General features: G+C 44.2%; 1 protein-coding gene, 1 long non-coding RNA gene and 2 pseudogenes across 3 annotated transcripts; 2 read left to right on the forward strand and 2 right to left on the reverse strand.

The window, feature by feature from the left end:
- Positions 1–6,107: 6,107 nt before the first annotated feature.
- On the reverse strand, positions 6,108–18,012 carry LOC136316935 (uncharacterized). Of its 2 annotated transcripts, XR_010727820.1 has the most exons (4): positions 17,861–18,012; positions 15,751–15,822; positions 8,139–8,312; positions 6,108–7,365 (listed from the first exon to the last, which is right to left on the reverse strand). It is a non-coding gene; the product is annotated as an uncharacterized lncRNA (long non-coding RNA). The 2 variants fall into 2 exon arrangements; XR_010727819.1 differs by lacking the exon at positions 6,108–7,365 and having other exon boundaries at positions 7,683–8,312.
- Positions 13,242–14,123, forward strand: LOC136316776 (large ribosomal subunit protein eL8 pseudogene; annotated as a pseudogene).
- Positions 18,013–18,103: 91 nt separating the features above from the next.
- PBDC1 (polysaccharide biosynthesis domain containing 1) lies at positions 18,104–25,269 on the forward strand. The gene is made up of 6 exons (XM_066249135.1): positions 18,104–18,247; positions 18,341–18,406; positions 20,966–21,025; positions 23,186–23,326; positions 23,981–24,092; positions 24,814–25,269. Exons 1-6 carry the CDS (start codon positions 18,218–18,220, stop codon positions 24,978–24,980), a joined length of 576 nt encoding a protein of 191 aa, XP_066105232.1. The 5' UTR covers positions 18,104–18,217; the 3' UTR covers positions 24,981–25,269.
- Positions 25,270–29,609: 4,340 nt separating this feature from the next.
- Positions 29,610–36,651, reverse strand: LOC136317715 (PI-PLC X domain-containing protein 1-like; annotated as a pseudogene).
- Between the last annotated feature and the right edge of the window lie 35,438 nt (positions 36,652–72,089).

Genomic DNA, 72,089 nt, shown 5'->3' on the forward strand with positions numbered 1-72,089 from the left:
TATGTCCCATCTATGTGTAGAATCATATAGTTCTTAGCTTTTTCTGATTTACTTATTTCACTCCATATAATGCTATCAAGGTCCATCCATGTTATTGTAAATGATCCGATGTCATCATTTCTTATGGCTGAGTAGTATTTCATAGTATATATGTACCAAAGCTTTTTAATTCACTCGTCCACTGATGGACACTTGGGCTGTTTCCAGATCTTCACTATTGTGAACAATGCTGCCATAAACATGGGGGTGCATTTCTCCTTTTGGAACAGTTCTATGGTGTTCTTGTGGTATATTCCTAAAAGTGGGATAGCTAGGTCAAAAGGCAGTTAGATCTTTACTTTTTGAGGAATCTCCATACTGTTTTCCACAGTGGCTGCACCAGTCTGCATTCCCACCAGCAGCGCAATAAGGTTCCCTTTTCTCCACATCCTCACCAGCACTTATTCTATTCTGTGTTGTTTTGCTGATGAGCACCATTCTGACTGGTGTGAGGTGATATCTCATTGTGGTTTTAATTTGCATTTCTCTAATGATTAGTGATGTTGAGAATTTTTTCAAATGCCTATTGGCCATCTGTATGTCCTCTTTGGAGAAGTGTCTATTCATTTCTTTTGCCCATTTTTTGATTGGATTGTTTGTGTTCCTGGTGTTGAGTTTTACAAGTTCTTTATAAATTTTGGTTATTAATCCCTTATTAGACATATTGTTGAATATGTTCTCCCAATGTGTAGTTTCTTTTTATTCTGTACTTATTGTCTTTAGCTGTGCATATTTTGTCTATTTTAAAAAGAACTGTCTTAGTAAAGAAAATAAATCTGACCACCAGTAATCCATCCTGACCAGAAACACAAATCTCATATATATATTTCTTGTGTATATTAGCATGGGTGCATATAAAAAAATACTGTAGACAGCTAAATCTGTCCACAAGAGCAGCATTAGCAGAGCCTAGTGAGTCACCACATCTACCATAATTTTCCCATAGAAGTGATGTCAGTATAAAGTAGGTGGATAAAACCCATTTCTTGATCATAAACAGTGAACCAATCTACCAGTGGCAGTGAGAACAGTAGAACTCAGGCTTTTTTCCAACTATGGGCACTGGAAGTCATGGGCTAATCTACCCAACACAGTGGCAACAGAACAACCAGACAGGCCCACTAATTTATGTGTCAAATCCACTAAAAGTGGTAGGCCCCTCTGTTTAGTATCAACAGTGACAATAGGCCTGTAATCTCCGACCCCTCCATCCAGTGTGACAGGGAAATATTCAGAACCAGTAGTTCCTGGCCTTCTATGAAGTGGTAGAAGAAGATTCAAGTCAAATATCTTGTGGATTTCTACCTAGTGGCAGAAGAGAACCAGGTCACTAACTCCTAGCCCTTCCCCTAGAGGCAGAAGGTCAATCAATGTCAAGTGGAAAACTAGATTTTACAGCATTGGGACAAATCTCTGCTGTTCTTACCAGTCCGTATATGGCTTCTTCTGTAAATCCTTGGTTACAATATTTCAGTTCAGCTAGCCTTCCATTGGTTACTCAGGTTGATTGCTCTGTACTTTAGCTGTAAATCTGGTCTACGGCCATACCACCCTGAACGCGCCCGATCTCGTCTGATCTTAGAAGCTGTAAATCTGGTTTGGGGCTGGAGGAAGGTCAGTGTGTTCCCATGACAGAATCTACTTTAAAATTGCACTGAAGTAAAAAGTGTTTTAAGTTATTTAACTTTATCTAAAATTTCCCATTCTGTAAGCTGTAGCTATAGTGATTTAAAGTATAAATGTTTATTGTTCTCATCATTGAGGTTTTAGAGGTGTTTATATGATATGTAATCAATGAGTAAAGAATGTGTCTTTCTTTTCCTTACATAAAATGCAGAGTTCAATTGTGCAAGGTCAGTTTTAGTAGGAGTTACAAAAAAAACTACATCTTAGTTCCTCAAATACCCACATCACTCCTGCATAATAAGTAACACTTAAGATTTTATACATTCTAAAACACAATCAGATTCATTTGTGTGTAAATCAGACATTATGTATTTAATTCTATTGAGTTAAGCTTTATATACTTTATATTCTCTAGTAAAATATCAACTTAAAAGTCTCTGATTTAGAGTGAACACTAAGCATTTAAAACAATTACTTTGGTATAGTTCACTGTCTCCCAGTATTTGAGCAGTTTCTCAGTATTGTTTCTTCATTTTAGTTCAAATAAAATAACAAAATGGCGGACATATGTGCCACTGAAAATCCCTGATTAAGGAGTAACCTGGCACCCTCATCCTTCCAGAACATAAGTGCTAAATAAAAAATAAGGTTTTTAATCTGTAAGTGGAGATGAAATTATCCCTAAAACCATCTCTTACTCCATAATGGATGGAAGGGTTAAGCTGGACTTTAGTCACCAATATTCCCTAGAGGTGTCACTTAGATGAACTCAAATTTTAGTTTTTATAGGAAGTCACTTAACTATTTATACAGTGTCCAAAAATTAAAGTATGCCAGATATTCTAGAAAGGGTGTCATTTAAAAAAATTACTTTTCCAAAGACATTATTGAAAGAGTTATATTACATTAATCGATAGGACATTTACAACACCAGAAAAAATTAAGCACTACCAAATATGTTTCAACCAACATGTCAGAATGTCTAATTCATAAGAATTTTTCTAACAGTCACCCTGCACTCCTGAATGTGTTACAATAGGGGGAGACTGAGGGACAAAAATAGTAAACAAATATAGGTTATGAGGTTATAGAAATCACTGTGGAGAAACATTAATCAGAACAAAGAAGCTATATGGTACTGAATTTTGCATTGGGGCTTGCTACTTCATGTAGTGTCCAGAGAAGGCCTCAGGACTCCATATTCTTACAACATGTTACATCTAGAAGAAGGGTGATAATTTTTGGAATATTTCAGAAAAGGGTTAGAATCAAATATTAAGTGTAAAAATTTTACAGAAATGGGGAAACTATATGCTTGTAATCTCTGATGCTTGGATATAGAGGAAAAAATAGGAAGGAAGTCTACAAAATAAAATTTATTTTTTGAGTACAAAAATTACTGAATTGATCAGAAGTTTTTAGCCACAAGTCCAATAAAACTGTAGTATGCACTCTATTTGTGTAAGCTGAAACTGTTGTGAAAAAGGAATAAAATAAGCAGGACTTACAAGGTAGCCACTTGACTACTAAAAATCATACTTCTTCCATAAGTTTCTTCATCGAGAAATAAGTAGTCCCCCTTATGTCCCAGGAACAACATGGGGCTTGGAGACTAGAAACATGAATTCTACCATGTCCTGTCCTGGGCTGCTCAGACAGTTAGGAGCAGACATATGCTTGTAGATTAAAAAAAAAATTACAATTTACTCTGATCAGAGACATGGCAAACCCACACAATAAAGAAGAAAACCAATTTCCCTACAGAAGCGTGGCATATTGAAAATTCTCTTTCATCTTTAGTACATGTCCAGTGATAACTCAACATAGCTGCAATTTTCATTTGTAAAATTTCCAGCAAAGGTGAATATTTTTTCCTTCTTTTTTTTTTTAAAAAAATATTTTATTCATTTTAGAAAGGAGAGGGAGAGAGAGAGAGAGAGATAGGGGAGGAGCAGGAAGCATCAACTCCCATATATGCCTTAACCGGGCAGGCCCAGGGTTTCGAACCAGCGACCTCAGTGTTCCAGGTTGATGCTTTATCCACTGCACCACCACAGGTCAGGCCATTCTTCCCTTCTTCACTCACTATATGTCCCCTTGTGCGGATTCTTGGTCATGCATTTATTAAAGTCTTGATGTTTTCCTGCTTCATTTCTTCTTCTCTAGTGTGGCTTTCTCAATGTGAACTCAGAAGCAAAGAAACTAGAATTAAAATTGGGCTTATAAAAAAATAATAAAATAATAAATAAATAAATAAAAATAAATAAATAAATAGAAAATTGGGCTTCAAGCTATGTTTATTATTTCAGTTTTTTTCCACCTTTTGTACAGAGAGGCCTAAAATAAAGCAGTTATGTCTTCATTCATAAACCTCACCTTTCTCTAAAATACTTGGTGTATATCAAAGGAAGTACAGGATGTACGCAAAGTGATCACCTGATCACTGTATCTCCTTTCATTCACCTGGCAGGGCAGGTTTCACATCAGCGAGATCACACACAAGGGTTATTTTCCCTTGATAGGCAGCGACTCCATTGTGGTAGAAAGGAGGGGGAATCAACGCTTTATCTTCCTAGCAGAATGGAATCAAGGAAAAAAGCTGTTTGTTCCAAGGAATAGAGTCAATATAATGGAGAAGGGAGGCAGAGGGGATATTTGGTTTTTCTTAAATGGTTATAATTAAAGCCTTCTCCCTAACTGCTCAGTGGACCACGCAAAGTTAATTTGTGAAATTGTGTGTGTTTCAGCATCACAAATAAGCCTATAGCCTTCCCCATAGGAAAAAGTTGCTCTCCAGTGGCATCTTGTGGCAAGGAAGTCATCCTAAACTTGGATGCTTGATTTTACATTCAGCTAAATTGCTTCCTTCCCTCTTGCCAATTGCACCTCCTAAAGATCAAGGGATTTTGTGAAGAATTAGGTCAGCTACTGCATTTCTGTATAAAAGTTACTGAATAGTAAACTGTATCTCCATGTAGATATTCTAGAATTGTATATCAAGGAGCTACAGTGATTTTTTTTTAGAGAGAGAGAGAGAGAGAGGACAGACAAGGATAGACACACAACAAGGGAGAGAGATGAGAAGCTTCAACTCATAGTTGCAGCTCCTTAGTTGTTCATTGATTGCTTCTCATATGTGCCTTGACCTGGGGGCTCCAGCCAAGCTAGTGACCCCTTGCTCAATCCAGCAACCTTGAGCTTCAAGCCAGTGACCTTTAGGCACAAGCCAGTGACCATTGGGTCATGTCTACGATCCCATGCTCAAGCCGGTGACATCAGGGTTAGTTGTGAACCTAGATCCTCAGCATCCCAGGCTTACGCTCTATCCACTGCACCAACACCTAGTCAGGCAAAAGTGATCATTAATGTCGCATCATTAAGGTAGTCTGTGGAATATTTTAAAGTCATTCATTCAATTAAACAATAATTTGATGCTTTAAAATTTTGTTTTCTAGGCAGAAACAAGTTAGGCAAGCAGAATTTTTACTTGAATTGGGGATGGATATCCTTTGAGAAGGAATATTACCTAATCAAAGAGGACTCTAAACTTCTAGATGTAGTTTTTAAATGCAGAGGTTACTTGGGAGAGACTTCATTTATAAGTAAATTTAATTTCCACTTCTGCCAGAAAATCCCAGTTTTCTAGCAAAAGTTCACAATTTTATAATGATTAAAATATGTTTAGTTTATTTCTCTAGTATTAAAATTTAGGGAGATGTTGACATTTAAATGTCTTTTAATTACTAAAGAAATGAGCCAAAAGTTATGTGTCAAGGCTAAATTATTAAGACAAACGCCTATAAAAGTAGAAAATTTGAACCAAAATATATACCTCTTTAAAGCTACGTATGATCATTCTCTGATATGAAATAACTTTACAAAACTGACAGTAATCATTCGTAGATTAAAATTTATTAAATGACACTAGATCTTAAATACTTCTAGGCAAATATGTAATTTATCCATAAGACAACTGTCTGCAGAAATATTGGTGTAAAACATGGGTGAAGGTTACCTTAATAATAAAAAACTAAGCCCTGGCCGGTTGGCTCAGCGGTAGAGCGTCGGCCTAGCGTGCGGAGGACCCGGGTTCGATTCCCGGCCAGGGCACACAGGAGAAGCGCCCATTTGCTTCTCCATCCCTCCACCGCGCTTTCCTCTCTGTCTCTCTCTTCCCCTCCCGCAGCCGAGGCTCCATTGGAGCAGAGATGGCCCGGGTGCTGGGGATGGCTCTGTGGCCTCTGCCTCAGGCGCTAGAGTGGCTCTGGTCGCAACATGGCGACGCCCAGGATGGGCAGAGCATCGCCCCCTGGTGGGCAGAGCGTCGCCCCTGGTGGGCGTGCCGGGTGGATCCCGGTTGGGCGCATGCGGGAGTCTGTCTGACTGTCTCTCCCTGTTTCCAGCTTCAGAAAAATGAAAAAAAAAATAATAAAAAACTACTCAGTAACCTATTAGGCATTGAAGTTTAATTCACTATTTGCTGCACTGGAATGCTCTGGTATATCACTAAAGCTTCTAAAACCACAATACTGCATAAAAGCACAACATAGACTATATATGTTGTGACTTTTCTTTAGAACCAACAGTAAGGTTTTAACTAGTAATTGTTTTTTGCTACTTTACCCTTTTAAATAAAACTGAGAGTCAAAAAAGCAAATGAATAAAACCTTTTTAAAATTTCAATTCAGCCCAACCAGGTGGTGGTGCAGTGAATAGAGCATTGGCCTGGGAAACTGAGACCCAGGTTCAAAACTCAAAGGTTACCTTCTTGACTGTGGACTCATCTGGCTTGAGCACGAGCTCACCAGCTTGAGCACAGGGTGCTGGCTTGAGCGTGGGATTATAGACATGACCCCATGGTCACTAATTTGAGCCCAAAGGTCACTGGCTTGAACCAAAGGTCACTGGCTTGAGCAAGTGGTCACTTGCTCTGCTGGAGCCTCTTGGTCAAGGCACACATGAGATGCAATCAATGAACAACTAAGCTGCTGAAACTATGAGTTAATGCTTCTCATCTCTATCCCTTCCTGTCTGTCTCTATGTCTGTCCCTCTAAATACATACATACTTCATACATATATACATACATACATAAAACTCCAGTTTAAGCTCACATTCAATTCATGTAAATGTAAAATAGATATTTTTACCAATAGATGGATTGGTTATTTTAAGTAGTAATTAGTTGTCACAAAATATTTTGTCTATTGATAAAAATTGATAGCACCCCAAGCAATTATATTATTTTTGGTACTATATGTTTTATAGTTATCTAGACTGATAGAATTTTCATGGAACAAAAGATATTTATTGAGTAAAAGTATTGATTAGGTAGGAATCTAGAAAAATGTTAGCCAACAACAACAAAAAGTTTAACTGTGTCTATGTCTCCAAAGTGATGTTTTGCAATATGTTAAACAGTAGATTCCCATCAACACACACACAGATACACATGAGCACACACATACACCTGTCTTTGCCACAGCCACAACTGTCACCTGCCCCCATAACTTCTCCCAATGTTTGTATGTTAGATAATAATTACCCCTGAATGTTAAAATGTCAGACAAGATTTCTGTTTTCTTGTGAAGTTATTTTTCCAATGAATTTATTTTCTATGTGTAGAGATCAAGATCAGCACCAGCAATTCTAGAAAGGTTTTGTTGCTTCGTTTGATTAACTTCACATGTTATTCAATAACCTGGAAAGAAAAACACACTTCTGTCTTGTGTGGCCTACCCCCATCAGTCATGAAAGACAGTAATATAATTCATGCTAGGGGTGGGAATAGAAGTCAGATTAAAGTGAAGAGTAGCCTCGTAGTAGTTCTACAATAAATAGGTTTCATGTTACTGTCCTATGACCTCCACTTTCATTTATGAACCTTTAGAATTAGATAGTTTACATTATAGCTAAAAGCAGAATATTTACCTTCAGGAGCACAGTTAGTGAATCACAAATTACATTAAATGTGTCCATGTACTTTCTCAGAAGCGATTATACATTTTTAACCTATTAATAGATTAAATATATAATTACATTTCACAAAAGCATTTGAATTTCAAGGATCTAATTACTACCTGTGATTGAATATTTACTAAATGCAAGATACAGCTAGTGCTCGACTTACGACCACGATTGGTTCCCACAGACCGGTCGTAACACGATTTGGTCGTAAGTTGAGTAGGCTATATGTACAGTACTCTGAAATGATGTTATAAAAATCTTTAAGTCATATTTTATCATAATTTTCTTTCATTATTGTTATATATCATAATTTTATTTGTTCATTTTATGCCATTTTATCATCTCTATACCATTTTGTTTCTTATTTTTACATTTGTCAGGTTTAAGTAAAACACTGCATTACCAGTACAACTGGTTTAATATTTGCAAAGACAATTTCCTCTTGGTAGACATCTTGGAAGCGGTTTGATGAAAAATATCGAAGACACAAAACACAAATTGCTGTACCGAGTCTGGGGTAACAGTTGAAATGGTGCACGCGGAGATGGTAGTGCTGCTGGAAGCTGATCCACACTGTCCTACACCCAGCTGGGCAATGCTTGTGCTGCCAGACGCAGAGCAATCGTGGCTATCGATTGTGGTCGTAAAGTTGAATGATCGTAAGTTGCACAGGTCGTAAGTCTATCAAAATTTGTACTTCATTAAGCACATTAAATATGTTTTCTTTAATTCCTTATAACAACCCTTTATTCACAAACTCAATTAAGGTTTTCTTGAGTGCTTATTAAATGCAAGACACCTTGTTAAGTTATGGACTACAAAGTGACCGTAATGATAGCTAACATATATTGGGTTCTTATTATGTGCCCGGGCCTAGTTCTTGATAACTTGCATAGGTAACATCAGAAGAATGTCATTGCACCCTTCATCATACAGCGAAGGAAATAGAAAGGTTGTTGTGTGCTCAAAGTTATACAGCTACTAAGTGGCAGAGTTGAGATTTGGTTCCAGGGCTGACTCTCTCAACTACCACACCACTGTGCACCTTAAATTGTCTACAACTGAGGAAGTTAATAATTTGCTTCAAATCCCAAAGCCACCATATTGCCAAGGTATGATACAAAATTTGTTCTTTCATTCCAAAAGTAACTTGATAACCTCCATGCTATCTTTTTCATGCCAGAGGAAAAGACTGAGCTGTAGTGTCATTTAATATATCAGAGTAATATGTTTTGTTTAATAATAAATTGTCTTTGAAAAAAAGGAAGCACACATTTAAGCCCAATTTGTAAGCTTTTTGACTTCCAGAGTTCTTTTTGCCACATCTAATAATATTATTTATAATATATATGGTTTACCAAAAAATATTTATGTCTCCAAGTAAGAACATTTTTTTAACATTGACTACCACATTACATTAAAGTGAGGACTAATGTTTCCTCCACAATCTGTATACCATTTCTTCATCCTTTATTAAAAGTGGGCACCTATTTTACATAGAACCTTGTGTAGATATAAAGTATTTGGTATGTGTCTACCCACTCTCATATTTTAATGCATATAAGATTTATCTGGGGATCTTGCTAAAATGTTGATTCTGATTCAGTAGGTCTGGGTAAAGCTGAAACTGCATTTTTAACAAGCTCCAAGATGTTGCTCCTGGTCCATAGATCACACTTTAAATAGCAACGTAGACTAACACTGCACTTGCAGTAGATGCTATGTGTTAATTATAAAAAGGGAATGTTTAGTTTTCACCCAACACCAATTTAGTATTCCATCTTAGAGGGTCTAAGAAAAACTTAGCTTAAAGAATATATAGAACACAAAAAATATTAATAATCCAACTGAAAAGGAAACTTAGAAGACGATTTTGTGATTCTGTGAAGGTATTGACACAAGAGATAGGACTGCAGAAAAAGACAAAGACTTCAAGGGCAAAACAAAACATTTTACAAAAACGTCTTAAAATCAATGTTTGGGCTCTCTATAGAGAGAAAATTCCAGATTCATGTTTTAATATTCTCAGATATTCTGATGGAAGAAGGGACCCAAAAATTAACGAAGGGAAGCTATGTATTTCCAAGTAAATGAACTATAAATAAGCACAGGATTATCAACATGTTCTTTCTCTAACTATAATTTTTTTCTTTAGAATCAACACTGTTCATCTCATTTTTCTTGAATTAATTCATTACTCTTTAAAGTCTTTTCAATGTGTTTTTTCTTTTATTTATTTATTTTATAGAAGAGAGAGAGAGAGAGAGAGAGAGAGAGAGAGAGAGAGAGAGAAAGGCGGGAGGAGCAGGAAGCATCAACTCCCATATGTGCCTTGACCAGACAAGTGCAGGGTTTGGAACCAGCGACCTCAGCGTTCCAGAAGGACGCTTTATCCACTGCTCCACCACAGATCAGGCCTCCAATGCATTTTTAAGTGTCCTTTATACAATAGGTTAAGAATTAGACCATTCTTGGATGGATTTGTTCCCCATGTTACACTTAATTATTCAAGTTTTCTTCATATATTCATCAACCAAAACTTTTCATTTGGCTATATGTTTCCACATTGTTACATAATATCCACTCAACCCACTCCCACACCTTGGTGTTTGGAATCACTGCTCTTAATTTCTAATAGACTACATTTTCTTGTCAGTGGACACCCTTGGCTAATGCTGATAAAAGTAAACCTCACTGCGTTTATGTTTGATTTGACCTTTTCCTTTTCCAGTCATACTTCTACAGTGTTGGGTTATCTCAATGCAGTCAGAGAAAAAAAAAGTTAGAATGAATTTTTAAAGGCTGGCATTTATAAAAGCTTGGAAAAAACTTTTCGAAAGCTGAATTCCCGTCAGAAACCAGATGTGACTTTCTTTTTTTTTTTTTTTTTTTTAAAGATTTTTTTTATTTATTCATTATAGAGAGGGAAGAGAGAGAGAGAGAGAGAGAGAGGGGAGCAGGAAGCATCAACTCCCATATGTGCCTTGACCAGGCAAGCCCAGGGTTTTGAACCGGCAACCTCAGCGTTTCCAGGTTGACGCTTTATCCACTGCGCCACCACAGGTCAGGCCTGACTTTCTTTTAAACTGCCAGCTTCCTTTATTTTATCAGTCAGAAAACTCTTCAATGTCTATGTAGAAACAGTCTACTGAGTACATGAAATGGAGATGTATGTGGAAATCTCAGTAAAAGACTAAAAACAATTAAAGAGAGAGGATAAGAAAACTGAAACTCTGGCTTTTTTTTTTTTTAACATCTCAACCTTTAGTTAAGTATGGAGTTCAGGTATGTTAAGCCTAGCCTGTGGTGGCACAGTGGATAGAGCATCAATATGGAATTGCTGAGGCCACCAGTTCAAAACCCTGGGCTACCTGGTCAAGGCACAATCAATGAACAACTAAAATGAAGCAATCATGAGTTGATACTTCTCACCTTCTATCCCTCTCTCTGTAAAATCAATAAATAAAATCTTTTTTAAAAATTATGTTTAGAATTTCACCTGCTTTAACTAAAAATATATAATTAAATTTTCTTCTAGTCCCCAGTTTTGGGTAAGTGCTAGCATATAGAGCTTCTATCTTTTGAACAAGCCCATGATAGATATACTACTTATAAACTGGCTCATTTCTTGGAGTTTATTTTAATTCATTTCTTGAGATTTTATTTTCCAATTGGTATAATTGCCATACTTCCCCATAAGTAATAGACACTTAAGTTCATCTGTGCCTTTCTATTTATAAGCCCAGAGTGACACTATACCCATTTTATATCTGAGAAGTGGGAGTTTATAAACAAATTACACAAATTACACACACACACACACACACACACACACACACACACATTCCTTATGTAATCTAGTTTTGCAAGCCACCAAATAAACCTTTTCCATATTTTCATTTCATGTTACAATCATTTAAGTCATCTTACAGTTTTCTACATAAAGTTAAGCCCTCTTCATTCTAGGGCATGGTCATCCCTATAATAACTAACGACTGTTCCATAATGCTGCTATGTTCCATGTTTTGTTGAAGACCATTGGTCTTGAAATTATAAGACCTGGGTTTGATTACCAAATATGCTATTTCTAGTTTTAAGACCTTAACCAAACCAAATAGCTGAGGGAATTTATGACCAGAAAAAGCCTACTGCAAGATATACTCATAGGGGTTATTCTGCCAGATACAAAGAATAAAACAACACAAAACTACAAATAAAAGCTCCAACAAGCCTGACCTGTGGTGGCGCAGTGGATAAAGCATCGACCTGGAAATGCTGAGGTCGCTGGTTTGAAACCCTGGGCTTGCCTGGTCAAGGCACATATGGGAGTTGATGCTTCCTGCTCCTCCCCCCTTCTCTCTGTCTCTCCTCTCTCTCCCTCTCCTCTCTAAAATGAATAAATAAAAAAATAATTAAAAAAAAAAACACTATAAAAAAAAAAAAAAAGCTCCAACAAGGTTACAATATAAATGAGGATAATCTGTGAAAAAAAATGCAAAAGGAGAGAGGATAAAGGTCTGAAGTAGCAAAGGAGGATGGAGTGCAGAAGCTCTCATAACACAAAGGACTCTTGTATATGAAGCCTTTTTTCTAAGTAACCTAACAGTAACCACCCATGAAAGCACAAAAACTGAAATACATAGCTTTAAAAAAAGAAGAAATAGAGGAAAGAAACATTGAATACCACCAAACGAAAACAAGTGACAGAAACACAAAAGAAAGGAACCAAAGGAGAATCGAGCTACCAGAAAACAAAACATAAAATAGCTATAGGATATCTCCATGTGTCAATAATTACCCTAAATGTAAATGGGTAATTATTGTAAATGACTGAACTAACCAATAAAGAGGCATGGAGTAGAATAGTGGATCAAAATGCAAAACTCAACTATATTCTGCCTTCAAGAGATAAATCTAAGCTTCTGGGACAAAAGGAGATTCAAAGTGAAAAGTTGGAAAACAACTCTTCAAGCAAATAATACCCAAAGAAAAGCAGGTATAGCCATACTTATATCTGACAATACTGACTTCAAGACAACAAAGGTAACAAAAGACAAAGATGGACATTTCATAATGGTAAAGGGGACACTATATCAAGAAGACATCCCACTTTTTAATATGTATGCACTGAATCAGGGAGCACCAAAATATATAAGACATCTACTAACAGAATAATAAAGGGAGATATACAAAACCCAATCATATTTAGAGATCTCAACCCACCACTGACAGCTTTATATAGATAATTAAAACAGAAGATCAATAAAGAAATATCGGACTTAAACTACACATTAGATCAAATGGACATAGTAGACATTTACAGAACATTTCATCTCAGAACATTAGATTATACATTCTTTTTTAGTGTGCATGGAACATTCTCGAAGATAGACCATATGTTGGGCCACAAAACTAACCCCAACAATTCAAGAAGATTGAAATTATACCAAGCATATTCTCTGACCATAAGCCTTTGAAATTAGAATTCAACTGCAAAAAGGAAATAAAGAAACCCACAAAAATGAGTATATTAAATAGTATACTTTTTTAAAAAAAATGACTGAGTCAAAGAATAAATAAAAGCAGAGATCAAAAGATATATACAGCTCTCTCCTCCCGCCGCCAAGATGCCGAAAGGAAAGAAGGCTAAGGGGAAGAAGGTGGCCCCGGCCCCTGCTGTCGTGAAAAAGCAGGAGGCCAAGAAGGTGGTAAATCCCCTGTTCGAGAAAAGGCCCAAGAATTTTGGCATTGGACAGGACATCCAGCCCAAAAGGGACCTCACCCGCTTTGTCAAGTGGCCCCGCTATATCCGGCTGCAGCGGCAGAGGGCTATTCTCTACAAGCACCTGAAGGTTCCTCCTGCCATCAACCAGTTCACCCAGGCCTTGGACCGCCAAACCGCTACTCAGCTGCTTAAGCTGGCCTACAAGTACAGACCAGAGACCAAGCAGGAGAAGAAGCAGAGGCTGTTGGCCCGGGCTGAGAAGAAAGCTGCCGGCAAAGGGGATGTCCCCACCAAGAGGCCACCTGTCCTCCGAGCAGGGGTGAACACTGTCACCACCCTGGTGGAGAACAAGAAGGCCCAGCTGGTTGTGATTGCGCACGATGTGGATCCCATCGAGCTGGTGGTCTTCCTGCCTGCCCTGTGCTGGAAGATGGGCGTCCCCTACTGCATCAACAAGGGTAAGGCCAGGCTGGGGCGCCTCGTGCACAGGAATACCTGCACTACTGTCACCTTCACACAGGTCAACTCAGAAGACAAAGGTGCCCTGGCCAAGCTGGTGGAAGCTATCCGGACCAATTACAACGACAGATACGACGAGATTCGCCGTCACTGGGGAGGCAATGTCCTGGGTCCAAAGTCGGTGGCTCGCATCGCCAAGCTGGAAAAGGCCACGGCTAAAGAACTGGCCACTAAGCTGGGCTAAGTGCACTGTTGAGTTTTCTGTACATAAAAGTAATAAAAATCCTTTGGCCAGTGGAAAAAAAAAAGATATATACAGGCAAACGAGAATGACAACATGACATATCAAAATGTCTGGGATGCAGCGAAAAAATAATAAGAGAGAAGTTTATATCATTACAGGCTTATATCACAGAACAAGAGAGATCCCAAGTAAACAACCTAACATCACATATTAAGGAACTAGAAAAAGAAAAACAGAAGCAACCCATAGGCAGCAGAAGAAAACAAATAGTAAAAATTACAGCAGAACTAAATGAAATAGAGAACCAATAACACTTTTGAAAAAAATTAATACAACAAAGATCTCATTCTTTGAAAAAAATCAATAAAATTGACACACTCCTGGCTAGACTCACCCAGGTAAAAAGAGAAAGGACTCATATAAACAAAATCTGAAATAAAAGAGGACAAATTACCACAGACATCATAGATATACAAAAGATCATAGTAAAATATTATGAAATATTATGTGCCACCAAATTCAACAACCTATAGAAGATGGATAAATTCCTAGAACTATACAATCTTCCTAGACTGAGTCACAAAGAAGTGGAAAACCTAAATAGATCTGTAAGCAGGGAGGAAATAGAAACAACCATCAAAAATCTCCCCCCCCCCCAAAAAAAACCCTCCCCCCAAAAGAAGTCCAGGATCAGATGGCTACATTAGTGAATTCTACCAAACATTCAAAGAAGATTTAATACCTATCCTTCTTAAAGTCTTTCAAAAAAGTGGAAGAAGGAGCAATAATACTTCCCAACCCATATTATGAGGACAATATAACCTTGATACCAAAAGTTGGCAAGAATAACACACACAAAAAAGAAAACCACAGCCTGGGCAGGTGGTGCAGTGGAAGGAGTAACAACCCAGGATGCTGAGAATCCAGGTTCAAAACCTCGAGGTCACCAGTTTGAATATGGGCTCATCTGGCTTGAGTGTGGGGTCACCAGCTTGAGTGGGGGAATTATAGTCATGACCCCACTGTTACTGGTTTGAGTCCAAAAGACGTTGGCTTGAAGCCCAAGGTTGCTGGCTTGAGCCTGAGGTCATTTGGTTAGTTGGTGCCCCCTGGTCAAGGTAATAACAAGTATTAGAGGGCCTGTGGAGAAAAAGGAAAAGGATCCCTCATTCACTGCTGCTGGGAATGCAAATTAGTACCACCATTATGGAAGACCATATGTTGGTTTCTCAAAAAATTAAGAATAGAACTACCATATGTCCCAGCAATCCCTCTACTGGGTATCTACCCCCAAAACTTGAAACAGTGGTATGCAAATACATAAGTCAGCTCTGAAGAGTACTTCAATCTCTATGTAACCTTCTCAATAACTGACACTCTCCCTTACAATCAACTGCATTCAACACTTATGCTCATTTTCACCGACTTAACTCAGAAGCTATCAGTGACTGTCGGAACCATTGAATATATGTTAACAAACTTTCCAAAATTAGGACCGGAGAAAAAGGGGGGGGGGGAGCAGAGTTGGAGCATTTGTGGAGTCCTACTGCCATCAAGCAGCCACAGTTTCACTGCGGCGGGGCAAAGGTCCAGAAGGATCTTTTCTGGGCGGCCCAGAGCAGTCCACAGGGAAACTTGAGCAACTCAGGAGAAAGAGGGAAAACACAAGGAAACATCAGATATATACATACCATTTTACAGTCACTGGAAATGTCTTGAATTATCACTTCTCATTACTACTCCAAAAGCACACGTGATTATACCTGTAGCGAGATTTTTAATTTAATTCCTTAATAAATAAGTGTACTTATTACGATTTCACATTTCTTTAAAATTATTTATTTTTATTTATTCATTTTAGAGAAGAGAGACAGAGGGAAGGGTGGGGAGGAACAGGAAGCATCAATTCCCATATGTGCCTTGACTGGGCAAGCCCAGGGTTTTGAACCGGCGACCTCGGCGTTCCAGGTCAATGCTTGATCCATTGCACCACCACAGGTCAGGCTATTTAAAATTATTTAAACAGATGCAAAATTAGATTAGGTTTCTCTCTTAGCTATAAAGGACAATTGGTCTGCTACTGATACTGTGGAAAAGATTTCTGCCTTGAAAGAAAAGATTCTGTGTTTTAAGAAAAAATGTTTCTGTGTTTTATGTTGTCTTAATCAGATCCTTGGTTATTGAAGAAACCTGAATCTCCACAATAGTAAGAACTGAGTTTGGCTAACAATTTGTAAATTTTGGTGTTTGTCTCTAAAATCTTTTACTTCTGCCCTGGTTAACTGGATAATTACTGTTGCTTCACAATGACCCCCTGTGAAGTCAAATATCTAAACATAGTAATACATGTTGACAGACTTTCCAAAATTTAAATTATAAATAGAATCTTGACCTGGGAATAAGTTGAGGTATTCCAGAGGGATTCCATGAACACCTCAAAAGATTTGTTTTCTCTCCTTACATAAGGGAGATTTTAAACTATTAGGCTTATTTCCGTATGTTGAAACTACGTAGAAAGCACTGACAAATAAGAAATAACATTGAGGCCTTGGTCGTTTGGCTCAGTGGTAGAGTATCAGCCCGGTTTATGGATATCTTGGTTTAGATTCTGTCAGGGCACACAGTAAAAGTGATCATTTGCTTCTCCACCCTTCCCCCTCCCCCTTCTCTCTCTCTCTCTCTCTCTCTCTCTCTCTCTCTCTCTCTCTCTCTCGCTATGGCTCTATCGGTTCCATCTAACTCATGGGCCCCAGGGGCTCAGGATGGCTCCAAGGAGAGTCAGCCTTAGGTGCTAAAAATAGCTGGGTTGCCAGCATGGCCCAAAATGGGCAGAGCATCGCCCTCTGGTGGGCATGCCAGGTGGATCCCAGTCCGGCACATGCAGGAGTCTGTCTCTGCCTCCCTGCTTCTCACTTTAGAAAAATACAAAAAATAAAAATAAATAAAAGTTGTGCCAGAAAGTTTACAAGGGAACTACTAATGAAAGACCTTTAAAGAAAGAAATGTGAGATACAAGAACTGCAAAAACACCTCTGCTTCAGAATAGAGGCAATTTGAGTTTTGCTTCTGATAAGTGCTTTTTTTCTAAACATTGAGGGCGGGAGAGGAGCGGAGTTGAGAAAATTTGTAGATTCCTACTGCCATCTAGTGGCCAGAGTTTCACAAGGACACTTCGGATATATACAAAGCATTTTACAGTCACTGAAAATATCTTGAATTATCATTTCTGCTCATCATTACTCCAAAGCAGAAGGGATTACACCTGCAGCAAGAGTTTTTAATTAATTCCTTAATAAACAAGTGTACTTATGATTTCACTTTTTAAAATTTTTAAATATTTTTTTAATTTTAAATTTTAATTTATGGTGTTGACGTGGCTTCTAGTTCCACACTCAATATAACACCCTCTACCTATTTCATCATGTTCCACTATGTCTTATGTAAATTCTCCTTCCACCCATTTCACCCCTTTTTCTCCCGCCGCGGACCTCTATTCCCATTTTCCTGTAGGATTGCTACCATTTTGTCTGTATCTATGTGTCACCTCCTTGCTTTTATTTATTCCTTGGCACTTTATTTTTATTCTATTCGAGATGAATCTACTTTAAAGGTCTGCAATAGATTACTATTGCTTTTACGGTGAAGTTTTCACTCCTTAATATTCAGCATACAAAGTCTCTCTGATTCTCCCCCCCCCCCCATCACAAATGACTACACTCTTTATCCAGATGTGCACTATTGTGTATATGTGCCCTCATTTGCACATGGAGAGTGTGAATTCGATTCTCTGCTGCTACTCACGGCAGTGGGACGCGAAGGCTGCATAATTCTACTTCACACTTTTCAGATGATCACCACTGTTAGGACTGAGCACTGAAGCATTTCAGATTTTTCTAGCAACCCATCCCAGCACCAATGCGACACTTTTGAGTCTGCGCAGGGAAGGACAGGCGGGGCCAGGGACTATCGTCAGAAGGCGCAGGCGCAGGCGGAAAGCCGCTTTCGCCATGCTGGGGAAACGTCATTTCCGCTCGGAGGCGCAGGCGCAGGCGGATGAAAGCCGCTCTTGCCAGGCCCTCCGTTTCCAAGCAACTGAGCAAAGAGCTCGAATAACGTCATTTCCGGGAAGTGGAGCCGCCGCACTTTGTAAGCTGTAGCATGGAGACGGCTAGTGGAGCCGAAGCACCGGTGAGACGCTGCTCTGGGGTCGGGTACATGGGGAAGTCGAGCTGAATCTAGTGATGAATTCTCCCTCCCCCACCCTCCCTTTTTCCTTCCCAGGTGTCCGGAGAACTGATGTCAGTGGCGCATGCGCTTTCTTTACCAGCTGACGCTTATGGCAACGATGTGAGTATGACTCCTCCACAACTCCCATTCGCCTAACTAGTCTGGGACGTCTGCAGCGCAGATTTTTTTTTTTTTTGGTCCACAAATGCAGCACTAATTCCAACGGAAGGGCGTAGCCAAAAGCTTTGGGGCACTTTAGAATCCCCGTGAAGCATTTACCGTATGTCCCAATATATATGACGCAGGTTCATTTGGGGGCCCGAAATTTGGGTGGGGGTTAAATAAAGTTAGGGAACTCAAATTGTACTCATCATAAAATTCATACAACTGCTCAACAAGTGCAGGAAATGCAAGTAAAAAAAAACAAAACACTAAAACCACTGTATAAGACCACCCAGTTTTTTTACCCCAAAGTTGTAACCTGGGGAAATGCGGTAAATATCCCCCTATCCAGGGAGAAATCCATATTAACTAAATCAATATCTAGGGCAGAGAGACCTGGGAATCCGTCGTTTTTAAAGGTTCTCGAGTGATTTCATTGTGCAGTAAAATCACACTGGCTTAAGGGTGTGCCTTATTGAGATTCTTAAGGAGAAAGCACATAATGGATTTCAGGTACAAGATAGGGATATGGGAACAGCGGTAACACTCAATGGGACTTAATTCTAGATGAGCCGATCAGGGCATAAGATGCAAAGCAGATTACCTGAAGAATAAAACCCCTAAAACTCTGACAGTAGAGGAAAACTTCATTGAGATAGTAGATATCAAATTAGAATCTCAAAGTGTAGGTGGACAAAGGACATGAATTGGCAGTCAGGCAATGCAAATGGTTCCCTCTGGTGTCAGTGAAATAGATCCCTCCAGTTTGAGGAAATTCTAATTTAAAAAGGTGGTGGGTGCTTGGTAAGGTTATTTATAAGCTTTATGGTACTATTTCATTTTTAAGTATTATTATGTGGGAAATTGATTATCAGATAAACACCAATGATGATTATGACATGCTACACTCTTAAAAGTGAAGAGTAATTTCACATCCATTATCTTATTTTCTTGTTTCAACAATTTAATTGTGTATGTGAGTTTATTATTTCAGTTTGCCAATGATTTAACTCGGTCTTTTAAAATATTTTATTGATTAATTGATTTTAGAGAGAGAGGAAGGGAGAGAAAAAGAAACATCAATTTTTCTAGTGATTTATACATTCGTTGATTTATTTTTTTTTTATTTTTATTTTTTTACAGAGACAGAGAGAAGAATAGATAGGGATAGACAAACAGGAACAGAGAGAGATGAGAAGCATCAATCATTAGCTTTTTGTTGTGACACCTTAGTTGTTCATTGATTGCTTTCTCATATGTGCCTTTACAGTGGGGCTACAGCAGACCGAGTAACCCCTTGTTCGAGCCAGCGACCTTGAGTCCAAGCTGGTGAGCTTTTGCTCAAACCGGATGAGCCCACGCTGAAGGTGGCGACCTCAGGGTCTTAAACCCGGGTCCTCTGCATCCCAGTCCGGTGCTCTATCCACTGCGCCACCGCCTGGTCAGGCTGATTATTATTTTTTTAATTTTTAAAATTTTTAAAAAGATTTTATTTATTGATTTTAGAGAGGGAAGAGAGAGAGAGAGAGAAAGAAAGAAAGAAAGAGAGAAGGGGGAAGAGTAGGAAGCATCAAGTCATAGTTGCTTCCTGTACATGCCTTGACCAGGCAAGCCTAGGGTTTGGAACGAGTGACCTCAGTGTTCCAGGTCAATGCTTTATTCACTTGCACCACCACAGGTCAGGCTGATTTTTTTTTTTTTAATGTTTTTTTTTTTACTTGTCTAAATTTTTTCTTGATGTATTCAAGTAGTCTATCTGTTTCACCTTCTTTTTTTTTTTAATTTTTATTTATTTATTTATTTTTAACAGAGACAGAGAGTGAATCAGAGAGGGATAGACAGGGACAGACAGGAACGTAGAGAGATGAGAAGCATCAATCATCAGTTTTTCGTTGTGACACCTTAGTTGTTCATTGATTGCTTTCTCATATGTGCCTTGACCGCGGGCCTTCAGCAGACCGAGTAACCCCTTGCTGGAGCCAGTGACTTTGGGTCCAAGCTGGTGGGCTTTTGCTCAAACCAGATGAGCCCGCGCTCAAGCTGGCGACCTCGGGGTCTCGAACGTGGGTCTTCCGCATCCCAGTCCAACGCTCTATCCACTGCGCCACTGCCTGGTCAGGCAGGCTGATTTTTTTTTATATGTACCTGGACCAGGGATTGAACCCTCAACCTTAGTATATCAAAATAACACTAACCAACTGAGCTACCTGGCAAGGGTGAATTCAGTCTTCAAAATGTTATTTATCTACTATTTTAGTCACTCACACTTTCACTAGCTTCCAGGAAAAGATAGTTGGTCGCTTATTCTATTTGTTAGACTGTGTAGGTAGCTTTTTGTTTGTCATAAGGATAGACAACTTATTTTATGGTTCCAAACCCTTTAGTGCAGTTTTTATCCTTTGACAGTTAAACCAAGTTTCGTAGCTCTCTTGAGCATTCACTAGACATCCAAAGAATTTTTTAATTCTGTAGCAGGATTGGGAGATATCTTACCTGGTATTCTTTATTCCTGTACAGCCTGATGTTGAGATGGCATGGGCCATGAGAGCAATGCAACATGCTGAAGTCTACTACAAGGTAAGTTGTCTGTCTTTATTATTAATCAGAATTAGTCTTAGCATGGTTTGGCGTAGTAGATGGAGCATAGTCCGGGATGCAGAGGACCCAGGTTCAAAACCCTAAGGTTGCTGGCTTGAGCACAGGTTCACCAGCTTGAGCATGGGGTCACCGGCTTGAGTGTGGGATTGTAGACATGACATCATTGTCACTGGCTTGAGCAAAGGGTCACTGGCTCAGCTGCAGACCTCCCCAACCTCCCACCCCTCCACCCCCATCAAGGCACATACGAGAAAACAATCAATGAACAACTAAGGTGCCACAATGAAGAATTGATGCTTATTATCTCTTTCCCTTCCTGTGTACATGTCCCTGTCACTCTCTCTGTCTCTCTTGCAAAAAATAAAGAAAAAAGAATTAAACATGTACTATATGATTCTCTGCTAATCACTAGTCTTAGAAATTTATTTACTTATGTATTTGTCTTTATCGGTTAATTTTTATTGAATTTATTGGGGTGTCATTTTTATTTTTGTAATCTTTTTTTATTGAGAGGAGGGGAGGCAGAGACAGTCTCATGCATGCGCCCTGACCGGGATCCACCTGACAAGCCCACTAGGGAGTGATGCTCTGCCCATCTGGAGCTGCTGCTCTGTTGCAGCGGGAGCCATTCTAGCGCCTGAGGCAGAAGCCATGGAGCCATTCTGAGTGCCTGGGCCCAACTCGCTCTGATCGAGCCATGGCTGAAAAAGGGGAGGAGAAGAGATAAAGTAAGAAGCGAGAGGGGGAGAGGTGGAGTGGAGAGAGGAAGAGGAGGAGGGAGGGAGAGAGAGGAGAGAGAGAAAACAACATTGATTTGTTGTTCCACTTGATTGTGCATTCATTGGTTGATTTTTGTCAATGGTAGGATTCAAATAATTTAACTAGTTCTCTGCTCTGATGACCATTGAAGTAATAAAAGACAATATACCTAAAGATAATTTATTTTTTAATGCATTTAATACTGAAATAAGAACAATAAAACAGGTACACAAAACTAGGTTATGTTTTAAAAGTTTTAAAATAGGTATATATATATTTTTTGTGACAGAGACAGAGAGAGGGGCAGATAGGGACAAACAGGAAGGGAGAGAGGTGAGAAGTATCAATTCTTCGTTGTAGCTCCTTAGTTGTTCATTTATTGCTTTTTCATGCGCCTTGATCTGGGGGCTACAGCAGAGCGATTGATCCCTTGCCCAAGCCAGTGACCTTGGGCTCAAGCCAGCGACCATGGGATCATGTCTATGCTCAAGCCAGCGACCTCGGAGTTTCAAACCTGGGTCCTCTGCATCCCAGTCCGACGCTCTATCCACTGTGCCAATGCCTGGTCAGACGAGTTTTAAAATACTAAGTAAAAAATATTAAATAATACCTGACAAAAAATAATAAAACAGTTACTTAAGATATTTCCATATTGCTTCTTGTTTGCAATTTTTTTTCACCTATGAACAGAATGAACAGGTGCTTAGTATACGCTGTGGCTCAGATGAACATTAAACAAGAGTAAGGAATGTAAATTTGTGATGTCCACATTGGGGGGCTGCCCTGGCGCCCACCTTAGAGAGAACCCTGATGACAAGTCCCGTTTTAACAACCGATTCACCAAACTCAACAGAACATTAGGTATCAGTTCTGCCAAATCAGTGCAAACCGCTGAGTCCCACCACTGATTCTTGTATGTGCCCTCACCAGGAATTGAACCTGCAACCTTGGCACATCAGGATATTGATCCAATCAACTTATTTAAAAATTGTTTTTTGAAGATCATTTTTATTACTGTAAGATCTTACCTACAGAGAACAGGAGGTTGAAAGCAAATTTTGTTTTGACAGTGAGGACTTGAGCTCCTTTGCCTAGAATTCTATTGCTAATTGGCAAAAGGGCACCTAATAAATGTTTGTTGACTGAATAATCCATGAAGGGCAAGAGCAAGGCAGTACCAAGGCCACAGTGTTTGAATTGATGAAATAGTCTGTGGTATATTATGGCCCTTTAAATAGGCTGTGATTTCATGCAGAACCTAAGCTGTCTATGCTAATGAACTCTTCTTGCTCTTAGAACCATAAGGGTTTCTGAGGAAGAAGGAATAGGGCAGTAGTAAATTAGAGACTAGCATATGTATGTTGTCTTATTATCTGGCAGCTGATTTCATCAGTTGACCCACAGTTCCTGAAACTCACCAAAATGGATGACCAAATCTATCTTGAATTTCGGAAAAATTTTGAGCAACTCAGGATAGATGTATTGGACCCCGAAGAGCTCAAATCAGTATCAGCTAAAGAGGTAAGAACTCCCTCTCTCTCAAATATGGCAAAGCATCTGACCAACCATGATTAATGGTGAATACATTTCTATACATTTAAAATTGGGGTGGTTTTTTTTAAGGAGAATACATAAAGAACTAGGGCTCTTAGCTAGTTGTCATCTACTAATAAAGTTATGAAATGGTTCTCTGGTTTATAGATTCTTTTCATGTTCATTGAATCTAATTTTTTCACCTTCGGGACTTGAACATTTCATTCCTAAACTCCCAGCCCTTTCATGAGTGTAGGAATTTAATAAATTCTGTGACCTTGGGCCAAATTCCCGCCTTCTTTGTTTTATTGGTGCTTCAATGGGGGTGAATAGTTATTTGGAACTGAGCTAGTCAACAACTAAAAACAAAAGAAAGACTCTGTTGAAGAAATAAAATTTTGTTTGTGTAGTGTAGGATTTAAGTCTTTTGTCAGGTAAAAATATTGTTCATGTTGGGAAATACCAGTCTAAAGATTATAATAGGTAGCACAGAAACTTGTTGCTAATGAAACAACCAATCAGCTCAAACTTAGTTTTTTTCACTATGATTATTTTTCTTACTGGGGAAGTGGAAGCCCCTCTCCACGCCTGACTTCACCAGCCCCTGCCTTAGTTAGGTATGACATCATTTTGCCTTTTTAGAAGTGGAGACCATTCTGTTTGAAGTTTGATGGGGTTGTAGAAGACTTCAACTATGGGACTTTGCTGCGACTGGACTGTTCTCAAGGCTACACTGAGGAGAACACAATCTTTGGTGAGTTTCTTGCCCTTCGCATTGTTTCTGTATACGTTGTGTGAGGGACCTGCTTTTACTGATGAATAGTTTACATGGATCCTTTGAGGAACTATTTGTTAGTTTGAGATATTTGTTATATTTTGAACAATTGTGTGACTAATTATTTTTTATTGATTGTGTTTGGGGGGAGCAAGACTCCTAATAGTTACTTCTTGTATGTGCCTTGACCAGGCAAGCCTGGTGTTTTGACCTCAGCATTCCAGGTCGCAGCCTTATTCACTGCACCACCAGAGGTCAGGCATGTTACTAATTCTTGAGTAACTGAGATAGGATAGTTACTGTATTTCCCCATGTATAAGACACGCTTTTTTGGGAAAATTTGGGGTCTGAAAACTGGGTGCATCAACTATAGTGGTTGTAGATATTTTTTTTACCGCTTTTATGCACTTTTATGAATTTTATGACGAATAAAACCTGAGTTCAATAACTTGATGTAATACTTTCTGTTCAAATTTTGGGCCCCAAAATTAAGGCACGTCTTATACCTGGGAACATCTTATACATGGGTGAATACAGTAAGTATTTTCAGCCTCCTTTATTATAGGATTAGCATTTCATATCTCTGAAACTTATGACTACACTTGAATTCTTTGCATAGTAGTTCAGTTTTGTCAAAATATTTCCAATATGTTGAGAGAAATTGGGACTAGGGCAATAATGAATTCTATTCACCTTCCAGCCCCCAGGATACAATTTTTGGCCATTGAAATTGCTCGGAACCGGGAAGGGTATAACAAAGCAGTTTACATCAGTGTTCAGGACAAAGAGGACAAAGGAGCCAACAGAGGAGAAAAAGAGATAGAAGCCAACAAAGAAATCAACAAAAGGGGTGAAACATCTATGTAAGGTAGACAGGGAAGAGCATTCTAGAAACCGTGACTCAACGGAGTCTATAAGTACCATGATGCTACTTGCACAGATCCCTATGATTAAATGTATGTCCTTGTACAATTGAAAGGCATGCAGAAGGTCAGTTTTTGTATCTTAATCATTAGCTGCTCTGGTTGTTCGCTTATATGAACTGGCTTAAAGACTTTTGAGTGGGGTGCTAGTTGACTGTTTCTTGGTAAATTTGTTTTTCGTTATCTGCCAGTTGAAGTGAGAAATTTTGTGAATAAATTTCTTTTGGTTCTTATGACTGTCTGTATCTCTGATTAACTTTTAAAAGGTATTGAAAATGATATGACCCTTCAGGTTTTCTTCAGGTGTATAATCTCTGCCATGTCTTATATAAAATGATTATGCTTCTTTTAAAATTTTGTTTTATTTTTTATTAGAGCCAACATAGAATACCATATTAGTTTCAGATGCACAACACAGTGACTAAACATCCATATAACTTACAAAGCAATCATTCGGACAAGTAAAGCTCCCATCTGACACCATGCGTAACCATTATAACGTTGTTGAGTATATTCCCTGTGCTATAGCCCAAATCCCCAAGATTGTTTTTACTATCAAGTTGTACTTCTTAATCCCTTCCACGCTTTTACCCATACCCCCCAACCCCACTGCCGTCTGTCAACCATCAAAATGTTCTCTGTATCTATGAGTTTGTTTCTCTTTTACTTTGTTCTTTAACTCCTACATATTAGTGAAATCATATGGTATTTGTCTTTCTCTGACTTATTTTATTCAGCACAATACCTTCTGGGTCCATCAATGTTGTTGCAAATGGCAAGATTTCATTTTTTGGGGGTGCTGAGTCATAAGCCCACTTCTTTTTTTTTTAAATGTTTTATTTATTGATTTTTTAGAGAGAGAGAGGAGTGCAAGAGAGAGAGAGAGAGAGAGAAGGGGGAGGAGCAGGAAGCATCAACTCCCATATGTGCCTTGACCAGGCAAGCCCAAGGTTTCGAACCGGCAACCTCAGTGTTCCAGGTCGATGCTTTATCCCACTGCGCCACCACAGGTCAGGCAAGCCCACTTCTTTATCCATTCATGTATTCATGGACACTTGGGTTGCTACCATATCTTGGCTATTGCCAATAATGCTGCGATAAACATATGGATGTATATGTCTTTGATTTAGTGTTTTGGGTGTCTTCAGATAAATACTCAGAAATGGAATTGGTATGTTCCTCTTTGTCTTCTTATTACCTTTTGTTTTACAGTATTTTGTCACATATAAGTATCGCTACCTCTGCTTTTTTTGTTATTATTTGCATAAAAGTATCTGTTTTTATCATTCTACTTTCAATCTGTATCTTTCTATCTGAATTGGGTCTCCTATGGGCAGCAAAAGTATGGGTCTTGTTGTTTATCCATTCACCATTCTATGTTCTTTGCTGGAAGCATTTAATCTACATTTGAAGTAGTTGGTGGTAGTTGTGTATTTATTCCTGTTTTATTATTCCTGTTTTTTAATTTATTTTTATTATTGATTTTTTAGAGAGAGGGAGAAAGAGAGACATCAATTTGTTGGTTTGTTGTTTCATCTATTTATGCATGCATTAGTTGATACCCGTATGTGCCCTGACCAAGGATTAAAAATGAATAAGATGGAGATTCCCATATTTACAGAGACCAAAATAAGTTCATAGGAATTGTTGCTACAGCTTGAGGATCTCAAATTAGATGCCAGGAAGGAGTTGAGGGAAAACAGCCCAGTGGCCTATGGGTCTGGCCCCTCTGTGCCATAGCTGCTCTGCTTCTGGAGAAGGCCAAGAGCAAGTCATAATAATGGTGGAGGTTATAGGCACTGAGTCCTTCTGCCTTTTCTTCTGGATGCCTCCCCTTTCCAGGTGGCCCCTCAGTGTCCTTTCTTGGACTGTGGTCTCCAAAGAATGAAGAGGTTGTGAGAGTGCAAGGACTGAGAGGGTGTCCCTGGCTAAGCCTGGGCTTCTGGGTGTTTGGCCATATCAGTTTATTATTGGCCTGGATGTCCGCTGGAAAAAGCAAGGACAGATTGCAGGGGGGCCGGTCCTGAGCTCCAAGGTCTCACATGCCATGTGGTGGTGGCTGCAGAGAGGAGGGGACCGATAGGAATGTCGTATGAGGTATGGACCAAAATAGGACATAGGGAGAGAGTGCTGGTCACATAGACAGCAGGAGCTAAAATGCACCACTTTCCTGAATCCTCACAGCCATTCTAGAGGGAGCAGTTCTCCCCATTTGACAGATGAGACTATTTTTATTTATTTGCTTGTAGGTGGTGGAGCCACATGTCAGCTCTAGAGTTTATTCTGAGCCTGTAGGAAGCTCCTGTCAAGTGAGGTCTCAGAGGAAGGACACATGGGTAGAAGCAGACCAGTGCTCTGGACTGAAGAATAGATTTTAAAATGCCATCAGACAAGGAGGGGGTAAAAGTGGGGAGGGCACTCTTTCAGGGATCTCTTGTTGGCCAAGTACCTGGGAAGGGCCAGGCCACCTCCTTGCACCCCACCTATCCTATCCCGTTTCCTGCCCAAGTTTCACCCCAACACCACCTTGATTGAATGCATGACAAGCTGGACTATTAGCTTATGTGCAGATATTCTTAAAAAAAAAAAAAAAGACCAGTATGCAACCAAAGGCTGCAAGGACTACTTTGATGGCTGTATTTGTCCAGGATACCATGTGTGCACACTCTTCTGGCCCATCTTGGACCATCGGTTCTAGGTTTTGAATTAGGTTAGAATTGATCTTTAGTTCAAATACCTGTGAAATGCAGATAACAATTGTCCCTGTCTCATTTGGCAAATGGGAACATTAAGTGAGGTGAGGCATGTGAGGGTCTTAAAATAGGAATGATTAGCACGTCTGCATTCTCGTTGAATGCTATGAGCAGGAAAAACATTCTCTGTTGCCTTTTTTTTATGTCTTTATTTTTTTATTCTTTTATTTTTATTGAATCCAAAGAGAGGAAGGGGGATAAGGGGGAGACAGAAGCATCAATCTGTTTCTGTTTGTGCCACGGCCAAGGACTGAACCAGCCACCTCTGCATTACAGGACAATGCTCCAGCCAAGTGAGCCATCCAGCCAGGGCTATGGCTGCTACTTTTTGCACATATTTGTATTAACATGGCCGTGGGTGTTTCTAGAAAAAAAAAAAAAAGAACATTTCTGCTGCCATCTCATGGACATCTTGAAAATAACAGCTAGGTAAATGTCACCAGAAAAATGTCTTCTTCTGCTGCTATCTAATGTACATTTTGAAATTAAAAGCTAGCACATATAACCAGAAACTGTCAAACTGCTTTTGCATCACCGATGTGTCTTTTCCCATTTTTCACTTTGAATCTCGTTGCACGCTTATGTTTTAGGGAACTCTTATGTTTTATATTAGTTATGAATAGTTATTCAAATCCAGAAGGAATGGAGTTTGCTTGAGGGGATGATAATAGGATTCCAATAATTTTTTGTATTTGCTTTTCTCACAGTATTTATTCTATAATGCATCTTCTTTTCATGCCACTAAAAAGCCATCTTTATCAGAGAAACTTAAATGCATGTGCATGTGTTACTGGACATTTTTTTCTGTCATCGTTTTGTCAAATCACGTGTCATCATCCCACTGTTTTATTTGTTGTACCTTCATAAAGGATTGCATGCCTGTATCTAGTTATGCAAGCTTTTGTGTTATTTTGTTCTTTCAGAATTGTTCTGTGCACTGTTGGTGCTTATCAGCCTCCAGTCTCTGCGTTCACTGCCTGCCGTAAGACCTTCCTCTCAGCTCAGGCTCTGGACAACCCAAAGTGTCTGCACACATTGTGGATGTCCCTGGGGTTATCATCACCGCAGGTGAGAATCGCTGACCTTGGGAGCTCAGATTATTTCTGGAACCTGAATGATAGGGCTTGTCCATCTGCCATTCGTGTCCAGGGATAGAGCAGAGAACAGATGCCCAGGGAGCAGAGTGCTGGGGTGAGCTGCCCAATGGGGCCTGGCTTGGAGGCCATTAGCTGTGCCCCATGCCAGAACCACAGCCTGCTGGACTCCCCCACTCACAGCCTGGGCCGCCCATGGTGACTCAGGTGGGGGGGCCTTCCTCTCCATGCCCCACAGGAACTCCTCCTCCCCTAAAACCTCCAATTCAAACAGGCAGGAAGGGCTGTGGGTGACAGGGTCGTGGCCCGAATGGGGTTACACAGGACAGACTTCACCGTCTCTGCAGAAAACATGGGACAGGACGCCCCTTGCTCCCCTGTCAGAGCTCTCCCCTGACAAAACGTGTAAGGCTGGGATCGTTCCTTTTTCCTGTGTCTGTGTGTGCGCTTGTGCATGCCTGCATGCGTGTGTTTGTGGGTGCTTAGGTGAGTTTGTATGTCATTGCATGTGTGTTTGCATGCAGTTCTGAGTATGTGCATGCTGGCGTTTGTGCGTGCTTGCATGCGTGCTTTCATCCTTGCGTGCTGGCATGCGTTTGTGCACGTGCTTGTGTGAGTTTGTGCGTGCATGCATGCTTGCATGCTTCTTTTCATACTTGCATGCATTTCTGCGTGCGTGATTTTGTATGTGTGTGTGTGTGTGTGCGCATATGTGCCTGCAGGATCCTACAGAACTGTCACGATGATGCTGCCAAGTTCGTCCATCTGCACCCCACCTGGCCCAACCGCCACCGCCCTCCCTGCCCCCACCCCGTGTTCATCCCCACGGTTCCAGCCCCTCACACCAGCACAGACAGCTTGGGCCCTGAGGTGCTGTTGGATCGCCATGCTCCTGCTACAGAGGGTGCTGGATGAAATGTGACCCAACATGTCCAGGTCCTGACCCTGTGCAGTACACAGAATAATAGCCATGTGAATCCCAGGTAGCAAACCAAGTGTAACACACAGCTGCCCTCTCACAGTGTTGATTGTGACAGGAGAGTGGGATCCTGGAGACCCAAAGTGGCCACAGACACTGCCACGCACCCTTACCACAGATATGGAATAATTGAAGCCACAAACTGTTTGCAAGAAAATCTTCCCTTCAAGGCACAGACACAACAGGGCAGAACAGCCCCGCCTCCAGATCAGCTGGGGTTGTGTGTGGCTCCTGTGCCCAAAAGTGCCCATGTCCTTGCAGAGAGTTATGAGCACCAGATGAGGAAGCCCAGGCGAGAAACACATAGGATGCTGTGTGACACTGGAGGAAGGGACAGAAAACCCCAGAACTGCATGCTCTTCTTGCTCAAAGCTGGCGGCTGCCACGGCAGCACCCAGACCTCATGCAGCTGCAGCTGAGCACTAAAACTACACATGCATGTGTGCAGATATACACACCCATGATGGATGTGTGCCCTGTGTACATGTGTGTGAGTGTACCCCCATAGGACGTGCACCCACCTGGGTGGATGCAGCTCTTCATGAGCTCCAGGTAGCAAATCAGCTTCTTGGGCTTCACCTGGTTGCCCCACCAGTAGGGGATGGCCGGCCACAGCTTCTTGTGCTGGTGCATGGTGCCCTCTCATCGTAGGACAGGAGGGCCTGCTGGCCCCACACCCAGATCTACCGCAGTGTTGGAACTTCCTGTGGTGGTGGGGGGTGACGTGTCAGGGTTGAGAGGGGATATCAGGTCCGTGAGGACAGTAGGGGCAATGGGGTATCTGTGTCAGCGTTGTGGCATCTAGATTGTCACAAGGACACAAACACTCATTTTCCTGGAACAGAGCCTCATGCCCCTTGGTGAGTGACTGGGACAGGAGGCTCACCGGGAGTCAGACTCCACATGAACAGAGGAGATTCAGGTAAAATAAGGTCACTAGGGAGGGTCCTGATCCCATAGGACTGGGGTCCTTATAAGAAGAGGAGGTGAGAACACAGAGACAGAGGGACAACTGTGTGAGGACACAAGGAGGACACAGCCATCTGCACGCCCAGGAGAGAGGCCTCAGGAGGACCCAGCCCTGCCCACACCTGGGTCTCAGACTCCAGCCCCCAGGATGAGGTGAGAAGAAGCCCTGTGGGGTTGGGGCTGGGACTTCCAGGCTGTGCACCCCATTAAGACAGCCTGGGACAAGGAGACAGTCACTGTGCTCACATTGGTCATACACTGTGGCAACTTCCAACAGGTACTAAGTTTGACCCAGTCTCCAGAGAAGCTTCTGGAAGACCATATCAGCAGCTTCATCGTCATCAGGATTACCTCAGCATACGGGGAAGCCTTGCCCTCTCCCAGGACCTGGGTGGGGAGGACGTGCTCGCTTCACCCCTTGGGGACACCACATTCCCCTCTCACCCCTCGGGGATACTGCATGCCCTCTCACCTCTCGGGGACATAGTATGTCCCCAAAGATGTTCTTGACACAGGTCACCAGGTACTCATGCCCTGATGAGTGTCCATCCAGGTCATCCGTCATGCCCTTGAAGTTCCTGCAGGCCAGGATGACCACCTCCCGGGAGTGGTTCTCCAGCTGCTCAGATCTCTGAGTATGTCCTGGGCAGGGGATGGGGAGTATGCAGGGTGTCATGGTCCGTCTAAGGGGCTCCCAACCAAGATCACTGGAAAAATGGCTCAGGTCGGTCCTGAGCTAGCAAATATGTAACACCCGGCTACCCCAACGGAGCTCAGCTGCCCAGTGACAGCTGGGCCACTGCTGTGGGGGGAAGTGTGCACATGTGTGTGTATGTGTGTGTGCACTGTGTGCATGCCCTCCAGAGGACAGTGCATAGCAGATGTTACCTTCAGGGAGCGTGGCCCATGGAGTGAGCTCCTGATAGCCCCCCAGACCCTGAGGTCTCAGGAGACCGTGGGCACCTGTGATGCAGACAAGGACCGTCATTGTCTAACTTTAGAAACTGGTCTAGCAGCTGAGAGGAGACGGGACTGGAAATATCTAAACTAGCCCTGGCTGGATAGCTTGGTTGGTTAGAGTATCATCCCGAAGCATGGAGGTTGCTGGTTTGATGTCCAGTCAGGGCACATGCAGGAGCAGATTGATGTTCCTGTCTCTCTCTCAATAAAATTTTCTTTTCACAAAAGAAAAGATCTAAACTGGAAGAAGGACGATAATGAGGGACCCAGTTTTGCAAAACATCAGGCAGCCTGGAGGAGCTAGGGGTGTGGTGGCACCAGGAAGGGGGGCTCAGAAACATAGGAGGGTCAGCAATTCCCAGTAGCCTGTTGCTGGACATCAGCCACATTCCAGAAAGGATGTGTGCACACCCTTAGTGGTTGGCTGTGTCTCTATTAGAGGCTGGCCGCATCCCATGTGGAAGGACGGTGGTGTCCATCACTGTGTGAGGTCTCATTCCCCCCGCCCCGCCCACCTACCTCGACCAGCATGGCTGTGTACATTATGTGCACAAAGTGCAGGTTCTTCTCAGAGCCCTCCAGCATGTGTGCGATCCGCAGGTCCAGGTAACGCATCCTGGTGTCCAGCTGCTCGTGAAGTTCAGCACCTGTGGACAAAGGTGGGTCACCTCTCCCTGGACGGCAGGCAGTTCCCAGTAGCTCAAGCTACCTCGCACATCCGTGCCTGGTGTGGCTGTGCCAGCCCATGTCAGCTCTTAGCAGTTGGTGGCCGCCAGGGCTCAGGTTGCACATTCAGGACCCACTGTGCAGGGGACAGTGGCTGCTGGGACCACAGGTTGTACCTGGGGTGGGCCTGTCCTGGGAAGTGCAAGGCTAGCCCCTGCTGAAAGTGCCCCCCCCAGCTCTGACCCCAGATGGGCCATCCATTCAGGGTCCCCACCCCACCCTCCTCCCAGGCAGCCTCTGAGCCTCTGGAAGGCCCCTCCCCCTGAGCAGCAGCAGCCCTCCGGGACCCTCATAGAACAGCAGTAACGCTACAGAGGTGAGAGGTAACATGCTCTGTTTGCAAAGTAGGGACAGAAAAGCAAGAAGTGACGTGGAAACGGCCCCACACCTGCGTGGACAGGAGGGAGCTGGGTTTCCCTCACGTGACCCCGCCAGTTGAGGGAAGGGGCCAATGTGTGTGGGGCAGGGCAGACCTGTGCGTGCGTGCAGAGGGGCCTCGGAGGTGTCACCATGGTCCTTGGCCCTATGCCCTGGAGCAGACACCCTGACAGGGCTGGCAAGTCACCCACTGCACCAAGGCCAACCTCCCCCTGACTGAGCAGGGAGTGGATGGTACAAGTGACCCTGGGCCAGTGCACACCGACTTTGCTCTGGTGCTGGATCCATGGCCCAGCCAGAGCCCTTAACGGCAGGGTGAGGCCCACCAGGTGTCTGTGGCCTGTTCCTGTAACTTGCATGGGAGCCCCCCTGGTGGCAGCAAGTGTGTCACCGAAGTCACAGGCGCCTGCCCTGCAGGACGACAAGCCTGCCCCAGTGCCCGTCCCTCAGGCTGTGGTGACTGTCCCAGCTGCATGCGTTCCTAGGCACCTAACCGCACTTAGGGATGTGGCTTCCCCATGTCCTACACTGGGCTCCCCACACACACACACACAAGCCGGCTGGCCACCCGGGCAACTGAAACTGGGAGCAAAGCAATTACAGAGGAGGCAGACCGCCAGACCGCAGCCTGGGGTGGAGGGTGGAGGGTGGAGGGTGTGCTGCTTGTCAAGCTGCCTATTGTGTCCAGGGATGGAGCAGAGAACAGAGACCTGGAGAGTGGAGTCCTGGGGTGAGCTGCCCCCTGGGGCCCGGCATGGGGACCCTCAGCTGCGCCCCATGCCAAGACCACAGTGTGCTCAACGCCCTACTCACAGCCTGGGCCACCCTGGGCGACTCAGGAGGCCCCTTCCTCTCCATGCCCCACAGGGACCCCTCCTCCCCTAAAACCTCCAATTCAAACAGGGAGGAAGGGCTGTGGGCGACACGGTCGTGGCCCGAATGAGATTACACAGGACAGACTTCACCGTCTCTGCAGAAAACACAGGACAAGATGTCCCTTACTCCCCTGTTGGACCTCTCACCTGACAAAACATGTAGGGCGGGGATCTTCCCTTTTCCCTGTGTGTGCGTGTGTGTGTGCATGTAAATGCCCTGAACGAGGCTCTGGCCAGCCCCCAGCCCTGAGTGGGTGCGACCTTTGAGTGGCTGTCAGCAGGGCACCCCATTCTGGTTCCAGCTGACTGTAATAACCCTGCTCTTTGTCTCCTTCCTAAGGGCAGCGTTCCGGGTTGGCAGGACCTTTGTTTTCAATCTTTTCCCCTGAAAGGTGAGGGAGCAGCCCCAGGGGGGCACGGAGCGGCTGCACAGAGGAGCCGGTGGTGTGGATGCTCACCTGGGTGACGGACTACTTGAGCACCGTGGGCCGGGTGACACAGGGCAGGGCCTCAACCAAAAGCTGCAGGAGCGGGGACTCTGAGTTGGAGATGGAGGACTTCTTGTTCAGACCGTAGGTAATGATGTCGTGGCTGCCTGTAATCACAGTGGATGGGGCCACCATCCGTCCCTCCTCGTGGGGAATACTTAGAGAACGTGCGGCACACCCATGAACATGAAGTAACACAGTCCCGGCCTGGGACAGATGGTGGCTCCAAATGTGCGCCGTCCCGGCCCCGCTGCCCCAGCCTGTCTGGAAATGGGTCTGCAGACGTGATGAAGTGAGTCACCCTGGGTCAGGGAGGCCCTACACCAAGTAACAGGGACCTTAGAAGAGACAGAGGAGGAGACAGACACAATGGAGAAGCCACGTGGGGTCAGTGGCAGAGACAGGAGGGAGGCAGCCACCAGCCCAGGAACACTTGGAACCCCAGGAGCTGGGAGAGGCAGGAGTGACCCTCCCTGGGCCCCTTGGAGGGAGTGCGACCCTGGGACCTCTGGGTCTCAGACATCTGCTCTCCAGGGGTGTGGGAGGGATTTATTTATAAGAAATCAATTCTGTGGTATTTGTCATAGGGGCGATAGGAAATTCACGGAACTAAGCATGTTAGTTGCAGACAAGTGAAAACGTGAGTAAAACAAAATTCTCTATTATTTTGATTTTTATATATTGTATGGCATATGTTTCCTGTGTAACGTATGTGGGTCCATTTGTACAGAGTGGGCAGAAGTAGGGTTACAGTTGTGAGTACAGAAAGGTTTATCCTTGTGTCATTATTTATTAATTTTGTTATTTTCCATACAAACGGCTGTAAACCTATTTTTCCCCGTTTGTGGGTTACCCTTTATGTTCGTATGTCTTTTCAAACAAGTGGCGTGATCAAACTGGGGTTTTAATCAGCTGCTACAACAATGCTGGTGTTTTCTGTACCAGCCGTGACCCTGCCTCAGACTCCCCCTGCGCTGACATTTGTGAGTGGCGGCTGTCAGTGCCCCTTCCTGGAACGTGCTACATGTTGTGTCAGAGTGTGTGGCCCTGTCTCTGTGCGTGTCCAGGCTCTGACCATGTGCTGGGGGCCTGGCTGAGGTTCTGACACCCAGCGGGGCCAGGAGAGAGCACCTGGCCCTCACCGCACCTGCACTGACTTGCCACAGTCCTGGGCAGTCTGAAGGGCACAAAGCCTATCTCCCCAGCAATGCCAGAGGCCAGCTCCCACCTCCCAGTGCAGCGGCTTCCTTCTGAGGCTCCGGCTTCCTTCTGAGGCTCCGGAACCCTGGTCTTGTGCTTAGGTCTCCTGGGCGCCTCGCCTCGCCTCGCCTCGCCTCGCCTCGCCTCGCCTCGCCACCAGGCTCGCAGCCCCTCCCTCTACCTGCAAAGCCAGCAGCCAGTGTCCCCAAAGCTCCATCTCTGGGCCTCTGGGCCCTGGCTTGGTAGCTCAGCTGGTTAGAGCATCGTCCCAACATGCCAGGTTTGATCCCCAGTTGGGGTATTTTTGGGAAGTGACCAATGGGTACACCACTAAGTGGAACAAGAAACGATAGCTTCCCCCTTTCTCCAAATCAATTGAGAAAAAAAAAGCTTCATTCCCAGCCTGTTATGGGTCAGTGAGGGGACCCGGCACAGCAGGCCTGACCCCGCCTCCAGGCCAGAGGCTCGCACAGGATTCAGTGCCACAGTGCAGGTGGCCCGAGGAGGCTTCTCCCACTGTCCTCTCTGCCCTCACTCCCCCTCCCACTCTGATCTCTGACCTCTGGCCGGCTGTCCTCACGGCCAGGGCCCTTGTTCAGCTCTGTCAAAGGGTCCATACTCAACACGCCAGCAGGCCTGGTGCTGGGGTCCCTGGACTCACAACCTGGAAAAGATTCCTCACAGGTCGCCACACTGTGGACCCTCCAGATGCCAAGCACGAAGGACACTGGCACACTTCAGACCCAGAGATGAGGGGCCTGGGAACCCAGGGTTTCTGCAATGGAGGGCTGGCCAGTGGAGGACAGCATCCCCACATCCTCCGCAAAAGCCACACTTCCCTGGGGTCCATGCACCTTGCAGGCCGTAGGTGGCAGAAGGAAGCAGACACTCGTATGTGAGTATGTAAATGCATGTGCAGGCGTGTAGTTCTTGGACCTTCCCCACCCTTGGGATGCACCCTGCAGCTGCACCCCCCGGAGACCCCCAGGCTATCACCTGGGATGGACAGATGGTGCAGGGGCACGTCCCAGAGCCGGGGGCATAGCGCCAACATCCAGTTCTTAGTGCAGGGCAGGCCCGGGAAACTGCTTGCCTTGCTCATCTGTGCACTCTTCACAGGTGACCCCAGCGATCTGAGGAAGGAGCAGGTGCAGGGAACTTGTTCTCATTACACACAAAAGCTGCACTGAGAAAACAGACTTCCATCCAGAGGTGGGTTGGGAGCTGGAGAGGGTGGGGGTGCGAGGGAACAGTATGTAAGACAGAGGGGGGGGGCAGACAGACAGGGGCAGTCAGGTAGGCAGTGACAAACAGACAGGTGTAAGAGTCTACACAAGACTATTTCTACAGAGGCAGAGAGAGATTGAGAAAGACGGAGCGGGGAGACTGAGAGACGTGAAGAGAGACACAGGGTGACCCAGAAGCGCCTGAGCCAGATTCTCAGGGTGGCTGAGGCACGTGTCCCCTCTGCAGAAAGACCCCTCTCCCTGGTCGCACCAACTCCCCAGAAGCATGGGAAGGGGCTCAGAGGTGAACCCCCAAGGTCTGAGCTGTGGGGATGTCCATCCTGGGGTGGCACTGTGGGGCCTCGGGTCAGCACCTGGGGTGCTGGGCTTTGATGTGGCAGCTCTGCCTGCAGGAGGCTCCTGACCGACACTCATGGCCCAGGAGGACTAGACGTCAGGGGGGCCAAGTCTGGGACATCACAGGCCATGACATGAAGGCTGCAGCTGCCACCTGAGCATCTCACGTGTGCCCCTGCAGTGGACGTTCCTGTGTTCTCGGGACATGTGGAGGAGGTGAGCATGTTGCTGCCTAGGCCACACCACTCAGGATGCACCCTGGTGGTCCATGGGGACCCGGCGGGCAGGACTGGACCCCCAGATCCCTCTGATACCATCGATGTGGGCCTCGGGGACCCCCTGGATCTCACAGGATGCTTCAGGACGAGGTAAGGTTCCCAGTCCTGCTGACCTGCCCTGGCCAGTGAGACACCCAAGCCTCCAGCTGTGAGCCACTGTGGTGCGGGTGGTGACTGGCCCCCGAGCCTCTCAGGAAATGGCAGGTGAATAAAAGGATGGATGGGTCCATACCTGCCCAACCCCGAACTTCCTTCCCTGGTCCTCAGGAGGTACCCAGACACTCATGGCACCGTTAGTCCAGGAAGCCCTGCCCGCAGGCAGCAGGGACAGGGGAGCTGGGTGCTGACTCCTCCCCCAGGTCAGCAGCCCTGAGCCCAACAGGCTTGTCACTGCCCCAGTCCCCTGGGTCAGCAGTTCTGAGCCCAGGAAGTTCACATCCTGCCGGCCACAGGGCACACGGGTCCCTCTGCCCCCCCCCCCCGTCGGGGTCCCTGGGGTCCAGGTCCAGGCAGAGCCTGAGTGACAGGAGAGGGGGCCCCGCGGGGACCATGCTGTGCCTGCCGGCTTGGCTTCCTGTGGGGCCTCAGTCTCCAGCCAGACCTCAGGGACCTCACTCAGCTCCTCCAAGCTGTCCCTCCAGCAGAGCTTCCAGCTAGGCCTCCGCTCTGCTCTCTCTCCTCAGACTCAGGCACTTTGGAAAACACTCCCATGGACATCCTCGACTGGATGCTGGGAACACCCACTCCTAGGAGGGGGAAGGGGAGGAAGTGGAGGGGCTACCACCTGGAACAGCCCTGCTGAGCTGGAGGGTGGCAGCAGCTGCAAGCCCTAAGTCCAGAGTAGGACCCCACCATGGGGACAGCACTGCACAGTGGTAAGGGGGACCCACAGCCCTCACAGCCTCCAGTGTGTGGGGAACAGACCCTTGTGGGGATGTCAGGATGCCTGGCCATGGCTATGAGGCCCCATGGTCACAGGACACGGGACAGGGAAGGAGGCTGTCCTGCATGTGCATGACCACAGGGTCAGTGGTCAGCTGACAGGAAGTGACCTGAAGGCCCGACCCCACTCTGACTGCCGTCCCTGCTAGTGGTCCCTCTGGGCCCCAGGCCAGAGCAAACACATCTTCATTTCAGCCCTCTGGTGGCTTCATGCCCACAGCGCAGGCCTGTGATCTCTGAGCAGCAGATCAGCAAGTGTCTGTGTTCTTTCCTGAAGTGTCTGGCCCTCCTAGCCCTGAGTAGCCCTTGTCCCAGACCCCAGCAGGGTGTGCCGCCTGTGTGGGGGAACTGGGTTTCCTGGGCAGGTCTTGTCCTGTGGACTCGCTCAGCCCCGTTGCTGACCAGAGGCAAGGTGACCAGGACCCAGAAGGGGTCCCTCATCCTCATCCCTCCCAGTTCCTCCTCTCTGGCTCAGTGGACTGTCTAGTCAGCAAGGTACCTTGAGCCCTATGTCCCTCTGCAACGAGAGGACAGGACCCAGCCATGGATGAGATGGGAGAGATGTTCAGGGTGGCCTGGGGGGCCAGCATATGGGGTACAGTCCTCGCCCCTTGGTTCCAGTCACCCCTCCTCTGAGCTGCAGGCCTCATGTGCCCCAGGGCAGCTGTGGTCTCAGGGACATACTGCTGCCTACCTGCTCCCCATGAGCCTCCTTTTCTGCTTTGTCCAGCTCAGGCCCATCGGCTACTATCCCCCCCACCGCAGGTCACTCAGCCCAGCTCCCCAGGGCTGTTGGGCACTGTTAACATCTCCCCTCTGTGATGTCTTGTCCAGCTTGGACCTTCCTGCCTCTAGTGGGGAGTGGTTGGACACAGTTGTGCCAATATCTGGAAACTCTGAGTGACCCTGAGGGTGCTGAGGGGAACCCTGGCCATGGCCTAGTGGAGCCCAGAGCAGGGCACAGGCCTGCACGACTCCCATCTGGTGCAGTGATGGGGCCGTGGGCCTCCATGTGGACAGGGAGGAGGGGAGTCTGATGCGGCTGTGACAAGGGCTCCCACCATCTTAGCTTTGCAGAAGGAACCTTCTGGCTCCTGGGTACGGCCCAGAGACACTCACTTCGGCTGTAACCTCGGGACTGGGACAGAATCAGCCTGTGTGCCTTAGGCCACTGTGTGTGGGTGATCTTCTATCCGGGTCCTGATCTCACCCCTGTAGCCCTCAACATCGTCCCCCCAGACCCCCACTCCTTTAGCTGGCCCTGCTTGTGGTCACTCTGGGGTGTTGAGCCCAACCCTGTCAGTGCTCACTGGCTTCTGCCGTCCCTGCCTTCTGACCTGGGACGTGAGCTTGTTTCTCAGCTCCTCTCGGGAAATCAGCGCTGTCAGAGCGTCCTCTGCTGCTTCCCCTACGTGCCCAGCCAGAGTGCAGCCTCTGGTTCCATGACACTGGCCTGGGACCCACCACCTTGCCTCTCCTTTGTGTCAGTCTGGGCAATGGGCTGTGCTCTGAGCGGGGTTGAGGGTCCTGGGCACCGAAGCACAGGGTTGAAAAAGGGGGTTCCATGGTTACCTCTGTGGGGACTTCCAGGGTGGGGGCCACCCGCTTTGTGCACGACGTTTGTGACCCTGAAGAGCTGAGGGCAGAATCAGGACCCCCCCACCCCCCACACACGCAGCGCTCCCCTCTAGCTCAGCGTTCTTGGCTGTCGTGGGTGGGGAGGGGTTCTCTCAGAGTTCCTGCAGTTGTGGGCAGTGGCCTGTGGGCAGCACTTGGGCTGTGTCCATCTGGGGCAGGTTGGGGCCCAGTGGCAAGGCCAGGTGCTTTGGTCAGCTGCACGGAGTCCCCAGCGTCAGCCGCCCACCACCACAACGGTGTTACCGGGCTGTGCCTGCTTTTGGAAACCCAGCACTGCCTTGTGCGGGGGCTGAGGGTGAGGCAGGCCCAGGCCTCCTGGTGCCCTGCGGACCAGGTCAGGGGCTGCGGAGGCCCTCCCACTGCGCCCCACCCGCCCCACAGTTCCTGCGCCCCACCCGGCCCAGGGCAGTTCCATGTCTATGGTCTGCGTGGGCTTCAGGTTGTCACCCTGTCCCTCTCCCTGTCAGTCACTCATATCTGACTCTTAGGACCTAGAGGAACTGTCCAATGGGGAGGGAGTCCAAGTGCGGTCTGTCTGCCCTCCCCCCGGAAAAGGAGGTGGAACCTCTTCCTGGGGGGGGGGTTCCTGACCCCCTCCCATTGCCCTCACTTCCCCAGTCCCCACTGGGTTCCATCCTCCGACTGTAACAACATTTTCCCTGCCCGCTGGCTTGGCTGCCTCTGCATGAAATCCACAAAGTCCGCAGCCCTGACAGGATTTCGGGGGTTTGGGGACGGAGCGACTTTGCGAAGGAGACGCGTCTGGACAGTTAAAGGTTTAGGGGTGGAGGTGCTACCTAATCCAGGAGAGCTCACTGTCGTAGATTTTGGGGCTTTTAGGGTTTCTTCTTGTCCCGTCCCCTGGATTTATTTTGGGGGGGGGGGTTGGTCCTCCATGACGGCTCCCAGCTGCTCCCGTGGGCACCTCTCCGGGCACCTCTACCACCCATGTGGCATTTGGGGCGGGAACCTCCATGCTGAGCAAGGAGCTGCCCTCAGCCCTCGGTCCTCCTGGTCTTGTCCCTGGCCTGCTGGCTGCGTGGAGCCTTGGACACATGCGTCACCTTTGTCCCTGGGACCTTCATCTGAGACAGCAATCACGGCGTCCCATGCAGGTGTAAGAGGGTGACCTACCCACCAGTGACGGTTTCCCTGGGGGCTGATCTTCCAGGATCCTGTGATGGTGTCATCAGGAAGTCTACGATTCTTCTGGGGTATTGTGGCTCATTAATTTGGCCCCAGATGTTTCCTTACAATGTCTGAGCTCCGACTGCCTCTCACCCTGCCTCCGGCTATGAGGCAGCTGACAACTTCACCCTTCAGGGGTGGGAGGGCTGTATTCGGGTGTTTGTGGTGTTTGGGTGGTTGGCACTGTTTCTGCAGCAAGTTCTCAGTTTCCACCATGCCCTCCCCCAGAGGGCCCATTCCACCCTTGCCACCTGAGCTCCTCCCAGAACCAGAACCCCTCACTCATGGTGACTGCACCAGAATCTCCCCCCACAGGCCACACACCCTTCCCTGGGCAGTCTGTCCCCACAATCCCGGTCCAGTCCAGAGGAAAATGTGACCTGTTGGCTGAAGGCAAGCATTTCTGTAGATTTTGTCTTGGGAAAATCTAAACAAGGTGATCAGGGATGAGTACAGTGACCCCTGGTGAGGACACAGGGCCACCCCTTCACCTGCATCCACCTCCAACCTGCACCCAGGGGAGGTCATTGAACTTATCCCAAAGAGCACTTGTGTCCTCAGAAATACTGGAGTGTGGACCCCCCAAAGGTAAGGATGCCTTTGAAAAAGAGTAAGCACTTACACTACACACCCAAGGTGCTCTGACGAGCCACGTATCACTCCAAATCCCATCACCCTATGTGTGTCCCTGTCACACCACAATATCCTGGACACTACATGCATGTCCTGGGCACTCTTCCACCACTCAGTGCCCCATCACTTGCTTCCAGGTCCTTGCTTGTCTAACAAGCACACCAGCTTTGTGCTTACCACTCAGGTGTCCTGTGCATGCAGACTTGTGAATAATTTATCTTGTTAATGGGTCTAAATCTGCTTCAATCTTGGTCACAGAGACCCTCATGAGCAGAGACAGTCTCTCACTGAGCTGCAGGCTTGGGAACCTTAGCAGCCAGGGTATGTATGAGGCTGCAGCCCTCACAGGGGGTTCCAGCTGCAGCAGCCCACATGGTGCCAGGCTCCTGTGCATTCCTCAAAGCCCAACCTAGGTCCCCATTTCTGGCAAAAGGACAGTGGAAAACAGTAGGTTTCAAAATGGCCTTGGGTAAAATATCTAAGGATAAAAAAAATGTTGAAAGTTAAAACAAAGCTCTTTATGACCAGGCGGCGGTGCAGTGGATAGAGCATCGGACTGGGATGCAGAGGACCCAGGTTCAAAACCCTGAGGTCACTAGCTTGAGTGCAGGTTTGTGAGCAAGGATCACAAGCTTGAGCCGAAGGTTGCTGACTTGAGCAAGGGGTCACTGGCTTGGCTGGAGCTCTCCAGTCAAGGCACATATGAGAAAGCAATCGATGAACAACTAAGGTGCCACAACTAATAAGTGATGCTTATCTCCCTTCCTGGCTGGCTGTCCTTATCAGTCTCTGTGTCTGTCACAAAAACAAATAGCTTTTAGAAACAGCAGTGGGAAGACTGCAGGAGGGAACGGGGTGGAGGAGAGGACAGGAGAAGGGAATAAATGGAGATAGAGGGAGACTGTACATGGAGTGACCCCCCCCCCCTCAAATGTAGGAAGTACCGTAAGAGGAAGGAGGACGAGAATGTTATCTGCTGATTAATTCGTGGGACACAGTGCTTTCTGTGTGTGCTTCGTGTTTCAATGTGTTGCTACGGGGACAATATTTGTTAACATTTTGGGGGTTTATACTCAGTACACGTTGAGTGGGTCAGCTCTGGAGCGACCCTCTATCCTGTTTGGTTGAATATGAAACCTCCCTATCAGCTCCCCAAATGGGCAGGTGAGAAAATGGCACCTCCCTCACTTCTGCCCACATCTCATTGTCCATAACTGAGCCTGTTGGTCCCAATCAAACTGAAAAGGGGATCTAAAAACACAGATTTCCCAAGTGTTCAAGTGCCGGGGTCCTGCCCTGGGAGGAATCCAGGGATGCAACCGGAATGGACAGTGTCGGCATGAAATGAGTGAGAGAGCCGAATCCTTTAGCTCATCTGCCAGGCATCTCTGCCAATTGCTAGCACAGCTTTATTTTTATGCACTAAGTTATAATTATATGTTATGCAGAATACATTGATTAATAGTTATTTTTGCTTTAATGTGGATAAATATTCCAGGAAGAGGTTAGTACATTTCTTTAAGCTATAAATCAGGGGGTAAGCCATTCTAAGTATAGTTATACAATAACTTAAGCAGCAACAGCAATATTGGCATAAGCTTCTAAAAGGTCAGTATTGATTAATAACTCTACCTTACCTAATGGCCAGTAAAATTATGTTTGTCTACTATTTGCATGTACTAATTAAGTTCTAACTTTATTTTTCTCAGAGTGTTCCACTACCTGAAGATCAGGCATGTAAGAGGAATGGAAAGTTTTTTTATTCTTCTATAATATGAAATCTTACACATCTAATTCAAGGTTTCTCTGTGGGGTTTATAGGCTTTTGTGTGGTATTCACACCCTCTGTCTCATTTCCAGAGAAATGACTGCGAATCTTCAGGGAAAGCACAGTGCGACTATCAACCCTGTGCCATAGTGACAGCACACACACCCAGAGAAAGGGGAGAAAAATTAAACCCGAGAAGTTTGGGGGAAAGTATCACTGCGCCTCTTCTTCATTGCTGTGACTGTGTCAACCAGCAGTTGTTGATCAGCTCCCAACACTCAAGGAGAGGAAACGTGGAGAACCTGAGTCATGATTACCACATTGTCTTTTTAGACAAAGGAACATTGTGCAGCCATTAAAAGGATGCTTCCAAAGATTGACTGATGTGAACATCATCACCACATATGGTGAGCCAAACTGGGATGTCACAATGAGTACATGTAGGTAGTGCATTATCCCAAGAGCACGTATGCATACACGCATATGTGTGTATGTGCATGTGTATACACACTTAACACTGCATGTTAATAATTGAGTTATTTCTATGCTGAAGTAAATTTTTTATTTATTCCTTTTTCAGCTTTTCCTTCTTTTCAATAATCATGCATCGCTCGCAAAGCAAAAACATAATAGTTGTTGATTAAAAGGATAATTAAAACATATACACATAGAATATAGCATAACAAGTAACAATGAAGTGGCTAGGAAGCAACTACAGCTGTAAGTATATTGACGCCAATCCTCAGACCAAGGTGTTCCTCCAGACCCTGAGAGTCACTGCTCAAGTGAATTGTTACTGACGGGAATATGTATGTATATTAGGGGAGCAGAAAATGCTCAGAATAAACTGATAAGATTTTGGCAAAATTATGAGGTTTGGAGTTGGAAGGTGTGGGCTATTTTCCACACTGTTGTGTACATGCTTGGTTCCAGGAAGAGGAACTTCACATGTCAAAACCTAAGTGTTTTCTCCAGGGTTTTCATGAAGATAAAAATACAGTGTTTCCAAAATGTTCTCAAGGTATTCAGTGATAAATGCATTCTTTAATTTAGGCACAAGTAGATCAAATCAGGATAAGCAGACTTTTCTACTGCGAGTTTGAGTTCGGAATACACTCCTGTGTCTCCTAAGTTTCTAAGTTGCAGATATAATTACTTGCCCAAGAATACTTGTTCTAGGAGCATCTTATGAAACTACAGCTCAGATAAACACTGAGCTGCTGAGATTAAAGGTCTACATGCCTATAATATAGTAGCTTTTAGGGATTTGTTATTTTTTCACTTGGATTCCATTAACATAAAGCTTTGTTAGTTTTCCGTAGTTTTCACTTGTAGAGTAGAATGCCACTGTCCTATAGCAGGACCTCAGCTCGAGCCTGGACTGCGTCCACTGGCACATCTGAGGACTATAGGGAAAGACTGTTGGAGACTGTCGGCATGGATTGCCACGATGCCTCCTGAGCTGGGACTCATGTGAGGGAAAAGACAGTGGAAATGGGCTATAGTGATTCTGGGCTGAGTCCCGACAAAACAGGATGAGGCAGCATGCACACAGGCGTGAGCAACACTGACTCCAGCTGTTCAACAGTAACTTGGGTTGTGGATAGGTCACAGGCATCAGGAGAGATATGCAGGCTCTAGAAAGACAGGAAAGGGCAGATAGTCGCAATAGCCCAGAAATTCATGAATCACACCCCGTGTTTCCCAGAACTATAAGAAAGGAGATGGTGCCTGACCTGTGGTGGCGCAGTGGATAAAGCATCGACCTGGAAATGCTGAGGTCGCTGGTTTGAAACCCTGGGCCTGCCTGGTCAAGGCACATATGGGAGTTGATGCTTCCTGCTCCTCCCCCCTTCTCTCTCTCTGTCTCTCCTCTCTCTCTCTCTCCCTCTCCTCTCTAAAATGAATAAATAAATAAAATAATAAAAAAAAATTAAAAAAGAAAGGAGATGGTGCCTGACCTGTGGTGGCGCAGTGGATAAAGCGTCGACCTGGAAATGCTGAGGTCGCCGGTTCGAAACCCTGGGCTTGCTTGGTCGAGACACATATAGGAGTTTATGCTTCCAGTTCCTCCCCCCCTTTCTCTCTCTCTCTCTCTCTCTCTCTCTCTCTCTCTCTCTCTCCTCTCTCTCTCTATCTCTATCTCTCCCTCTCCTCTCTAAAATGAATAAATAAATTTAAAAAAATTTTTAAAAAAAAGAAAAAGAAAGGAGATGGACGGAACCAGAGCTTCCACAAAGTGGGAGGGGCCAGACCCTTTTCAACAACTATCTGGAAGGAAGGGGAGGAGGAGAATAAGTAAGACATTCTTAACAAAGGTGTTCAGAATCAATGAGTGAGAACCTGTAAAGTGGTTCTAAGGATAAAGTTGTCTCAGATAAAGCACAGTGTGAGAGAGCTAAGAAGGGAAGGGTCAGGAGAGGGGAAATAATGATTTCCTTGGTGCGGAACTGCCTTATTCTCATGCCACCTGACCAGTGTCCCATCACAGCTTGATGAGCTGGTAGCACTGAGAGGCCAGTGGTCTCCTGGGTGGAGAACAGTGCTTTGGGCAAGGCCAGGGAGTCCTTGGTCTGTCATAGCCAGACTTTGGGTCTGAGATGATCTCACTATGAAATAAGAAAGCTGGAAACCGCCTGACCAGGCGGTGGCGCAGTGGATAGAGCGTCGGACTTGGATACAGAGAACCCGGGTTTGAGACCCCGAGGTCTCCAGCTTGTGCGCGGGCTCATCTGGTTTGAGGAAAAGCCCACCAGCTTGAACCCAAGGTCGCTGGCTCCAGCAAGGGGTTACTTGGTCTGCTGAAGGCCCACGGTCAAGGCACGTATGAGAGCAATCAATGAACAACTAAGGTGTTGCAATGCGCAATGAAAAACTAATGATTGATGCTTCTCATCTCTCTCCGTTCCTGTCTGTCTGTCCCTGTCTATCCCTCTCTCTGACTCTCTGTCTCTGTAAAAAATAAATAAAATTTTAAAAAATTAAAAAAAAAAAAAAGCTGGAAACCATTAAGTTGTTTTTTTTTGTTTTGTTTTTTTTTTTTTTTTAATTTTAGGAACTGAATTTTACATGTGTAAGTGAGATATTTCTATTTGGAAAATGAACTCCATGAAGATTAAGCAGTTTCGTTGCATTTAAGACACATCTTGACAAGAAAATGATCACTGCATTGGCGAGCAAGACAGATGCATAATCCCTTGTTGATCCTGGGATACATTTTCCTGTAATTTCTTAGTTAATCTGGAGTTGCTCACATGTTCTCGAGGGGGCCATTGAGGCACAGACAGGCTGAGCAAGAGTTTGGTGTTGGACAGGGTAAACACAGCTAACAGGCAGCCCCCTCCATCCTGACCCAACATGAGTGAAGCTTGGACTTGTAAGGCATAGCCTTTCAAGTGGTAGTGCTGCTGGAGAAAAATAAAAAAAAAATTGCCACAATTCTGCCTTTCTTCACCAAATGTGGGCTAAATACAAGGAGTCTCTGAAAAGCAACAGGAATGACAGTCAAGTACCAGGTGGAAACAATTAACCTGATGTCCTATGACATATCTTATGAGCCCAGGTGGCTTCAGGCCCAAGCATTCCATCTTCATTTACCAAACCATTATGATGGGTTAGAAAAGCCTTCCCCCAAAAGACTGACATTTGAGATTCTTTAAGATTCTAAGTCATGCCCCCCTGTCACCTTTTAAGAAGAACCAGCTTGAGGACAGAAGATATTCTTTGAAATCATGTCCCCTCCCCAAAGGGGCCTTTCCAGGCGTCTGTTCTTCTGTGACTACTGGGCTTATTTAATATACAACAGACTCAGATGAGGTTGGTGGGAGACTTCAATGTTTTCATCTCCTTAACTTATAAGCATTATAGTCATGCCCAAAGAAGATGGCTACATGATGATATCACTAGATTCTGTGTGATTCCACCTACTTTGCTTTCTGCCTTCACAACTCAGCTCTCTGATGTTGTTTACAAGAAGCATAACCATGTGGACTTGCTCCAAAGAACTGATTGAGAAGTCACAATTTATGAGTTCCTAGATGAAAACTGCCCCAAGGTCTTAAAATAATTACAGAGGATTAAAAAAAAAAAGTTAGCCTGACAAGTGGTGGCGCAGTGGATCAAGCATTCGACCAGGAATGCTGAGGTTGCCGATTCAAAACCCTGGGCTTTCCCAGTCAAGGCACATATGGGAGTTGATACTTCCTGCTCCTACCCCCTTCTCTCTCTCCTCTAAAATGAATAAATAAATAAAAATAAAAAATAAATAAAACAAAATAAAACCAACTGTACTTATTAGCTGTGAACCACATAAGATAAAAAGTCAGTCTGCGTGCAGTAGAGATGCACAATAGAACATCTAAGTTCTGCTGGATGAAAGACTAAGACACAGGAAAAAATAAAAGTTCACCTGATTTAATCAACAGAATAAAAAGTCACTTCAGAGTAAAAGAAAATAGTAAACAAAATGAAAGAAGTTATTTGAATCAATGTCAATGGGCTGAATTTTCTTATCCAAATGTATAGACATTCAGGGATAAATAAAAACTGATCCATAGACTGTCTAGAAAAAATACATTAAAATCAAAATGATGGAAGATTACCATTTCCACAACGATCGAGTAAATACACTTATTCCACCTGACCTGTGTTGGTGCAGTGGATAAAGCATTGACCTAGAGTGCTGAGATTGCCGGTTTAAAACCCTGGGCTTGCCTGGTCAAGGCACATATGAGAAGCAACAACTATGAGTTGTTGCTTCTCTCTCCTCCCCCACTGCCTTTCTCTCTCTTGCTTCTCTCTAAAATCAATAAATAAAATCTTTTAAGATACACACACACACACACACACACACACACACACACACACACACACACTTATTCCTATTCCACCTGCTGATACAGCTAAAATGTAGGCATTAGAAAGCAAACATAAGAAGACTGAAAAGTAGAGAGAAAAGAGACTGGTTAGGGTCTCAGAATTTAATGTGAGGTCCTTGGGTGTTCTGCTGGCCACCCATGTTCTAAACCAGCTACTAGAGATAGAACCGGAAATGCCAATAGGTTCAGAAAGAAAAAGCACCCTAAGAAAAGCCTGTTTTCTTTAGACAAAGAAGAAGAATTGGGGCAGCCTCACAAGATAGAAAAGTTTTGATGACACTGTTTTATTCTAACCAACACCACCAAAAACAATGCACAACTGCCAAATCTTAATTGTAGAAATAAAATACATAGTGAAAAATGTGAAGCTAGACTCAGAGAAATGTGAAACTAAAACTAAAGATCTAATACTCAGCTTAATAGAGTCCCAGAAGGAGAGAGGAGAGGGAGTGGGACTGAAAAAGTATTGAAAGAATAATGGCAGAAAATTTTCTAAGTATGAAAAAAAAAAATTAACTACATATTCAAGAAGTTGAGCAAACCCCAAACAAAAGAAAACCAAATATATTCATATCAAGGTACATCATAGACAATTTCCTGAAAATGAGAGATCAAGTCTTAAAAGCTGCCAGAGAGGGAGAATAGGTTTTGCTTTGGCCAGGTGGCTCAGTGGATAAAGCATCGACCTACTGCACCAGAGGTCACAGGTTCAGCCCTGTCAGGGCACACAGGAGAAAGAGTCAATGAGTACACAAGTAAAAAGAACAAATTTTCCCCATTCAGGGAAAATTCAAATGATGGTAGATCTCTCATCAGAAATCATTGAAGTCAGAAGAAAGGAGCAAATACATAAAACCTAAGCAGTCACCAGAAAAGCTGCAGATTAGAAAACACGCTGGAAAACACTATAGATAAGTCAAAATGAAATTCTAAAAAATGTCACGTCACCACTGAAGTGCATAAAAAGAAAACAAATAAAAACAGTTGATCAGAAAACAAAAAATAAAATGGCAGATTTAAGCCCTAACAGGAATAATTATTGTAAATGTAAATGATCTAAAAGCACTAAGTAAACAGATTTTCAGGATAGATTAAACCGAGAATATTACCTAACTATATATCATCTACCAAACAACTCACTTCAGATACAATGACTTAGGTAGGTTGAAAGTAAATGATATAAAAAAATGTACCCTGCATATATTCATCGAAAGAAATCAGGAGTAATTACATTAATATCAAACAAACTGGATTTCAGAGAAAGAAAATTACCACGGACAGAGAAATACATTACATAATGATAAAATGGTCAGTCTTCCAAGAAGTCCTAACAATCCTAAAGTGTACATATAAAGCAACAGAGCTGCAAAATACATGAAGCAAAGCTTGATAAAACTCAAAGGAGAGCCTGACCTGTGGTGGCGCAGTGGATAAAGCGTCGACCTGGAAATGCTGAGGTTGCCGGTTCGAAACCCTGGGCTTGCCTGGTCAAGGCACATATGGGAGTTGATGCTTCCAGCTCCTCCCCTCTCCTCTCTCTCTGTCTCTCTCTCCTCTCTCTCCCTCTCTGTCTCTCTCTCTCCCTCTCTCTCTCCTCTCTAAAAAAAAAAAAAAGAATAAATAAAAAAATTAAAAAAAAAAACTCAAAGGAGAAATAGGTGTTTCTATAATTATAGTTGCAAGCTTCCACACCCTTCTCTCAACAATTAATAGGACAATTGGAAATAAAATCAAAATAATATAAAACTCAACACCATAATCAATTAACAAAACTTAATTATGTATATAGACCATCACTTAAAAACAGCAGACCACACATTCTTTTTAAGATTTTGCAGAATATATACTAAGATGAGCATAGCCTGACCCATAAAACAAACTTAACAAACTAGTTAAAAAACATTTAAATTATGTGGAGATCATTTCCTGACTCCAATGAGTCAAAGTAGAACTCAATAAATGAAAGATAATAGGAAAATCTCTGAACTCTTGGAAATTAAACAATACAGTTCTAAATAATCCATGTGTCAAAAACAAAATGTGATTCCAGAATAAGGCAGTTAGTTTAGCAAGGTCATAGAGTAAAAGGTCAACACACAAAGTCAGTCTCCCCAAAGTGAAACAATTTCATGGAAATCTAACAAATCATGAAAACTACAAAACACTAGTGAAGAAAAAAAGTTGATCTAAATATACACATTATGTTTACCAATGAAAAGACTCAACATAGTAAATATGTTAATTCTCCCCAAATTGATAAACAAGGTTAATAAAATTTCTGTCAAAATTCCAACAAAAATTTTTGTAGATATAGACCAACATATCAAACATTTATATAAAATGCAAAGAAACTAGAGCAGTTTTGAAAAAGAAGAATCAAGTGGGAAAAAATACTCTGAATATGATGCAGCTTTATTACTCAAGACAATGTGTTTTCAGAATGATAGACACATAGATGAATGAAACAGGATTAAAAAAAAAGGCTAATACAGTACAGCCAACACAGTTTCTACAAATTAGAAAGCATTTCAATGGAAGAAGGCTAGTCTTTGCAACAAATGCTGCTGGAGCAATTGGGCACCCACAGGCAAAAAAATGTTAACGTGAACTTAAACCTCAGATCTATGCAAAATTAACCCAAAATACATCATAGATTTAAATGTAAAAGTAGGAGTGACGTCACGGAAATGGCGCCGTGAGCAGCGCGTCCGACAGCTCTCCCCTAAATCACAACAAATTTATCAACTAGAAACAGAAAAATTAAATGTAAAAGTATAAAACTGTCAGAAAGCAGCATTAAAAAACAGGTCCTAGAGCTGTGTGAAGTGTTCTTAGGACATCAAAAGAAAGATCCATTTCTTAAAAATCAATAAATTTTCCTTCATCATAATTAAACACTTTCCTCGTGTGAAGGGACCTGTTAAGAGGGTGAAAAGACAAGCCGCAGACCTAAAAAATACTTGTAGCCACACGTCTGCCAAAGGCCTCATTTCTAAAATCTATAAAAAACTCATAAAACAGTAATAGAAACAAACATTCCAATTAGAAAATGAGGAAAGATAAGACATTTCAGTAAAAATATGTATGGTGAGCAAACAAAATACAAAAAAGGATATTCAACATCTCTACCCAGTAAACTAATACCATGGTGAAATATGCTGCACTTCTACAAGGACAGCTAAAATAAAAAATAAAGCCAATACCAAGTGGTAGCAAGGATGTGGAGAACTAGTGTCTCACCCATTGCTAGTGGAAATGTAAAATGGTATGGCCACTCTGGAAAATAGTTCATCAGGTTTTTAAAAATATATATAAACATGCTCTTACCGTATCACCTAGCAATTGCACTCTCAGACATTATCCCAGTGAAATGAAAACTATGTCCACACAAAAACCTATGTGACTGTTAATAGCAGCTTTATTTATAATAGCCAAAAACTGGAAACAACTCAAATGTCCTTCAACAAACTATGGAACAAATGTCCATATCATGAAATACTACTCAGAAGAAAAAGGACCTATTAATACATGCACAACTCAAATGTTCAAATGGATCTCAAGGGAATTGCAAAAAAAAAAAAAAAAAAAATCCAAAAAGGTCATATGATTTCATATATACAACATTGTTGAAACAAAATTAGAGAAATGGAGAACGGATTAGTAGTTGCCAGCAATTAGGTATGGTGATAAAGAGAGAAGTGGAGATAATTATAAAAGTTCAGCATGAAGGTTATGTTTGTGATGATGAATCAGTTCTGTACCTGAATCTGTACCTATGATAAAATGACATGGCACTACACACATACACATGTTGTACCAATATCAGTTTCCTGATGTTGATTAGCTATGATTTAACTATATGCAAAACTGCATGAAGGATGTAAAGTGTCACTGTGTCATCTTCGCAGCTTTCAGTGAATTTATTATTATTTCAAAATAAAAAGTTTTAAAAACACACACACAATGACAAAAGTAGGTTGACAATGAGGGATGGGCAAAAATATAATAACTAGACTATAATGCAAAAGAAATAGGATTAGTCAATATGAAAATCACATAAAGTGGAATTTCAGGGCAAAAATTTAAGCTGAGATAATATTAATAGCACCAACAACAAAAGATACAATTCATAAAAATATATAATAGCCATTAATCTTTTTATCCCTAAAAACTCAGGAGTAAATATATAAAACTTTATGGAAATACTTTTAGTACATTTAAACAGCAGCTGAATCATAGCAGGGTGTTTTTGTTTTTGTTTTTTTGTTTTTGTTTTTTTTTTTGAGAGAAAGAGAGAGGAAGGGAGAGAGATGAGAAGGATCAACTCAACTCTTAGTTGCTGCACTTTAGTTATGCATTGATTGCTTCTCATACATGCCTTGGTGGGGGTTAGGGGGCTCAAGCCAAGTTAGTGACCACTTGCTCAAGCAAGGGATCTTAGGCTTCAAGCCAGTGACCTTGGGATTATGTTTATGATCCTGTGCTCAAACTGGCAACTCCACACTCAAGCTGGTGAGCCTGCACTCAAGCCGGATGAGTCCACAATCAAACCTCAGGGTTTTGAACCCGGGACCTCAGTGTTCCGGGTGAACACTCCATTCCTTGCACCACCATCGGTCAGGCTGAATCATACCAAAAGATTTTACTATGTTTCCTTCAATACAGATATAGAAGATTCTAATAAGTAATCAGGGAAATTAATTTATGAATATATAGAATGGTGTCTGTTAGAGCAGTCCTCCAAAGAATGTTTTGTTGTCTTTTTTTTTTTTGATGTTTTGAATATATTTTTGAGTTTTATTGAAATCTTACATGAACAAGAAATTGGAAATACAATCACATCAAAGAACAAATTGTCATGGCTTTGACGTTTAAGCCAAACAAATTTTGTAGGGCGATTTCAAAAAGGTGTGAAGTTATAACAATTTAAAAACACAGTTAATCTACTTCTAGGAATGCAAAACATACAATCATAGGTTATTTTCAATACAAGAAAACTTAAATTTGTTTGCTTTAATTTCTTAAAACTAGTAAGACAAAGCACTAGCTTGTATTTATATTTACAGCATACTCCATAGTCCTATGTAATCTATCTCAAATCCAAAAAATGAAACTGTCCAAAACCAAAGGTTCTGCAAAATCATGATTTAACAGTGTGCTCAGCTTGTTTTGAAGCTAAAATGAAGCCTGAAACGATAAAAGCATTGCAATCCCCAGAGTAAGGGAACTCTGCAAGCCCAATAATGTCCAAGAGCATTTATGAAAAGAGGAAAAAATAATAAGACTTGAGTATATACACAATAGTGATTTCTTCAGCCCAATACAAATGGCAGCAAATTGCTAAAGATGAAACAACCCAATTTTTCTGAAGAATGTAGTAGATCTAGAGCCAATCTTGTCTTGCCAATATGATTTTCAAGCCCTCACTTGTCTATTTCCACTGTTGCCCATAAGTATCCTGATAAAATTCCTGGTTGTCATTATTGTAACCATAGTTACCAGAATAGTCACCACCTTGTTGAAGCGGCTGCTGAGCGATGGGTTGGGAGCCCCAGTTCTGTTAGTGTTGGTCTGACGGCGCTTGGAATCAGGTTGTTTTCTTGTCTTCACAAAATATTTATAAAAGTAAATCATGCAATTGATCACAAAAAGATTTCAATGACTTTTCAGAAGGATTACACAGTTGTGATTATCATCATTATTCAATAAAATTAAATACACCCGAAAGATGACTAAAATATCCATTTGAAAATTACCTATTCCCTGAGTCAAAGAGAAAATTACATATAGAAGATTTACCTATAATTTGATGAAAAGGAAACTCTTTCATCTCAATATCTATGTTCTACAACTAAAACCCACATTCAAGAACAATGTTTGACTTTGAATATTTTTATACTTGACTAAAACTAATTAAAGTCACCAAAGAATATTATGTGTAAAGGAAAGTGTGTGGAAGAGAACACAGAAAAATGTAACAATGATCTCTGTGGAGGAAGCTGAAGTTAAAACTGATAGTTGAGTAAGACTTCAGAGCCTAGGATCCCCTTTGGCCCAGGCCAGGAGGCACAACTGCCTTCCCACCAGTCCTGCCCAGTGGTTATGCAGAGGCCAGAAGGGGCAAGGTACAGGGGAGCTGAGATCTGGTTCTTTTTAACCTTAAAAGAAAATCCAAGTGTCTTTTTGCAGGTCCCTAAGAAGTGGGAAAGTCCTTATGGCTTCTACTGACACAATCAATACATTATTTAAAAGTTGGTTGTCAGTCAAAGGTCTTCACCTGCTCAATGGAATGCAAATATCCCACAAGAATGTGTAGATTCTCTGGGGACACCACAGTCCACTCAGCAAAGCAGGTTAGCTTCACAGCAGAGATGGAGCCACGCTGGAAGCTAAGTGCGATGTGGAATGGTGGGGGCTCCCAGAGCATGGACCACCAGGAGAGTCAGAATCAGCGCCCCTCAGTGATCAGGCACTGGGCCATCACAGCAGATGAGAATTAAGGCAGTGCCTGTGAGAGAATGCCTGCTTAAAAACCTGAACCCAGGCCCTGGCCGGTTGGCTCAGCGGTAGAGAGTCGGCCTGGCGTGTGGGGGACCCGGGTTTGATTCCCGGCCAGGGCACATAGGAGAAGCGCCCATTTGCTTCTCACCCCCCTCCTTCCTCTCTGTCTCTCTCTTCCCCTCCCGCAGCCAAGGCTCCATTGGAGCAAAGATGGCCCAGGCACTGGGGATGGCTCCTTGGCCTCTGCCCCAGGCGCTAGAGTGGCTCTGGTCGCGGCAGAGCAACTCCCGGAGGGGCAGAGCATTGCCCCCTGGTGGGCAGAGCATCGCCCCTGGTGGGCGTGCCGGGTGGATCCCTGTTGGGCGCATGCGGGAGTCTGTCTGACTGTCTCTCCCCGTTTCCAGCTTCAGAAAAATACAAAAGGAAAAAAAATATTAAAAAACAAACAAACAAATCTGAACCCAGTATCAGTATGGTGGAGTTCTCCTAGCATGTGTTGTATGTATAAACATATAATTTTTTTAGTGTGTTATTTATTTATTTTTTTATAAATAAATTTTTATTAATTTTAATGGGGTGACATCAATAAATCAGGGTACATATATTCAAAGAAAACATGTCCAGGTTATCTTGTCATTCAATTATGTTGCATACCCATCACCCAAAGTCAGATTGTCCTCTGTCACCTTCTGTCTAGTTTTCTTTGTGCCCCTCCCCTTCCCCCCCCCCCCAACCACCACACTCTTTTCCATGTCTCTTAGTCTCGTTTTTATGTCCCACCAATGTATGGAATCCTGCAGTTCTTGGTTTTTTCTGATTTACTTATTTCACTCCCTATAATGTTATCAAGATCCCACCATTTTGTTGTAAATGATCCGATGTCATCATTTCTTGTGGCTGAATACCATGGTATATATGTGCCACATCTTCTTTATCCAGTTCTATTTTTTTTACAGTGATTAAAGCCTTTAAGCAAACTCTTGGCCAATACAGCAAGAATCCATAAAAGAGTAGTGTCCTTAACATGTTCACCAAGTCCAAGTTGGCACCATCACCATTCCAAATCCCTGCAAATGCAACCCAACCCCAGTTCAGTCTGTTAGGAGCTGTCACAAGGAGCAGGAGTCCAGGAAAAGTCCACATCCAGGAAAAGTCCACATGGCACTGGAATTGTTGTCACAATTCTATACTTTGCAGCTCACGTCCAAGTCCCAATGACCGCTGCTTCTAGCTGGTAATGATTCAGGTAGACAGGTAAAGCCATCTGCAGCATGTGTGGAGATGGAGCTTCTGTTCTCCTCTTCCTGGAGAGATGAGACCAGGTTGCTTTTCCCTGGAGCTCTGCGACTGTGGCGTGGTAAAGAGAACCTTGGGATACACTAAGCTGGGTGGCAAAGGTAGATTCATAATAGAAGTTGGAAAAGGGGAAAAGAGAGCTCTAAATTAGGAGTAGGTCCCAGCCTGAGATATGAGTGGGGCATTGAGGTAAGAGGAATAAAGGAAATACTAAGCAGCAGAAAATAGGACTATCAACACCCACAACAGAGATCTTTGAGGGAAGAATAAAAAACCTGACTATTCAGGCGAGACATAGTTAAGTGGCCCTTGATTTTTAAAATAATTTTTCACTTAATAGCTAATTTTGCTCATGCTCCTTTCTGTATAGATATTGACTTAGCTTCTCCTGCCTCCCCTGTCAGAATTAGGAGTTCACTGCACAGCCCAGTTGTTAGGTGGGTGTTTCCTGATTCATGGTGAGGTTCAGAGTCAGCCAAGGATCCCTGCTCACTTGGGCTCAGAGCCTGTAGGCACCTCTTCCTTTTTCTCCACTCACAGAATGAGCAATGAGAAGCTCCACTGGCGTTCCCACAGTCCTTCCCTCCAAGCCTACCTTCTTCTCAGCCCCTTCGCTCCCAACCCTATACTGTAAGCTGGATGGCTTAGGCTCTCTCTGGGGAAGCCAGCCCCTCCTCTCCCAGGGTTGAATCCTAGGAATGGCTGGGTCCAGTGTCATAAACCTCCTATCATCTGAACTGTATGTCTCCGGACTATTTATACCACCATTTCCAGTCTTCCAAATTTTTGCAGACTTTTTTCAGTTTCTCCAATTCAAAGATAAATACATGGATGCAACTTACGATTATGAAACTGGAAAATATGTGTTCCTGAGCATGAGGGAAACACAGAAGCACTTGTTCAAAGACTCAGACCCATGAAAGATTATGCTGTAACCAGAGACTCGTAGAACCTGGGTAACAGAAAGAGCAGAGGTTTGCAGTGGGAACTTTCCTTAACAAGCACAGACAGAGCACCTTCCAAGCACCAGGCTTCTGGACAGCTGGAAGTGAAAGGGACAGCAAAATGCTGGGACGTGCAGGACTTTGTGTGGCCCACAGGGCATTTCTTCTGTGATATCAAGGCCTCCTGGAGAACTCTGTCTGAGTGGCCTAGTCCAACAGCCATCAGGGTCCCTGGCCAGAGCCTGCAGCACCACAGGGAGCAGGTGCCACCCTGGTCCAGCTTCTCAGAGCAGGAGGAGCAGGCACAGAGGTGGAGCCCTATAGTCAGAGGAAAAAGCTCAGCCAAGTGTGAAATTGCAAAAATCTCGAATTTAAATTAACTTATCAGAGCAGAGAGCGAAATAGTAAATACTCAAGAGTGAGGAAGTGCTGCACTCAGCTCACTTTGGATAGATGAGAAAGTGAGAGCTATGGTTGTGTGCTGTTAGTGCCTGGAAACAGTTATAAATAGCCCGATAAGATGATTTTTCATCTGTTCTTTCACACATACACATTCGCATATGTATACACACATTTTTTTTCACACACATACATTTTAACAGTCTTGGTTTTTCTGATGGTTCTAAAATTTAAACAAATGAGTTACTTGGCTGGCAACATGGAGTGTGCCAATTTTCATCAGCAATGAGTTACACCAAGAAAACTGAAAGTGTGAATGTGTGAAGCAGCTTCAGGATGAACACCACCAGCAGGCACCTGAGAGGATGGCACCTGAGGGAGGGTTCCTGTGGAGGAACCTTGCTTCACTAATTGGATGGAGCACCTGCAGCTACGGTTGTGAATAGCCACCTTTCTTGGTGTCCCCAACAGCTCTCTCCATGGGCAGGACCCAGAAGTGAGGAGAGGGGACTCTAGAAATCAGGAGAGCATCTTTCCTTTCTCATCTAGGCTCATCTTTGGTACTTGAGGGGGTGGGGTCAGATCTGGAGGGACATTTCCACTCCACAGTCAGTCTTAGAAAGAGGGTTCTTCAAAGGGAGAACAGATGGTCAGGGTTACAGACATGAGCTCTTGTAAGGAAGGATGACAGGCAAGTTTGGAGGCAGGTCTTGGTCGCAGCTGTAGCAAGTCCCCTTGCTTCTTATTTCAGCCATTTCCATTAGCACTTGGAAGGTGTTGCTTTTACCCAGAGGGTGGCAGTTAAAGTGGGAACAAGTGGAAGAGTATGAGGTTTATTTTGCGCTTCTCTGGAGTCTTTGTAAAAAGGGAGTAAAAGAAAAAATCAAATCAAGTTCTCAAGTCTTTGCCTGAACAAATATTGGATGATAATGGCCATTCCTGAGATGAGAGTGCCAGGCTAGAGGGGGCAGGAGGGCTATTAGGCTTTGCCCTGAAGAAGCTGAATTTCTTCGATGGCCACGGTGTCCTGCTGGGTGAGTGTGAGTCCTATGTGAGCTCCACTACAGAGTGGGTGTTGTTTACTGGTCCACATAGCTATTCCTTTACTCTTCTTCCCACTAGAGATGGAGTGGTACTTTCTGCAACCATCTGTCAACAGCGTGGTGACAGAATGTTGGATGGGCTTCCCACATCCTGCTGCTCAGATATTTGCCCTGGGCTTGTAAGTATGGCCAAAAAGAAACCAGAGGAACAAAGTCTGTGTTCCATGGCAGATTGCATATTTTCCTTTAGTTTTCAGCAGCAAGTAAATGGCCCTCAAACTAAAGTCTTCCAAGTTAAACAGCAGGCCCAGCAGTTTAGAGTGACTTGTGACACTGAAGGGCATTGAAAACAAAAGTTGATGTTTTCCAGGTGAAGATCCAGAGGTGGCAGTGTTTCTAAAACCCCACAGTCAGTGTATGAACCCACCTGAGTGGTGGAAGGATGACCTCTAGCAAGTAAACCACCATATTGTACATGAAGCACAGTAGTTCCAGGAGAATCTCAAGGAAGTTGCAAAAGCTGTATCATTAGTCAAGGCAGAACCTTGTTTGCTGAAGAAAGGGAAAAAATAATAACTGTCATCATTGTCACTAATATAGGATTACTATGCTTGTTTGCCTCCAAAGGCATTTTGATTTATTACCAAAAAAAAAGAAAAGGAAAAAAAAGTAAATCCCAGCTACAGAGAAGCCTTGTACCCCACCCATATATATGTGCCCCTGGGACTCTCAACCTGTAGCTCTGGGATGTGACTATTGGGACGTGCATAAAGCTCCAGAAGAAAATGCAAAATTGATATCCATCCACATTGACAATGAAACCATTTGTGCCTGAAATATTAGCAATGAAGCTTACTGCTTTAGAAACAATTTCAATAAAATTGTGGGTAATCTGCATTTCCAAAAAGTTAATTATTGTGTGTTGTCACTTGGACAAAAGTGAACTCTCTATGCTCCAGGGAATAAGGGTACACCCTCATTTGTTAAGTTTTATCTGTACCTCAACCTGAGTGGCCCTCACAGAGCTCTAGGCAATGATGGTGCCTCTAGAGTTGATAAGGTTATGGCACTATGGAACGAAGAAGCTACTGCTTTGTTGTCATAGTGGGAAGGGATTTGACAAGACAGAAACTTCCTACTATAGGTAGCTTGCAACAAATAGAGAATTTACCAAAATATAGTTCTATCTATGATCTAATTTGGAATTCCAGTTCTACTGAAATTCATGCTATTTATGATTTTATGCCTGCCAGTGAAACGATTTCAACTTGAAATCTGAGCCTGTGTTTGACTTTGGAGCCAGTGCTCTGAGTAGTTTCTTTAGTCCTCATGGCTACCCATTAATGCTGGCTGGGGTTAGAAATCTGACACACAAACACAGTCATGGAATGTTAAAAAATACAAATTTATTTCTAATCCAGTGGCCTCAAATCCTACATAGTGCTTGGTGCCCAGGTGGGAAGCACATTTTAATTTACATTGCATGTTCTCTGATTGTATGTTAATACAGGCCATCCCTGGGTTATAAAAAAGGTAGGTTCTGGAGGCTTGTTTTTACATTGAATTTGTGTGTAACTTGGAACAGGTTATTACCTATTAAATGCAACTCAGACAGATGTTTGTCTTAACATAGCATTTATTTTTACCTTTCTGTGCATATAAATACTTAACTATTTTTATTTTATTTTATTTATTTATTTTTAGAGAGGAGAGAGAGACAGAGAGGGAGAGAGAGGAGAGAGAGACAGAGAGAGAGAAGGGGGGAGGAGCTGGAAGCATCAACTCCCATATGTGCCTTGACCAGGCAAGCCCAGGGTTTCGAACCGGCGACCTCAGCATTTCCAGGTTGACGCTTCATCCACTGCGCCACCACAGGTCAGGCTACTTAACTATTTTTAAATATACAGAACCTATCACATTCATAACCCAGGAGCTGCCTGTATACTTTTCATTTGTTACAGAATGCATGACTTTGATCATTAAACTGGTAATATTGAATCATGATTATAAGAGTAACAAACTAAATTTAACATTTCATAGAAATTTTATTATCAGCTTATTTTGTTAGTACATTCTTTTAAAAACTTTTTTGATTTGGGCCCTGGCCAGTTGGCTCAGTGGTAGAGCGTCGGCCTGGCGTGCAGAAGTCCCGGGTTCGATTCCCGGCCAGGGCACACAGGAGAAACGCCCATCTGCTTCTCCACCCCTCCCCCTCTCCTTCCTCTCTGTCTCTCTCTTCCCCTCCCGCAGCTGAGGCTCCATTGGAGCAAAGATGGCCCGGGCACTGGGGATGGCTCCTTGGCCTCTGCCCCAGGCGCTAGAGTGGCTCTGGTTGCAACAGAGCGACGCCCTGGAGGGACAGAGCATTGCCCCCTGGTGGGCAGAGCGTCGCCCCCTGGTGGGCGTGCAAGTGGATCCCAGTCGGGCGCATGCGGGAGTCTGTCTGACTGTCCTCGTTTTTAGCTTCAGAAAAATACAAAAAAAAAGAAAAGATAAAAAAAATACTTTTTTGATTTGAGAGAGAGAATGAGAGGCGGAGGAGAAAAATGAGAATCGTCAACTTGTAGTTGCTTCACTTCAGTTGTTCATTGATTGCTTCTTGTACATGCCCTGCTGAGGGGCTCAAGCTGATTCACTGACCCCTTGCTCATGCCAGCAACCTTGGGCTTATGCCAGCGACCTTTGGGCTGAAGACAGTGACCTTGGGGTCATGTCAATGATCCTGTTCCCAAGCTAGTGACCTTGCGGTTTTGAACTGGGAACCTCAGCATTCTGGATTGATGCTCTATCCACTGAGCTACCACCAGTCCGCAGTACATTCTTTTTTTTTTTTTTTTTTTTAAACAGGGACAGAGAGAGCGAGAGTCAGAGAGAGGGATAGACAGGAACAGACAGACAGGAAGAGATGAGAAGCATCAATCATTAGTTTTTTGTTGCGCATTGTGACAACTTAGTAAATCAGGCATCCCCAAACTATGGCACTCGAGCTGCATGTGGCCTCCTGAGGCCATTTATGCCCCCCCCACTGCACTTCCGGAAGGGGCACCTCTTTCATTGGTGGTCAGTGAGAGGAGCACTGTATTTGGCGGCCCTCCAACGTTCTGAGGGACAGTGAACTGGCCCCCTGTGTAAAAAGTTTGGGGACCCCTGCTTAGTTGTTCATTGATTGCTTTCTCATATGTGCCTTGACCGCGGGCCTTCAGCAGATCGAGCAACCCCTTGCTCGAGCCAGCGACCTTGGGTCCAAACTGGTGAGCTTTTGTTCAAACCAGATGAGCCTGCGCTCAAGCTGGCGACCTCAGGGTCTTGAACCTGGGTCCTCCACATCCCAGTCCGACGCTCTATCCACTGCGCCAGCGCTTTGTCAGGCAGTACATTCTTATTTAACGCTATTGTATGGCTACTCAGACTAAGATCAATAAATCAATAACATAGCATATTTATTCCTGGTTACAGTTGCTCTGCACAGAGTGGGCTGATGTGAGCCCCACTCACAAAGAAAGTGAAGGGTGGCTCTGAGTGGAAGAAACAGGCTCTCATCTGTCCAGAGAAGGTCCTGTAGCTCCTCATGCTGCTGTAGCTCTGTGAACCACATCTTTTGCTTAATTCCTTGGCTGGAGAAGTTTCAGGAAAAGCCTTTCCTTCCCTCTGCTGCTAGAAGATGATTCCAAATCTGGTTCCTGTCATCCCAGCAGCTGGGCCCTTCCTCTGAGTGTGCCTGATTGAAGAGTGACCAAGAGATTCAGTCTTAGGGCTAAAACCAGAAATAATAAAAGTGTTCAGGAATGCAGTGGGGAATAAGAATCCTCAAGATCCAGCAGAACTTTATGGGGGATGGGGACAGAGGAGGGGCTGCAAGAAAGGAAAGTATTTCCTTCTACTGCACTTCAGTAAGGAAACCATGAAGTTATGCATCCTGTCTGACTCCCAGGATGCTCCTGAGAGTATGGGGACCGGGGTTACGTACTTGTCATTCATACTCTGTTAGAATCAGCATTATCCAATCACAGACCTCTTTGGAATCTGCTCTCTAACATTTCATAATAAGAAGCTATTATTTTGTTCACTTCAGTGGACAGCTGAGTATCTTCTTTCCTCCCAAGAACTGAACATGGCAAACTGTAGCCAAAGTTAGCAGCTGTTGGTTTGCTTAACAGGGAAAATATCTCCCAGAGCTGCCAAGTGTGCATGAGAGAAGGGGACCAAAGAGGGTTGTGGTTCTTTTCCCAAGACAGAAAGTGAATTGTAGCACACACACAGGATCATCGTCACATGGTTCACTTTCTCTCTCAGATCCTGAGACGCTGACTCATTTTTGAGGGATGCCCAAATCTTTGTGGTTGATAGCTCTTTTTGGTTCAAAAATACATCAGCAGTTGCTTCTGCTTGTCTCTGTTCTTTCTACATGTCCCACAAGCTCCAGAACCTGAATTTCCCAGATATCCTGACAGCAAGGGAAACCCTGCACCCAGCTAGGAGCAAGTCCTGCCTCTCAGGTCTAAGATGAGCCTGCGAGTGCAAGCTTGGTGCCAACCTGTAGGTAGTGGCGAGGGGACACAGTGATGAGAAGATGTGACCTTGGATGCCAGTTAATGCTACCCGACTGCAGCCAAACCCTCAGTTATGACCCTGGCAGATGGCAAACAGGCAGAGCAAGTAACTCTCTCAGTCCCCAAACTCCAGCTCCATTCTCTGTCCCCTGTCCTAGTGCCCCATCCTGGAGCCAAATTTAGTTGGGCCAAATTGCTCCAAGCTGCCTGGACTTCCCCATCCTGCTGAGTGACTAAGAGGGTTGCTGGCTGTTACATGGAAACAGGCTTCTGTCTTTCCGGTGCTGGAAGAGAAGGAAGCATCAAGCTGAGATCTCTTTCTCTTAAGTACTTCCAGCACAGCCAGTCAGAGCAGGCCAGAGCAGGGCTGCAGACTGGGGTGAAGAAAAGTTAGAGGGAAGAGAGCCTCTATAAACATCAGCAAAACTCCCTGGAGCTGACCTGGAACTGGAGCATTGCCACTTGCAGACCAACACCTCATCTCAGGTGTTAGTCTGACCACATCTTCATGGCATCCAGTCTGTTCAGCCTCTCCTAACTTGTAGAATCACCATGTGGGCTTAGGCCTCTTTGTATCACCCTTACTACAGTGTCTGCCTGGCACTGGGGTGGCCCATGGCTGTGGGTTCCCCAGGGGAGACACCAGGCCACACAGCCAGCTTGTCTGGAGCACCTGTCTGCATGTGTCACACCCAGTGGCTTGGTGCACTGAAGAGTTAAGAGGCCATAAAGTCCACAGCCCTGGACTGGGAGTCAGGAGAACCTCTGCCTCACACTCCAGCTTTACTCAAGTCATCCAAACACTTCAGCATAAAATCACCTCAAAACTGCTCCTGCCATTGGGTCTTCTGACTAAGAGAATGGTCCCACTCCACTCAGTGCCAGAGCCCGAAGCCTAGCTTCATCTTCTACCACCACCTCCCATACAGCCTCCTATCCAACTGGTCTCCATGTGCGGTGAGTTCTGCTTCTTCCAGATCTTGGATTTCTTCATGATTTTCCATGTCCATAGGGTCACTTTGTTTCAGGCCAACATCATCTCTTGTAGTCTCTTTAAAGCACAGATATGATCATCACATTCCTGTTCAAAAAAAATCTTCCAGTGTCTCCCCATTGCTCTGAGGTCAAAAGTAAGCCCTTATGATGGTTTGCAAAGCTTTGTACAATCCAGTCACTCCCTGCCAATCTGGTCACTACTCGCTTATCCAGCCCAACTCTCACCTCTTTCCACTTCTCATCTCATGTCCAAACTCTTGAATGCATTTTGAGTCAGGGATCAGAGCAGGTGTCTGTGCCACGGGGCTTCTACCAATGCCATTGCCACAGTCTGTGTGGTCTCTGGCCAGCGATGTCCCTCCCCAGCCCGAATGATTCACACTCCTTGCGAGGGATCTCATCCAGCATCATCTCTTTCAAGAATTCTTTCCTCTTCTTCCCAACTGAGTTTAGGCGTCTGCCCTCCCAGTCTGCATGCTCCCTCCTTTACTCTTACAGTGGTTGCTATTCCACATGGAAGCTGCTGGTTTTCCTGTCTGTGTTCAACAGCTGGTCAGAGGCTCAGTCAGCATTGATGCCTCTGCTTTTCAACATGGCATTCCTCTTCCTGGCAGGGCAAGCTTGGGGCAAAAAGACACTTGGTACTTCTTTAATGTACACATTCCCCAACTCTAAATTGAGTTTTCCAAAGGTTTACGTAAGATTATTCCAGGTTAAAAGAGACTAAGGAGATGGGACAGCTAAATTCAACAGATGAATTGGGTCTGGGACCTGGAACAGAAGAAGGACATTTGTGTGGACAGTTGCTAAAATCTGCACAAGGTCTACAGATTAGACCAGTGTCATAGTAAGTTAATTTCCTGATTTTGATCATTGCACTCATATTACATAAAACACTATCACCTGGGAAATTTGAGCAAAAGGTACATAGAAATTCTTTGTACTATTTGTGTACCCTTTTCAAAGTAAAAAACACAGATGTTTTACATTGTCTCAGGGGAGTGGAGATTTGCTGTTTCACATAAATTGCTCATTTGCTATCCTTTCTTTTTTAGGTTTTGTTGTTTTCAAGCCATCTTTAAACCATAAATCTCAGAGCCTGGGATTAATTATTCTTTAATTAACAAGAAAACAAACAATATACTTAATATAAAGCAGATATATATTAATAAAAATGGGCAGCCTTGATAAAAGGTAGGATTGTCAGATCAAACCACTCTGAGAGAAAAAAAGAACCAATCAAAATTTACAAAATGGTGCAAAACTTGAGAAAAGAGTGAAACAATACTGGAGGATTACTTTCTGCTGCAGACTATTTTTAAAATACTTTATATATATTCACTCAACTTTTTCACAATTCTGTGAGTTATAATCTTAAAGAAGAGAAATGTTCAAGGTAGAAAGAACTGGTAGCTTGCTGTAAAGCCAGGGGCCAGGGCTACCATCTCAGCCGCCTGGCCATTGCAGGTTTGCATTGGATTCGGACAGTCAGTAAAGAAACAACGGAGCCAAAAACTGACGGGCCATCTTCTTTAATTCTAGCTTGCACCCGGCGGGCAAGTAAAAACACACACTGGGCTCCAAACCCACTCACATTCAGTGCTCACAAAGCTACTGACTTATCCGAGTTTTCTAGAATCAAATGTTTCTAGCTCACCAGACTTTATTCACCTCTGTTTCCCATCTCCTTCCTTCTCCCTGCACAAACTCTGCATAAACTGGCTTCTCACTCAACACTCCATCATCTTGGCTGCATCTCCTGGCCTCCTCCACGTGGCCTCTCTCTGCTTTCCTCTCTGCTCTCTCCTAATGCTAATCTCAGGAACCAAGAGAGCAAGCTCCCATTCTGCCCCCATTTTATAGAGTAGAAATCAAAACCTTTAATCCAATATACAAAATAGGAAAGTCTCTAATACAAAGTCACTTATCTGGGGCATGATGGGATTGTACCACCCCACATCAAAAAGGGTGGGAAAGGCTTAATCCCAAAATCAAGCCCCAGGCTACAAGGATTCTGCTTGCCCACAGCCCATCCCCAACACACATTAATATCACCTAGGTGGCGGCCTCTACATGGGCAGTACCATCTTTAACAAAGTGAGCATAATATATTTTATCTGCCCAACCCTTGCTCATGGCGGCTCTGCTAGGAGCTTTAAGAGCTGGAATTTCAGCCCTGGCCCGTTGGCTCAGTGGTAGAGCTTTGGCCCAGTATGTGGATGTCCTGGCTCAATTTCCAGTCAAAAGTGACCATCTGCTTCTCCACCTTTCCCCCTTCTCTCTCTTTCTCTCTCTTCCTCTCCCACAGCCAGGGCTTGATAGGTCAGAGCAAGTTGGTCCTGGGCACTGAGAATGGTTCCACAGCCTTGCCTCAGGCACAAAAATAGCCCGGGCAACAGAGCAGCAGCCCCAGATGGGCAGACTATCAGCACAGAAGAGGATTGTTGGGTGGATCTGAGTAGGGGCGCTGTATGGCCAGTAGCCACAGCCATTGCCGCCACTAGGCAGGTGCAGGTTCACATTAGATTCAGAAACTGGAGCCAAAAAACTGGTGGGCCATGCCTTTATTCTAGCCTTGCAACCAGCTGGCGAGTAAAAACAAACACACGGTACCACAACCCACTTACACATTCTTCGTTTCCACAGCCAAGAGAATCTTTTCCAGTTTTTCCTAGAATCAAAGGCCCCCACCAGCTCAGTCACCTCTGGTTCCCCATCTGCACACCTTCTCCCCCCATCTCTGCACAAACGGGCTTCTGCTCTAGCAACTTGCCATCTTGGCTGCTTCTTCTCCTCAGCACACTTCCTCCCTGCCCTCCTTCTGCAAAAACATGGCTTCCTTCTTCTCCTTTCTTCTTAAAACTTTTTGGTGGGAAACCCCACCTCTGGCATACATTAGCATAACAAAGCTTCTTCCCAAGCAGGAAGGTAATTAGCAGTTTCACAGATCACATATCTGGGAAGCCATTTTTAATAATAAAAGCGAGCAACTCAGAAAATTTTACAAACTCATTTGCCCAACAGGAACACGTCAGAGTCTATCTCTCTGCTTCCCTGCCTCTCACTGAATAAAAATAAAAAAATAAAATAAAATAAGGAGCTGGAGGCCTGACCTGTGGTGGCGCAGTGGATCAAGCATCGACCTGGAATGCTGAGGTTGCTGGTTCAAAACCCTGGGCTTGCCTGGTCAAGGAACATATGGGAGTTGATGCTTCCTGCTCCTCTCCCCTTCTCTCTCTCTCTCTCTATCTTCTCTAAAATGAATAAATAAAAATAAAAAATAATTTTAAAAAAATAAGGAGCTGGAATTTGAACCCAGAGCCCACACCTGTAACTGCTATACTCTATTGCTTCTCACCTGATAGTCTATTAAATAGAAGTCATAAAATTAGATCGCATAAATAAGATCAAGTATGTCACTGATTAAAATGTCTGTTATAGAGTTAAAATCCCCTTTTGAAAGCCAAAGACTCTCAAATTGTGTCAAATCAAATATATTTTTTACTTAATATGAAATTTCACACACAAACACAAGATTAAAACTAAGACAAGGTGTTGGTCAAACAAGTTTGTAAATATGATATATATGTTTGCTCGCTTGTGACTTATATTGGGTGTGGGGGACAGGCTATAAGCAGGCCAGGTCGTTGTAGCCTAAGGTTTGGTTTTGGGACTAAACTTTTCCCCACACCCTTGACTGATTGTATGATCTGGGTGGTGCACTCTCATGAGGAATCCAATTATGCCTTGGATAAGTGACTTTGTATCAGAGACTTCCTTGTTTGTATATTGGATTAAGGGATTTTGGTTTTCTACACTATAAAGTGGGACAGACCAGGAGCTTGGACACACAGTTCCTGCTATCACAATTGCAGGGGCTTCCCTGATCCCTTGCCCTTCATGGGAAGAGCTGGTTTTCTGCTTTTCCCTTGTCTTCTTTTGTGGTTTGCCTGTCTTGGTGAGACACCAATAAATAGGAATGGCCCCCCATCCTCTGACTCCGCCATTTCTTTATCGTCTGCCCGAATCCAATGGGAACCTGCATGTGAATGGCCACGATGGCAGCTCCTGGCCTTACAACTGGCGTAGTTTCTGGCAGGATTCAGAGATTGGTATGGGGCCACGACCCTTGATGGGTGGGACAGAGTACTGGTTGCTGCTCTGGCTCCCCATGGCTGTCCTTTTAGGGGCCATGGGCTACATGTTTTTTACTCAAGAGGAAACTGGCCGAGGTCAAAAGCTTCAGTATGAATTGTAAATAGAACGGCAGAAAAGGCTGGAATTGGAGCGAGCACTGGAGAAGGAATTACGGGTTCGCGAGTTGCAGTTTACCCTGGAAGCTGAACGTTTTCACCGGCAGTTGTTGGAGAAACAACTGCGGATTCAAGAGCTCGAGTCTTAGCTTCTGGCCAAAAGCCAGCAGCCATAGGAGCCTAAACGGTCACCAAAGGAGCAGCAGCATCCGTGCAGGTGGATTGGCTTTGAGTCAGCGGGAGCAGGCGCTTGCGACTCCTCTTCTGAGGATGAGAAGGCTCAGGCTGAAGCTGCCATACGCACACTGAGAGCCCGACCAGTTGTCGCCAAGAAGGTAAAAACCCAGCAACAAAGAGTCCCTCAGGGGCAGGCACAGCCTCCTGCCCAGGTAATGGAACACTCTGTGGTCCGGCCCTATACCCAGGCAGAGCTGATGGAGTTGGGGGCACAATTTAGGCAGAAACCTACTGAATCCCTGGTAGCCTGGTTACTACGATTATGGGATATAGGGGTGGATGGCATCATGCTCTCCGGAACAGAGATGGAGAAATTGGCCGCCATTACCACACACTCTTCCTTGAGGCAGCGTCTTCAGAACTGCTATGGCAACCCAGGAGACCATACCCTATTAGAATGGGTGATGGCTGCCACTCGTATGGTCTGGCAGAATGCTGGAGAACTGCCGGGGGCAATGAGTCGGTGGTAGTGCTATAGTGAGTTAGTAAAGGTCCTTCGAGAACTAGGTATGAAGAATGCTGTTTTCAACCCTGGGTCTCGTGGGCCAGACGAGGAAGTGTTTATGGCCAAAATGAGGAAATTTGTCCTTGCTAGCACCCCGTCAGCCCTTTTTGGGTCACTTGTGGCTATCTTGGGCCCCTATGTGGGGCAGCCCATCAATGCAGTTACACAGATGGTAGCAGATTTGGGAGAGCTGGAGGCCGCTCGGGATCATAAAGTAGTGAGGGCTGCTGCCTATGTATCCCCCCCAACTAACAAGGGAAATGAACCTGTAAAGGTTACCCGAACGCAGAAGTGGGTAGACTTGATTGCGGCTGGAGCAGATAAGGGGAAATTGGATGGCCAGTCTAATAAAATTCTTTTGGAGCTTTGGCGGCAGCTTAAACCAGAACAGAAGTTCCACCCACTGAGACGAAAGGCCCCAGCAGCTACCAATAAAACATTTGGTGCGCGCACAGCTCGGTTACAAGATTATATGATAGAGACGGCTGAGGGAGAGGGGAACTCCTGTCGGGAGCCGATCCACAACTGCTGGCTGACAAGGTCACAGCAGGAGAAGACCTACAACTGCTGGCTGACAAGGTCACAGCAGAAGAAGATCAAAAACTGCGGGGTGACAAAGTCACTGCAGTGAAGACCAATGGCTGTGGGGTGACAAAGTCACCACAAAGGATAGGCACAACGATACTCCCCCCTTTGACTTTTTGAATTAATCTGGCCTTATATCCCCCTTTTCTGGGTGTGTGCTATTATTTGTGGCACAGGAATAATAATACCGTGCTTTCCCTGTAGATTCGTAGTGATTTCTTTAGAAATGAGACAGAGGGTGTGAGTTCCACAGAAAAGCCTGTAAGCCCCTTGAACTGGGCTCATAGACATAAGAGGCTGGCTATGATATCCCTCGTAAAGGGTTAAGTTTGTAGGAGAATTCCTTCTTAATCATGTTAAAAAGAATAAATTGTGACTTAGGAGGCAGTGGCTGTGCACAAAGCACCCTTCGGCCTTCACTTAACATTTTTTCCTCCCTAGCCTTTTCATGTGATAAGTAGAGAAACATTCCTTTCTTCCTGCTTCTTTGATCTGCAAATAGTGGTATATTCTGAGAAGAATAGAGTCAGAACTTAACTAGTGTTTAAATAAAATGTAGGAAGTAATAACAGTTAATGTCTTGTGTTGCTGCTGGGCTATCTTGCAAGTGCACTCTGCATATCTTTGGGTGAAAGCTATCCTTAATGTTATGTTAATTTCTTTAGAGGCAAGCCTTTCAGAATCTTGTAAAACACTGCATAAACTCAAGGCCATTTACTTGAGCAAGCGGTGGTCCATTGCTAGTCGTCTGCTAAATCTCTCTCTGTCCCTTAACTCACAACAGACTAATACTTTAAAAGCTTTTACTGATATTGTTATTCAAGTTATTTTAAATGATTTGCTACCTGATTTGTGACTCATAGATGTAAATTAACTGTTATCCGGAAACATGCAAACATAGTGAAACAAAAGCAATAATTAACACCATGTGATTGTAACTTGGTGTGTGTGTATAAAAAGGGAGCTATACAAGCACTGAGCAAAGATGCCTGGCAGAAAATGCTAACCAGAGAATAAAGAGAAAGAAAAGAATTCGGCTCTCTCACTCCATTTTCTCTGACGCTGTCTCCTCCTGTGGGACCCCTGGATCCCCCCCAGGGCTGGACCCCGGCAAACTCCCAAGACCCATTGTACCAGTTTGAATAGGAAAAAGGCCGAGGGACCCATCTAACGGGGATGGGTGGGGACCGGAGGCCACATGTGGAACTGGCTATCCACTGGTCCCCTTCCAATGTACAACGGGTGTTGGCCTTGGTGGATACAGGTGCAGAATGTTCCCTTCTCTATGGAAACCCAGAGCGGTTTGCTGGGACCCCAGTGGCCATTGACGGTTATGGGGGCCAAACTGTTCAAGTGAAGCCAATAACTATTCCATTGGGGATAGGGAGACTGCCTCCTAAGCCATATAAGGTGTATGTATCTCCTATTCCTGAATATATTTTGGGGGTAGATGTCTTGCAAGGACTGTGGTTGGAAACTACAGCTGGGGAGTTCTGGCTGCGGATCAGGGTTGTGAAGGCAGTATTGCGGGGACATGCATCACATTCCCCTTTGCAATTACCCGTCCCTCGGCATGTGACTAACACCAAGCAGTACCACCTGCCAGGTGGTTATGAAGAAGTCACAGGGACAATCCTTGAACTAGAAAAGGTGGGGATCATCCGGCCAGCACACAGTCCTTACAACTCCCCAGTATGGCCTGTGCGCAAAGCAGATGGAACCTGGAGAATGACAGTAGATTACAGGGAACTTAATAAAGTTGTTCCCCTTTTGCACGCTGCTGTTCCCTCCATAGCTAACATGATGGATCGGCTAAGCCATGAGTTGGGGACATACCACTTTGTGGCAGACTTGGCCAATGCTTTTTTCTCTATTGATATAGCTGCAGAGAGTCAAGATCAATTTGCCTTCAGTTGGGAAGGGAGACAATGGACCTTTACAGTGTTACCCCAGGGCTATTTGCATAGCCCCACCTTGTGCCATGGGCTGGTGGCTGCTGACCTGGCTAAATGGAAACAACCAGAGGTAGTCCGCATATACCATTATATTGATGGTATTATGCTAACTAGTGATTCTCTTTCAGAATTGGAGCAAGCAGTCCCTACCCTGCTATCCCATTTGAAAGCATGTGGCTGGGCAGTTAAGGAGAACAAATTACAAGGACCTGGGTTATCTGTTAAATTCTTGGGAGTTGTCTGGTCGGGTAAGACAAAAGTTATCCCTGACGCAGTTATAGATAAGATTCAAGCATACCCCGTGCCCACTACGGTAAAACAGTTACAGGAATTCTTAGGTTTCTTGGGGTATTGGCGAGCATTTATACCGCATTTGGCTCAGTTACAACCTTATTCGAAAGGGGGTTCGCTGGGATTGGACTGAGCAGGCACAAGGTTCATTTGCAGCTGCTAAGAGAGC

This window comes from Saccopteryx bilineata, chromosome X (genome assembly GCF_036850765.1).
Source record: "Saccopteryx bilineata isolate mSacBil1 chromosome X, mSacBil1_pri_phased_curated, whole genome shotgun sequence".
Taxonomy (NCBI): Eukaryota; Metazoa; Chordata; class Mammalia; order Chiroptera; family Emballonuridae; genus Saccopteryx; species Saccopteryx bilineata.

Excerpts from the sequence above, each read along its gene's own strand:
- PBDC1 (XM_066249135.1), top strand. The coding sequence starts at position 18,218 with ATGGAGACGGCTAGTGGAGCCGAAGCACCG. Across the intron at positions 18,248-18,340 it reads CTAGTGGAGCCGAAGCACCG|GTGTCCGGAGAACTGATGTC; the intron begins GTGAGACGCTGC and ends TTTCCTTCCCAG. Across the intron at positions 24,093-24,813 it reads TGAGGAGAACACAATCTTTG|CCCCCAGGATACAATTTTTG; the intron begins GTGAGTTTCTTG and ends TTCACCTTCCAG.